Here is a 60,948-nt window from a genome sequence, read left to right on the forward strand (position 1 = left end):
TCTTTTGCTGTGCTTTCCTCTCTTTTTGTTGTCACCCTTTGCATTGTCATCATCATTCGGAACATTTTGACATATCAAGTTGTCTTAATTGTTCTGTGGCTGGTGAACCATGGCACTGATCACAAAGCCAGGTAAATTAATATGTCTATAAAATATTTGAATTATAAATACAAAATCAAACATTCCAAATTAAAGGTAGAACTGGGATCCACCCTCCTCAGAGGAAAAAGCCCCAAGCACAGAAACATTCACATATCAGGAAAAGGATTTGACTATGGAAACACTTCTCGGTATCTCAATTTCCTCAAACTGTTAACAGGAGTCCCATATTCTCCCTCATAGAGCTACAATTCTCAGAGTGGTTTAACAGTCAATCGTTCTTGCCTCTGGGAACTATAGCTCCAGGGGTGGGGGGGACACACAGCTCTCCCTAGAGCATGCTTAACACAGCACAGCTCCCACAATTCTTTGGGAAAAGCCAGGCTGTTTAAAGTGGTGTGATATTTCTCTAAATGCATGGTGCAGGTGGTTCCATCTTAGTAGGAAAGGCAAAACGAGTCCTCTGCACCACACAGCGAAATGCAGAACCATAAAAAAACCATGCTTAATCTAGTGCTGAAAACATCTTCTCTTAGCACACATAGACATCTTACAGGAGCCAGAAAGGGGGCAAAATTACGTTTCCTCACACTGAAGTGTCTAACTGACTTATATACAGTGGTAGCTTGGTTCTCAAACCAGTGGCGTTGCAACGGGGGGCGGTTCTGAGGGGGTGACAAGAAGGCACACTGCGGTGGCACGAGCAGCCGTTGCGCCGCCACAGCTGCATGTGGAGGATCCTCCGTTCACGGCTGCAGCCGTGAACAGAGGATCTCAGCACCGTCCGTAAAGCGCCCTGGGTGTCACAATGGCTTTGATCGCCCCTGTCTCGAACACCTTGGTACTCAAACATTTCGGCTCCCAAATGCCAAAAAACCCGGAAGGAAGTGTTCCAGTTTTCGAACTTTTTCAGAAGCTGAACATCCGATGTGGCTGTCGGCTATTGTTTCCGGGGTGCCTGTGCCAATCGGAAACTGCACTTCAGTTTTCGTACATTTTGGAAGTCAAATGGATTTCCAGAATGGATTAAGTTCGAGAACCAAAGTACCACTGTACCACTTTATGAATACAGACAATATAATACACCTAAGCTTAGCATCTACTATAAACCACTCGCTAAAAATGCCTTATAGAAAACAGCGTTCCATTATTAAGGTAAATCTGAGAATTATTTTTTAAAAATGTAATCCTTGGTATTTCAGAAGCTAATTGCCTGTTTCGGAAATGAAAAATGATTTACCAGCAGCAGTTGTGTGTTCCACTGATTCTATGGCAGTGGTCAGTGTTAAATTATTCTTCCAAAAACAACAGCACATGCTGCGGGACTGGGTTTTTCACATTTGTTTTTAATTTGGTGTGTTTCTCCATTTTGCACCCTTTCTGTTTTAGTGCAGGATGACAACAAAACTCTTTTTACCAACAACAACAAAAAACAATGCCAGAAGAAGAAGAAGAAGAAGAAGAAGAAGAAGAAGAAGAAGAAGAAGAAGAAGAAGAAGAAGAAGAAGAAGAAGAAATAAGTACCTGTAAAATGCCGGCACAGAATTGCATAGCATATCACAGCCTACTGTCAGAAGCTGTTCTCTAATCACAGCATTCATGTACAGAAGTGTAAATGATAAAGTAGAAAAGGAGAAACCAGAACTATATAAATCTGTCACAAATGGGCACAAATGAAGGGAGCTAAATGCAAGCAGACTGTAAATACATTCACATAACAGCCTGTGGCAGAAAAAAAAGTTTACCAAGAGAAAAAGGATTGCGATAAAAATGGCAGGGTGCCTTTATCCAGCCGTCCTTTCATTTTGATCTATCTCCTGCTTCTTCATTGAAATACTCGAAAATATTGCACTGAATGAACTGCCTTTCAAAGAGGAAGTAGATGTTGCATGTGGCCCCAGCAGTTTGCATCGATATCAAGAATAGAGAATCTTCCCGTGTGCTCTTTTAGGCAACGTTAACTCCCACCTCTTCATATTGCTTTCTTTGCAGTTCACTGGCACAGCTTTGTAATAATTTGTGATCTTATAAACAACCCAAAGAGGAGAAGGGGAAGAATCGATCAGTTTAGAAACAGTGAACTTAGATTCCTGGGATGTTCTATTGAAAGGAGATATTGTGCCTGTGTGGATCATGGGCATGTTATCAATTGTGAATGGCTATCTTGGTCACCAATACCTAGCGGAAAATGGCATGTATACCAAACAAAGGAGATGCAGCAGAGTAAAGACACATCAGCCAGATGGGCGGGGTAGAAATAAATCATCATCATCATCATCCTCACATAATTAGTCTTCATTTCTCCTTGGAATACAAAACAATCGTCAAACAGCGCTATCATCACCACACTGTTAAAACAAATGAAAACATCTGCAAAGCACTGCTTAAAAAGCCAGCACTGAAATAATGAGTAATCCAGCATAACATACCAAACCCATCCTGCAAACACCATTTCTACAGGTTTGAATTAGTCTGCGCTCCAAATCCCTTTTACAAAGGGCTTGGAAGGAGGGATCGGACTGAATAGAGCAGGCATAGGCACAGTCGACCCTCCAGATGTTTTGAGACTACAATTCCCATCATCCCTGACCACTGGCCCTGTTAGCTAGGGGTGATGGGAGTTGTAGTCCCAAAAACATCTGGAGGGCTGAGTTTGCCTATGCCTGGAATAGAGGCATCCCCCCACTTGCTTCTGTCAACTTATCTAGCCTCCTGCTACCTGCCACCAACAATATGGTGCAAGTGTCAGTCCGTCAGCACAGAACTTCCCCTTGAACCTGCTGAAGGACTGCCAGTTCTAGCCCCAGCAGTGGAGCCTGGCAAAAAGGTCTGAAATTCTGAGGGTAGGGGTGGGGCCAAGCTAACTCGGGTCCCGCTGGATCCCTAAGCACCCTCATAGCCAGCGCTAGACAATGCTGGGCATCATCTGCGCCGGGCTGCTATGCCAACCTGGTGTGGAAATTGGACCTCATCTGCTTGCTTCCCCACTCTTTCCGCCACTGTGAACGGCTGGGTTTGGGAGGTGCTGATGGCTCCATCATGCCAGAGGTAGCAAGGAGGGGATTGGATAGCTCTGTCCACTGCTGACTATGACCAAAAGGAGAAAGAAGGTTCTTTTTATCATATGTGGTGGTCTTGTAGTAAGGTTAAAGCTTACTGGGAGATGATATATAATGAATTGAAAAAGGTGTTTAAAATAATGCTTCTTTTTAAAAAACAAAAACAAAAAAAACCCAGAAACTTTCCTTTTGGGAATTACTCAAACTGTATGGAAATGTATTTCATGTATGCGACTACAGCGGCAGAAATGTTACTTGCCCAAAAATGGAAAGGAGAAGAAGTCCCAGCAAAAGAAGAATGGATACAAAAGCTTATGGAATATGCCAAAATGGTGAAACTTACCGGGGGAGGGGAAATAAGCAATCAAGGTAACAAACTTTTAATAAAAGATTGAAATGGTTTATTGAATATTTACAAATAAATTGTAAACAGATGAGAACATTGGCAGGATTATTGTAACAACCTACAGTTTTTTATAAGAGTATATATTTATAGTAGATGATTAAATGAGTAAATTAAGTTAATTTGGATATGCAGAAAATATTAAAAAAATTAATTTAAGGAGCCGCAGAAAGAGGGGGAAAGAAGTCAAGTTTTGAAATGTTAAAATGATTATAAAATTATTGAAATGTATATAATTGAAAATCATAAATAAATAAGAAAAAGAAAACTATGACCAAAAGATGAGTCTTCAAGGCCCATTTGAAACCAATTTGTTCGCTTCCTCTGTTGTGCCTATCTCATAGGTCAAGCTCTATAAAGCATTTCAAAACAAAACACACACACACACACCAGTTAAAACAACTGCATGGATAAAAACAATTTCAAATCCAAAACAGTTACCGAGTGGGACTGTCAATCTACTCTAGCATTCTGTTTTGCCATGTTCAGAAACCGACACTGGCTTTTCCCTTGAGATGCCTTTGGAGTCTGGGCAAAGAGGTTCCATTTAGCTCTCATAACTAATTAGGGCCGGCTCTACCATTAGGCAGAGAGAAGTAGTGGGCCAGGGGGGCAGGGAACAGCCATGATGGGATGGAGGACAGAACTGTGTGTGCTGCATAGTCCACCTTGTGCCTAGTTTAAATGCTTTAAAATCTAGACTGTGTGGAGGACGTTGTCCCATTGCCAGCCTTGAACTAAGATTCAATTGCCAATACTGGTCAGCTTCTATACAAGGATTATGAGCGTGTGCCATTTTGCCCTTTGCCTCAGGTAGCAAAATGTATTGAGCTTGGCCTGCAGCTAAAGGTTGTCGACAGGCCCATCTAACACATCAAACCCTTTTTCTAAGGCATCTCTGAGTCCAACTGCACCCCACAATCAAATGCACAGACATAGCTGCTTTCCTACCCATGGAATCTTTTTTTATGGGTAATATCTGGGGGAATTTGGAATCACCTGCTTTCACTGGACAAGGCGGCTGCAGTGTTTCTCTGGAACTTCCCATTGGCTTGTTCGTGGTGGAGGAAGATGATGTGATATATAAGATGGTTTGGAAAGGTAAGTGGAGATGGCAGCTTCAGTGAGAGAGGGTCTGCATTATAATTCTTCAGGGTTGCTCCCTAGGCAGACGACCTGTGAGGTCTATGGCAGGAGTAAATTAATCTCCCCTGGAGTGTATGCTTGTCCAAAGTTGGAATTTATACCTTTGAAGAAAGAAATGTATGCCTCCAAAAATTTATCTCTTTTTGTCAGATTGTAAGTGATAAAAATGACAAGGGCAATGCATGTACAACACATCTGCAATGGGTGATGTGATTTATACTTTCCCTGCTGAATGGAACTATGATTATTAGCATTAATCTCAAGGGGCCTCTCAGGCAAGGGAGTCTGAAGTGATGAGCATGTGGAGAGTTCTAGAGTCTTGATTTCTGCATGTTTCATAGAGGAGGAATTTAAAATGGCAGAATTTCTAGGCCTGGATAAGAGTCATTGAATCAAACAGCCAGGAAGGGCTGAAAGCACAGGGAGCCATTCATAAACAAAAATATTAACAACAGCAACAGGCTCTTGGCTCAAGCAAGCTAAGCAAGATGGCATACACCAGGGCTAGCCAAGGGGTGCCCTCCAAATGTTTTGGACTACAATTCCCATCAGCCCCAGCAAGCATGGCCAATAGCCAGGGATGATGGGAGTTGAAGTTTATAACATCTGAAGGTTTGCTACCCCTGACATGCACAATCACTTCTCGGGGGCACGGCATATGCTCCAGCTAATTTGAACTACAGAGATATCCTTTCCTTGAATGAGGAGATAAAATGAAATGAAAATTTCACAAAATGAAATACGAAGGATGAGGGAGGCATTATCACAGGCATCCCCAAACTCGGCCCTGCAGATGTTTTGGGACTACAACTCCCATCATCCCTGACCACTGGTCCTGTTAGCTAGGGATGATGGGAGTTGTATTCCCAAAACATCTGGAGGGCCGAGTTTGGATATTCCTGCATTATCACATCCTGTTGTTCTGTTGAAAAAAAAAAATCTTCATTTGGGGAGGATGTGAGGGCTTCCACTGCCCCACCTTGCATTTTCACTTTCTGGTACTGCCAGTCCTCTCTTTTAGCTTTTTCCTGACACAATCAAGTTGGCCAGCAATCCAAGCCCTATGCTTCTAGGCATTCTTCACCAAGCATGGTGCCATCCAGGTCTGTAGACTCTTGACTTGTTCCAGTTTACACCCACAGCCTCTATCATTGAAAGCACTCTATTATGCCACTTTAATCTTGGGAAATAGAGTCCATTAACGATGCTTAGAGTTGGCAGCCCTTCACTGAGCTAGTTCCCAGCACCCTTAACAAACTACCGTCGCCATAGCCCTCATAAGCGTTGCTATCCAATAAGTTTGAGCGGAGCCACTACCTGTAGGGTCCTGTACGCAAAGGTCATGATCCACCTGGAAATTTTAAAGTGCCATTCTGAAAGGAGTAAAAGCTATTATTTTAGGTCTTTCTTTTTTCTGTAAGCTATTAAAAAACATTATCATCATCATCTTCAGTCTTCTGAACTGCTGTTGCTCCTCTCAACTTTCCTGAATAAAAATGCAACTCGAGGCATCAGCCGTTGAACCTTAGTGACTTTTCCTGTTTTCAATCCATCAGCATGACCCATCAAAACCCAAATTTGCAGAATCAATGCCCCCTGCATGAGGAAATGAAACGAACAAGCCTTTCCTCCACCTTCCATCCCTTTACTGCCCAGTGAATCAGCAAGTGTTTGCTGTCTCACTTTGCAGGCTTGCTGCTAACCTCCCCCACTCCCCTTCCAAACATGAAACAGATGCTGCGATAAGAGGGAGCAAGTGAGGCTTTGTGTGAAGTGCAGAGAGCGATCCTCTTTCGGGATTGCAAGAATCTTTCTGCCATACAGAAAACACAATTTTATATCTAAAAACTAAACTGTGGCTTTTGGTTTATGCCTCCGGGCAGGAGCCTCGTTTAGGAACTATGTAGACCTTTTTGGCCATTAAGGTGTCCTGGCTGTTGTGTGACCTGCTTTTGTGTTCCCATTCCCATTCCCAGGACCCCGAACAGCTGAGAACCCCTGCCGTAAACACATTATAAATAAGGAAACCTGCCTCCCCTCTCTCAATGTGATAATAATTCCAGCTGGAGATTAAGTCTTGGTGCAGTTGAAACTGACCTGCTTTCGTGTCTGTGAAATCCAGCCTCATAATTTCACGAAAATATCCACTGGGTGCCAGTAAGCAGAATGCAACAGTGAAGGAAATGGAATGGTGTACATTAGTGACTGTGCATTTCTTTCCAGCTAATGCAGGCTGCTTTTCCCATTTGTTATTATTCAGACAAAATAAAGCAAGCAGGCAGGTGATACAAGGATTAGATGTTGACCTTTATATTTCAGGGCTGTTGTTTTTTATCCAAGGTGTCAAATATGAAGAATGTAAGGATGTCTCAGTTCCCAGGAGTTTAGACTCTAATACTTTCAGTAACTGGCACATGGAATGTGACCAAGAATAGACTGGGTTAAATGCCTCTTCCATTCATTGGCTGAATTCAAGGTCAGGGCTGAGGTCATTAGCAGGACACAGTAGGAAAACCTGCTGCAGATGTCCTTAGCATCTGTTACTTAAGGACAAACAATACATTTTGGTCTAAAGCCTCTCTGCTCTTTAATCTAATCGGCAAGGAGTGCTAGGAAATAATATGAAATGTTTTGAAAATCTCAGTCCCCTCCCACCTCTCTGGCCTGAACATGAATCAAACACAGTGAAAAACATTGGTCTGTACTGAGTTGTCCGTTACGACACTGGTTTTCAGCTGGTAGATTGCACCCTGAGCTGCAGTGAGCTCAGCCTTTCAGACAGACAGACAATTCAGGGATAAAAAGGCTAGGAAAGAAAGAGAAAGGCAAGCGACAGAAGGATAGATGGAGCAAAGTTAAGAATAATCCGTAAGTGGCTCTTGTGGAGTTAGAGATAGGCAAGGAATATTGACTTACTTCAAACATAGTATTCCTAACACTAACCTTTGACTTTAACATTACACCAGGGATTGAGAACATGATGACTAGACTCCCAACTCCCATCAGCTTGAACCAACAGACCAGTGGTTTGGGAGGGACATTGATTCCCCATCCCTGCTTCACAGAGTCCTAGCCCCTCCAGTAGGCATTGTGTGGTGGAGGAGAAGACAGCTTCCAGTCTCTCCCTCCACAAACCTCGAAGAAGAGATGATCTTCGCTCTGCTCTGATGCCTGATCACATGAGGGCCTTATTATCGTGGGAGGTAAAAGCATATGAACAGCCAGGGCCTCCTTGCAACTGAGTGCCGATGTTGGACACCTAGCTCAAGTGTTCTTTGAAGCACCTCCTTCTCCCTCACTGTGCAGGAGCCGCCACCTCACCTCTTAATGGATTAGGGTTCAGTAATATATAAACCAGGACACCAACATCAGCAAAGAGAGTCCAGTGTGTCTCTACACTGGATCCAAGTACAAAGCATTTGTAACACTAAGTAATATATATATGTGTGTGGACTTTGCCTTGTGATATTTTTGAATTGCTCGTAATTATGCCAATTATGCCATTCAGTTTTCTCGATAAATCATAGAACACAACTCCCCATTTGCTCTGCATAAATTTAAGATTCTGTCAATGGATGCTCAGAGGAGTATATCCCCTCCCTTTTGTTTCCTCTGCTAAAGGTTTAATTTCACGAGGGTGACTAGCAGTTAACATGATAGGACTGTCATAGCTGAGATGACAGTGCATCACAGTGAGCTCCTGTCAGCAACGAACTGTCCAGCAAAAGAAAAACAAATCAGTGCTGTCACTTTCTAAGCAATTAGCTTCACCACTGAAAGCCAACCATCACGAGTAACATTAGCAGCAATGAAGCTTGCACACTGCAACAAAGGCATATACTCTGGCAATTGTGTATGCTGGAGGAATGCCAAAGAGACCCAGAGGCAGCAGCTGAAAGCAGCTAGCAACTGTCTATGTTGAAAAATATTTGGCAATATCCCATATGATACAAGCATCATCTACCTATCTGTTGAGCCATCTTAATCCTATCTGCTACATTGTTAGAGGAGCCCATGTGGATTATGGGAATTTTAATACTGGCTCATATTATGGGTGACTCGGTATGATGGGTCATATCATTGGCTTTTCTGTTTGTCATTCAGAAGTGCGAGTTGTATTGGGCAAGAATCCATTGTTGAGTTGGATCTAGACCAACAGAGCAATCCCAACTATAGTTACCCCTATTCCAAACTCTGTTAAGGAGGAATTTGACTTACACCATTCTTTTTGCTGGATAAGTTCCACTAGGTTGCCAGCTCATATGACCAAGCTGAAAGAGGGTTTAAGTCTCTCCTTGACCTGTCCAGCCCCCCCCATATGCCCCTTTGGGGGGGGGGTTATACCAGTGTAAGTTATGCTGGTTTAGGTTCTCCTAGCTGAGACTCCCTGAGCTGGAATAAGGGACATACACGGGCAAAGCCCTAGAATAAATTCATTATTACTAAGTTCTGTTGATTTCAGTGTCAGCAAAGACCTGTTGACTTAGTCTGGATCCCACCCAGTAATTGGTTTGAAGCATGGTAAATTAGCAGGGACATTTTTAAGGCAGTTGCTTCATCTATCCATCTAGTAACACTAGCAGAGATGTTCCTCTAAAGGACACTCTCAAAAGAATTTCCTTCTATCGGTCCACGATAGAAAGTGTTCTCTCATACTGTATTACGGTGTGGTACGCTGGTTTTACAGCCATGGACAGAAAGTCCCTACAGAGGGTGGTGAAGACAGCACACAATATCATCGGCAGTCCCCTGAGTCCGCTAGATGTCATCGCAGGAGACCCTTGCCTCAGAAGAGCGAGGAACATTCTCAGGGATGACTCACACCCTGGCCAGCACCTTTTAAATCTCAGGCAGGAGATATAGAAGCATGATAAGCCGCACCAACAGGTTAAATAACAGTTTCTACCCGTGGACCGTGAGGCTGCTGAATGGAAGACAGCAACATTGCAGCTGACGTTCAGGGTTGGTGGTCGTACGATAGCACATAGAGTGTAACAAGGACTGAGAGATTGTGGGGGGGAGGGCTCCTCGTTTAATCTCACTGTAAACAAGTGGTACAGTGACAATAAAGTATTTCTATTTCTGTTTCTTAATATGTTGTTGAAACCAGATACAGTTCTCCTCTTAACCAAACTCAAGGAAACTGTGAGCTGCAAATCTTCCATGATTCTGCATTCCTAAAGCCATTTAGCAATGTAGTTCCATGATCTATGATGCAACCTTGTAAATTTTGTAGTATCAAGAGTTCTGAACAACACCATGTAGGTTAGATTACTGCAGTGCGTGATACGTGGGGCTGCCTCTGAAGATGGTTCGGAAACTTCACCTGTACTGGCGCAGAATTCAGCAGCCAGGTTGTTCACTGGGGCAAGATGTTCTTGAAGAGCAGTTTAGAAATTTAATAAATAAATAAATAACTGAAACAAATGTATAAATAATGTCAGCTCATTCTAATCAGTCAAGCATAGTATCCTTCCAAATAAATAAGCAAACAAGTAAAATATTCAGCAGTCTTTAGCACCATCTAGCAACCTTGCAAGGTAAATCACTGTCTTGAAAGATTGAAGGCTGTATGTCAGGCATAGGCAAACCCTGGCCCTCCAGATGTATGCCTGCTTTCTGTTCATTTGGGGCCTATCAGCTGAATAGCAACACAAAAAGCCCTTTTCAGAAATGGACAGGTCAACCTATTTCTGGTCAAAATGCATTTTGCATGTGAATAACAATAACAACAACAACAACAACAACAACAACAACAACAATTTAATTAAACCCCACCCAACTTTCAATCCCAAATCCATGCCAGTTTCATGAGTGTTCAATCATGAAGCTGCAAAAAAAAGAAAGCAGCAAACAAAAAATTTCAAATGTATGCGTTTTCCCCTGAAGAAGCGTTTATGTACCCATTTCCTGCTGAAATGCACATTTTATATGCATTTTGCCTAAAACACATTAACAATAATGTCTGTCTGTACTTCTTGCAGTCCTTTTTTTCTAAACAATAATGTTTAGTGGTACTCTCATTTTGACTCAGGAAAACCACCATTTTATAGTTCAAATCGGGGGAAACAAATACAGTAAATAACAACAAAACTGACCAATCACCAGGCTGGATTCCAACTCCTACTTCACACATTAAACGCTCATTTCCGTCTGAGACTCAGGAAACACCGTGACAGGAAATGAGGCCTCCATCGGGGGTAGCAACGGAACTGACGATTCACCCATGCTAGAAAAGAAACTTTTTTATATATAGTTTCTTCTCCCGTTAGAATGTTTAGGGGTTTGTGTACCCCTGCGTCTCCCCAGAAAAGAAAGCACTGACTTCTGATATCTTATTTTTGTGTGCGTGCACGTTTGTGTTCGTAGATACGGGTCAGGATCTAATGAAGCACCACATGCACAATGTGACTCCTGAGCTTGATATTTGAAAAACAACATCCACCTTGTCCAATAGAGCAAATCGCTTTTGAAACTGAGGGGACTTTTAAAATGAAGCTTTTAAATCTTATGTAATAGCATGAAGTCCTACCGTTCAACATGAAGAGGAGGCGGGCAGGGGAGTTACTGGGAATGCCCAGTCCCCCTGGGTGCCCCTAAAGTAATTCTTTGGCTCTCAGCCAGAGAAAGCAAGTGAGGGACTGGACTAGTGCAAAGTTGTACAGTTGTTAGTGGAGTATTTGAAATGTTCTTCTTTGAAAATCCTGCCCCCTTTCTTGTTTTTTGTCTTAAGGGTGCATTTTGATATGATGATGGAGATGCAGTTGTGTTTGATGTGAGATAAAAAGGAAAGGAGTGGTTTTGGAGGCAAAGCCTTAGGAGAAAGAAGGAAGGAAGGAAGGAAGGAAGGAAGGAAGGAAGGAAGGAAGGAAGGAAGGAAGGAAGGAAGGAAGGAAGGAAAGGAAGGAAGGAAGGAAGGAAGGAAGGAAGGAAGGAAGGAAGGAAAGAAGGAAGGAAAGAAAGAAAGAAAGAAAGAAAGAAAGAAAGAAAGAAAGAAAGAAAGAAAGAAAGAAAGAAAGAAAGAAGATTGTTCACTTCATTTCAGAGTCTATAGGCCGCTACCTCCATAATCATGCTGAGCCAAAGGTAGCAGCCCAGATGGTCATGGTTGATAAAGCTTGCCCGAGGCTGAGGAGCTGTTCTTGCTTACACCAGTGAAATGCAGCCTTAGATATTTGGAGCTCAATTGCTTTTATTCTCTCTCCCCCCTCCATTGTAAACTCTTCAAGTTAAAAGGGTGAAAGCTCAATTTACCAACAATATGTCAGAAGTCCAAGTCAGCTCTCTCCCTCCCCCTCCTGCTTCAACCAACCCAGCCTGAAACTCATTTTTTGTTTTGTTTTTTAAAAAAGGAAGAAATCTTTTAAAATACATTCCGTTCACAAGCTCACCAATCTCATCTTTTCCCATGCAGTTCAAATCAAGGCACAGCAGATCTTTCTTATTAATGCACCCAAATCATGCAGATGTCCTTTTTTTGCCCTCTTTGAAGTGACATATGCTTCAATTTATTTTTAATCTTCTAAGTGATGTTGTAAGGAAAGCCGCCCTGTGCGACATATGAAGTTACTATATATGGTTGGGCTCCCCCCCCCCTTCTCCCTCCTCCTTCATTGCTCTTGTTCTGGAAAACCCAGTCACTAGAATCCCAGCCATATCTGAAGGCATACCCAAGCGCCATGCCAAAAGAAAACAGCTTTTAACTAGCAAAGGTGCCTTCGGATGCAACTGGAAAGAATAACTGGAGAGTGCAAGACAGACAATCTACTAAGCATTTGGAAGGAAAACCTCTCACATCTTCTTCCCCCCCTTTTTTTGTTTTTTGCTGTTCTTTCCCCAAGTTTCATTAGCAAAGTGAGCCCCTTAGTTCTGCTCTACGGAGCAACAGTGTCATCCAGTGGTGATCCAAATAGCCGCACACTTCCAAAAGCCCCACGAAGATGTCGAAAGACAGGCCTCCTGTGTGGCTGTGGTTCTTGAGGAATGACAGCTTGAAAATCAGCTGGCATGACATTCTCTTGCAGGAATAGTTCACATGCAAGAATTGCAAAATGAGGCCATGTTTCATTTGCTGTGGAACTAAGAGAGGGGAAAACATGAAGTTGTTTAGTGCGTGCTTATTTATGAGTGGGGACGCGGGTGGCGCTGCGGTCTAAACCACTGAGCCTTTTGGGCCTGCCAATCAGGTCGGCGGTTCAAATCCCCGTGACGGGGTGAGCTCCCGTTGCTCTGCCCCAGCTCCTGCCAACCTAGCAATTCGAAAGCAAGCCAGTGCAAGTAGATAAATAGATACCACTGTGGTGGGGAGGTAAATGGTGTTTCCGTGCACTCTGGCTTCCGTCACGGTGTCCCGTTGCACCAGAAGTGGTTTAGTCATGTTGGCCACATGACCCGGAAAGCTGTCTGTGACAAAAGATGGCTCCCTTGGTCTGAAAGCAAGATGAGCGCCACAACCCTATAGTCACTTTTGACTGCATTTAACCATCCAGGGGTCCTTTACCTTTACCTTACCTTTTTATGAGTGATTCCAAGTGTGAGGATACATCTCAGGTGCCTTTTTTCCTCACTCAGGCTTTTGCATGCATACCCTGGTACAACATGCACACATTTCACCATCAAGGTCTGTGTGTATTTTGTCACATTCCTCCATAACTCAGCTATAAAATTGAGTGGCATTTGATTATGTGCTACCTGCACAAGGAGGAGTATGTGCAATAATAGGACAACATCGTTGGTGTGGATCTGATTGGGTATGTTTGCTTTTCTTACATTAAAAAAAAAAACTTTTTAAAAATATCTCAAGATCACCTGAAACATTTTGGTTTTCTAACAGCCAAAAGTAATGATCTCAAATCTTTGAGTGGGGAGAAAGGAATTAAATAAAGTACACTTTAAATATTACATTCAAATTTGGAGCCGGACTATTTTCATTACAATACGAGCAAATATTTTAAGTCTCAGTAGCATATACTTCGTGACAGCAGTCACGAAATCAGAAGACGCCTGCTTCTTGGGAGAAAAGCAATGACAAACCTAGACAGCATCTTAAAAAGCAAAGACATCACCTTGCCGACAAAGGTCCGTATAGTTAAAGCTATGGTTTTCCCAGTAGTAATGTACGGAAGTGAGAGCTGGACCATAAAGAAGGCTGATCGCCGAAGAATTGATGCTTTTGAATTATGGTGCTGGAGGAGACTCTTGAGAGTCCCATGGACTGCAAGAAGATCAAACCCATCCATTCTCAAAGAAATCAGCCCTGAGTGCTCACTAGAAGGACAGATCCTGAAGTTGAGGCTCCAGTACTTTGGCCACCTCATGAGAAGAGAAGACTCCCTGGAAAAGACCCTGATGTTGGGAAAGATGGAGGGCACAAGGAGAAGGGGACGACAGAGGACAAGATGGTTGGACAGTGTTCTCGAAGCTACTAACATGAGTTTGGCCAAACTGCGAGAGGCAGTGAAGGATAGGCGTGCCTGGCGTGCTCTGGTCCATGGGGTCACGAAGAGTCGGACACGACTGAACGACTGAACAACAACAACAAGCATATACTTCCATTACGTTATTTCGATTTCAAGAAAAGGCAGAAAACTATTAACATACTAAAGAGCTGTGCACACAAATGTACATGTCTCGTTGGGGCAAAATATTTTAGATTTGACTAGCTTTCTATCAGTTCCAGTTGCCCGACCTGATTTGTGTTGTGTTCATTCCTTGCGCTGCTGAGGGGTTTTATGATACAACGCATTTCCAAAACTGGAAGATTTCCCACAGAAAAATATAATGGTGGAAAACCTCCCATTTTGGAAACAAGGTTTTTGTGCAAGTTTTGCCAGCGAATATTACAAGAAGCACCTGCAGCAATCAAAGGCGGAATTGACTGTGTGTTTGCTTCTTCAGTGTAACAACTGAAGCAAAGGGCTGGATCACAGCTTTATGAGTCAAGGTGACAAAAAAATGTCAAAGGGTCAAACAGTGCTTTCAATGGTCACACAGTAGCATTTGCTGCAAGTATGCTAGCAAGTTTCTCTCCCAAAAGCAAGGCTTTAAACAGTAGGGAAAACACTGCCACCTATTTGTACATACTGAGCAAAACAACGAAAAATGTCAGAAGCCCACCTGTATACGTGTATTGTGTTTCTCAAAAGCACCACGGGACTTCAGCGGTACAATAGGATTTCTGCATGCATCTGAAATTAATGACCCCCAGAAATGTGTCTCCTTTGTTGGCACGAGTCTTGTGTCGATTGCGGGGTCAAATTAACCTTAATAAAATTAGATAGATTTTTGCATTGCAAACGTATAGGAGAGTCCGTAAATTGCCTTCCCCCACCGTTGCTCTTTTTTTGCAAAGCTGCTCACAGGCAAAGGATACCTGTTATTTATTTTGTTCCAGAAGAGTTCACAGCATGAGCAGCAGAACATTGAGGCAAATGGAGCAAAATGGCTTCTGGAAATAATACATCCTCTGAGAAGCAAAGGCTCCGTCAAAGAGGTCGCGAACATCTCCCTAGAATAGATTGGCCTTTCTCCAGCAGAGTTCATAAAAACCATCCTATTAAGCAATTGCAGATAAAAAGGATGGGGTCCTTAGGAAGGGTTTTCAGCTTGAACTTGGCCGAAAGAAAAATGACGATGCAAGATAAAGCCATCTGTTCATCATTCTCATCAGAGGTGCGGTTTGTGCTGAAGACTTATGATCCTTTCACTCCTTATTGCACTTACAGCTCTGCTCAAGTTTGGCGTACATTGGTGTACCTTGCCCATCTCCACTTTATTTATTAGTTTATAGAAATATTTATATGCCACTTTTCATTTAAAAGAAAAAAACAGAGTGGTTTACAACAATTGTACATAAAACCATATACAATTTTAAAACCAGAGAACAGCTATTACAGAAGGATATTATCTTAACTGCTAGCGCAAGTTTGTTTTCTTAGCATTATCCTCACAAGAACCCAGTGCGGTGGGTTAGACTGAGAGTCGGTGACTGGCCCAAGGTCACCCAGTGAGCTTCCTGCCCAAGTGGGGATTTGAAACCTGGATGCATAGGTTCAGGTCTAGTTACAGGTGGGTAGCCGTGTTGGTCTGCCATAGTCAAAACAAAATAAAAATTTCTTTCCAGTAGCACCTTAGAGACCAACTAAGTTTGTTCTTGGTATGAGCTTTCGTGTGCATGCACACTTCTTCAGATACACTGAAACAGAAGTCACCAGATCTGACACTCTTTCCACTAAACTACACTGGCTCCGTGTTTTTAGTTGAGAGATTAGAGACATAGCTCTAAGCATACAATGACAACACTAGGAAAACACAGGATGGCGGAGAAACTTGATCCGGTTCACACTTAAAGGTGAACTTACTGAATTCCCATTTTCCCAAACAAGGCAAAGGCAAACTCTGGCCCTCCAGATGTTTGGGACTACAATTCCCATCATCCCTAGCTAACAGGACCAGTGCTCAGGGATGATGGGAACTGTAGTCACAAACATCTGGAGGGCCGGAGTTTGCCTATGCCTGTCCTAAACGATACATGAACTCCAACAAAGCTATCCTTTGAAATCCACAATTCTTTGAATTTTGCAATGCACTTTCCCAGCCAAGTAATGGATACAAAAATGCACACACTGTGGTAAAATGTGCAAATGAACAAATTTATTAGTGGTGGTAGCATACAGAAAGGCATTATATTTGAGGAAATTGCTTTTCAAAAATGTATATATATTCAGAGAAATTTGCACCAAAATGCTAATGAGTTTTCATGAGGACTTTCCCCCACCCAAAAAAACAGCAACAGCAAACGTATGTGGAAATGTAGAGAACCAAACTTAAGATGGGGGGGGGGAGATAAACTAAAGGCTTATCCCCACTTACCTTTCCTCTGCTCTTTCCAGGTACAGTCTGTGCTTTAAATCTCTGTGTCCAATCACCCTTTTCGTGCCCTGGAATTTCCCCCTTGAAAACCACTTTCTAAAGTTCAGTTGGAGCAAACGACAATCCACAGAAGACTTGAATGGATGTTTGTTCTGATTGAGCGCTAAAGAGTGGGTTTTCATGCAGTTCAGGGATTTTTTAGAAGAATAATTTTATAAGTTGTGTGCCTTGTGTTTCTCAGCTTGATCCTCTTGTGGTATTTTACGCATTGTGACTTGCAGTTATTTTTATTGATCATAGTTTAGTAATTATTTATTGTAATTGTTAAGGATGAATTTCTGATTATTATTTGCTGATGTTGTGAGAGTTAATTTTATGGTGTGCTGTTATATTCTAATACATTATTGGATGTTACTTTATTTGCTATAAGCCTACCCATTTCAAAGTTACATTTTATTGTGACTTTTGGTATGGGATCAGATTAAGGTGTATGTTCTTTGTCTTATGTTCTGTTGCTGTAAGCCACCTTGCACAGAGCAATAAAGAAAGGCAGTGCATGAAATAAAAGTGAAATGCAATGCAATGCAATGCAATGAAATATTGTGGATACACAGCTTTTAAGCTCAGACCTGTGCCTGGAAAGGGTGATGCAAAAGGTCCATGTGCATACAGGTATGCCCTGGGAGAAACCAACATTGACATCATCTCCTAACCCAGACATTTCCCAAGCTTCGGTCCCCAGATGTCATTGGACTACAATTCCCATCATCCCTCACTAGCAGGACCAGCAGTCAGGGATGATGGGAGTTGTAGTCCAACAACATCTGGGGACCCAAGTTTGAGAAAGGCTGCCCTGACCCAAAGCATGTACAGTATGAGAAGATCTCTTGATAACCAGACTGGAGGTTTGAAAAGTAGTGAAGGAGGTGGCAGCAGCAGCCATGACAATCTAATGCTCCTCCAAAGTAATGGGAGGAGGAAAGGCCCAGCCCACATACCTGCCTGTGTATACATTCAGCCTCGAACTGCTGGAAAGGAGGAGAGCTCTGTTTATACAGCCTTTGGGAATATATAAACAGAGCTTGGGTTCCCCGGGCTTCTGCGAGCCTCAGCAAGAGCGTGCAGGACTCCAAGGGCATCGCAAGCACTGGCCAGGTGCAGCCCATATGTCTGTTTATTTGAGCGCTTCTGAAGCACAAGCCTAGCGACTCTCTTCAGAGGCTCTGGAAAATAAAGGAGGGACACACACACACACACACACACACACACACACACACACAGAGAGAGAGAGAGAGAGAGAGAGAGAGAGAGAGAGAGAGAGAGAGAGAGAGATTTTGTTTCAATGCGGAAGGCAGAAAGAGCCAGGACTAACATTGTTCCGCGGTGCTTCTGGGCAGCTACAGTATCTAGGGTAGTGCTTTCAAATGGCCAGCATTAATATGGCTGTAGAAGCAAAGCAGAAGTAGAAGTTCCCTTCTGTTTCAGTGGATGAATTTCTGCTGCTCAAGATCAGCAGAGAGAGAAAAGAACAGGCAGATTCATTCATGGGCCAAGGTTGCCATATTTCAAAAAGTGAAAATCCGGACGCAAAAGTTGTTGAGCTTCGTCTGGGAAGTTCTGGACATATGGCAGCCCTAAGTAAACAGTCTAGTTTTTGGCCCACTAGAGTGTATTTTTGTGTGTGTGGCTCCCAAAACCCTTCACAATTTGACTTCTTTGTTCCTAAGTTGACTTCTGTGGTGCGTTTTTGTGTGTGCCCCCATAACTCCCCCAAAATTTATATAGAAAATATAGCAATAAAATGTTTTAACTGACTGTTCCCATAGGTGTGATACTCTGATTTCAAAAGTGTTTTTGTGCCTCCAGCCACCCAGTTTGTCCATAAAAATGATAAGTGTTATTTTTAAAGTCAGCTCTCCCATAGGTGATGCTCAAAGGTGTTTGTGTCCCTCAAAATCTATCCATACATAAACACATGTAACTGACCCCCCACAGGTTTTCTGCCGTGATTCTGTGACATCCAAAGGTTTTTGTGACCACTATCCAACACCGTCAAAATGTAACTTTAAAAAAATGTAAAAATTGGCTACCTTCGCTTTTATTCTTTGACTGCACCCACCTTGACATTCATCCTCCGGACTATTGACCATGGGTTAATGTGGACTTCATCCTCAAAAGAGTAACCCACGTGGTTCTATGGAGTCAGTTGTTTTATTCTGGCAATCATGATCATCATAATTGCAATTGTTTCCTCCTGGCAGCCAGAAATAAGGCATTCACCAGCAAGCATGGGGTTTCAATTAACTCACATAGTATCCAGCAGTAAAAGACAATGCTAGCACCACTGTAATGGCAGGATGTTTTCCTTCTAGACACGGGGAAGGAGGAGAGGTTCAGTTGGCTTCTCCCATTTTCAGTGAACATCTTCTCCCACTATATTGACCTTGTACAGCAGGCATGTGGGAGACAGACTTCCAAGAGCCTCTTGCCACAGCCAGGTCGAAGGCCTGTTATATACCTGCTGGGATTGACAAGGCATCTGACCCTCACCTGCTGCATTTTAGAATTGCCCTTTGACTTTTTTTTCCCAGGCACTAGCTTAATCGCTGGCCTCTTTGTTATTCAGTTGCCTTGGAATTAGCTACATTGTTGTTTAATAGCTGGGCTATTACCTCACTGCAACTGGATTCCCAAATTGTTTTTTTTAAAAAAAAAAAAGATTTTCTTGGTTTACAAAGTGTGTGCAATGAGAAGGGGGAAAGAGGTTTTTGTGCTGTTCATGGGGCGGAAGTATTCTGGGGGGTTGGATTTCCCCTTCTAGATTTGCCCCTGCAGCGCCAGGCGTTTGGATGGTTCCTTTAATACAGTACTTGTTTTTTGGCTGGGGGGGGGGGGGAGAGCGTTTCGTGATATTTTGCCATTTTGCCTTCATTACCTGCTCTTCATTACCTGTCTAAATTGTGCTATGAGCTCTGGGTGTTTATATTTTTGTGGGCCGCAATGGTTTTGCGGCTCCCAGTTTTTTCCCTCTTCGGAAACGGGTCCAAGTGGCTCTTTTTGTCTTAAAGGTTGCAGACCCCTGCTCTAAACTTTATTTGTTAATTTGACTGCTCCCACTTCACTACAAACAGTATTTCTACCTGAAACACACACTTGAGCAAACCTGCTCCTCTTCCTCTCACAGATATTTTGTTGCCCTTTGCCTCTGATTAGTTATCATTTAACTCTTTAGGGAAATAATTAGCATCACATGTCATGTGCATGGAAGTTGCCAAACCAATTAACCAACTATAAATGTTACTGTTAATAGCACCAGTTTTCCTATAATTTGATATTGCTGGATAGTTTTGATGAACTGCAAAAGCATTTTTAGTTTGCTTTCTGTTGCCACTCTGGAACTTTTCTTTATTAATGCCACTTTGTTTTGTACAATTCCTTGCAAATGAAGGAAAACAACTTTTCTGCTTGTATATGTTGATAATATAATTTTGGTTACTGAGAACAAACAAGATTATACAAAAAACAAGATTGGGCACAGGTCTGACCAGACATACCGTATTTTTCTGTCCATAAGGCGCTCCGGACCACAAGATGCACCTGTTTTTTAAAGGGGAAAAACCAGGAAAAAATATTTTCCTGGTTTTCCTCCTCTAAAAGGCAGGGGGGGTGCTGGAGGGGGAGCCCCATCTTCCTTCACAGCGGCTCATCCTGCTTGCTTTAAAGGGACATGGGACGAGGGGAGAACGCTCCATTTCTCCCCTCCTGAAATTTTGGGAGAGGGGAGACTGCCCGCTGGGGAGCGGGTGGGCTGGCAAGACCCCCTAGATTTAGAGGCCCTAGGCTTCAGCCTACTTAGCGTATACATAAATCCTGCACTGCTTCTGACCCACTTTGATCGCTCAAACCTCTTGCTCCTAGCACTTCCCAGCTCATTCCTTCCCCAGACAGCTCCCCAGTGTCCCATCACCATGATCTAGGGTCTAAGTCATCTTCTACATCTTCTGGAGGGTCTCTAGGGCGGGCAGCACCCACCACTCTTCCTCATCCAGGCAGTCCCTGACAGAGACAGGCAATCAGAGCCTCTGAGTAGGACACTTTCAATGCTCCAAAAACCCTCCCCTTGTGGGCCTTCATGCATGTGAGGTTGATTCTAGGAGTGAGCAGCCCTCTGCTCACCTATCCTTGGCAGGTCTACCTTGAGTTGAGTTTCCGCTGACTCACAAAGACACTGTGTGCCAAAACTAAGCGTGGAGGTGTGTCGGAGTTGCATCAGATCAGCAATTCCACAAAGCCAGGCTTCTTCATTCGTGGGTCCAGGGCAACATACCATGGAGATGTGACATGGAATTGTGTGGAGTTGCATGATGTGGCCTCCACATAGGATGGCAACTACTGAACTGGTCCTGACTGCCCTCATATTACAGAGATGAGGGTCTGAGCAATCAAACCAAGGAGTTCCCCAGTTCCATAACTCATTCCCCTCTTTGTCATTGTAACACAACCTCTTGCATTCTTCTGAAGAGGGAGATCGCAAAGCAAACAGTAAACACTGGGGCCAGCCCAACGCCAAGGCAGTAAATTTTCCTAGGAGTTTTAAAGGGCCTCTGAGGGCCATTCTTTTGAAGCTTCTGTGCTGTGCGTTTGAGACAAGCAAGAGACGCACCGTGGTTTGGCTCCTTCACCTAAGCCTGCTAAATCCCTAGTGCCATTCCTTTCCCAGAGCTTACGGGCTGACAGAGGATTATGTCATTCTACTAATTAAACCTGGTCCATCTTTTAAGCATAAATCCAGGAGGAGAAATAGGAAGAAGCAGGGGGATCCTTTCCTACGATTGGGGATGGTGGAAAATTCAGTATTGTTTGCATTTAAAGGCAAACTTAGCAAATGCACACTTTCTGAAACAGTATGTGAAACGAAACGAAGCTATCCTGTGAAATCTGCAGTTCTTTGAATTTTCCAATGCAGTTCTCCAGTCTAGCAATGCATACAAGATTAGGATATGGTGTGCGTAAAAATGTGTGTATTAATGAATAAGACATACAAAAATGCATTATATTGCATGCAAAGCATATATCTGTCAAAACTGTGTAACCAAATGCGTTCATTTGCATGAAGAATTTTCACACTTTTTTAAAAAAATAAAAAAATGCAAATTACTCCAAAAATGTGGAAAACTGAATTTTAGTCTGGGGAAATGAGAAACTGAAAGAACCCAAAACGGAGAAGAGCCATCCATCTCTAGTCTGAACGAGGATGTTCCATTTTAGCTAACTTCCTAATAGGCTATTGATAGCCTTATCTTCTATGTATTAGTCTGCATCAGGGAGGGGAGAGCTCACTGTGTTCACTTAAAACAAAATTTAAAAAATTCCTTCCAGTAGCATCTTAGAGACCAACTAAGTTGTTCTTGGTATGAGCTTTCATGTGTGCATGCACACGGAAGCTCATACCAAGAACAAACTTAGTTGGTCTCTAAGGTAATCTGGAAGGATTTTTTTTATTTTTATTTTGTTTGACTATGGCAAACTAACACGGCTACCTACCTGTAACTGTGTTCACCTTAAGAATAACAAAAAGACATTCTGCACATGCTCGGGTGTATTTGCTTGTTATTCATCCATGTGTGCCAGGGCTTAGAGCCTGGCATTTAAAATTGGTTTAGGAACTTCCTGTAGGAATTCTGCATAAAAAAGGGGCCTGATTTAATGTTTGAAGTCCCCAACTGGGGCTCCCTCTGTTCTCTGTTTTACACGCTTGTAAACACAAATCAAGAGCTGCGTCTGTATGAACCCGGCTTCGTTATTAGGATCAGACTACAAATATTTTACAATTAATTCTAGGGAAACCACTGGCTCCTAATTAAACCCAATTAGGAGTAGCTCTGGGCAAGAAGGGGAGGGTTTTATGGGGCCTTGGAACGCTATAATTGGACAGTCTTTAATTCCTTCGCAGCCCACGGAATCTTGCAACAACTTGCCCCTGCCTTTTGTCAGTCGGGGAAGCCTAAGAAGATGCTGACAATAAAAGCTTATTTTTTGACAGTTATGTGGCGGCCTCCCGAGGGGAGATAGATGGATGGAAGAGGTTAGCTTCTCCCTATTTGCACACATGCACATGCACAAATAGCAGCCCGCCTAATGAACTGGAGCCAAAAATATGTCCAGCTGAAGATGGTTTAAAAAAAAAAAAAAATCTATTTACCCCCTCCTCCTTTTTTGTTAAGATAATGTCCTCCAGAACTAGATTACCACCAGCTAATCCTTTTAACCAGAGGCACATACATACATTCAAAATGGAAATCATATTTGGAACCTTATGTTTGCTGGTTGCCATAGCTGTCAACTTTTCCCCTTTCTTGCGAGGAATCCTATTCGGAATAAGGGAATTTCCCTTAAAAAAACGGGAAAAGTTGACAGCTATGCTGGTTGCATCTGACTGCTGACAAAAGGAGCCTCTCCAGTAAAGGGTGGTGATGACGACGGCAGAGACCTCCTGCCTTCTTACAAAGGGCCCTGTTACTTCCAGGAAAGTTCGACCCCTTTTCTTTCCCAAGCACTTTAACACGGAGCACAACGCTGAGCATGTTCCCACTGCCCTTTTGCTGGTGCCCACTTTGTCCCTGGGGGATCTGGGGTGCTGCAAGCGTTTCAAAGGGAAGTCTGATGCTCTAAAACAATTCTGGCCACCCTGGTCTGAATGCCTCTGGACATGAGCAGAGTCCCTTTCCTTTTGTCACAGCTGGGAGCCATTCCTTGGGTTGCATTTAAGGGCACTGCATCCCCTCAACACGTTCAGAGCGATTTCCACCTTGTAAAGGGGAGGGGAAAGTGCTTTTGGGTGCGTGCAAAGTACTGCTTTTTGTTTTTTTTAATTTTCAAAAATCGCAATGTAAAGAAAAGAAAGGAAGACCTGTTTAAAATTAACCTCTCTCGTGCACAAACACACATTTGCCTCCCCTCTCCCCGCTGTGCACACTCCTGTTTGGGCTCCTATCCAAGAGGCTGAAATTCAGGCCAACTGGCAACCTTATTTACAGGGATTTTGCATTGTGCCACTCCTGCTGCCATCCACATTATCTTAGGAGGGTCTTGCCATTCTCCTGTGTTTGTATTCTTTCATTCGTTGGTTTTTGTTTTTTTGTTTTTTTTACAGCACCAGTAATTTGTTTCCTGGTTTACTGCCTTACAATCCGCCACAGGGGTCTTTTGCTTCTCCATTTATATGGAGCATTCTGCATTACAGCAGGAACCGGCTACGCACCACCCTTTAAATGCCAGATTTCCGTTTCGCAGTGCAGGCAGCCTTCCTCGTCATCTCTTTTTAACTGCAACGTAAATGCGGTATCTGGCTGTACCTTACGCAGCCCCTTTATACATGTTTGCGGCAGTAAGAAGCACGAGAGCACCTTTCTGCTGCTGGTCCCCAAACCACCAACTTGATTTTCAAAAAGATGGGTTGTATTATCTCAAGCGAGTGGTGATCACAACTTGAAAGTGGCATGCACAAGCAGGGCTTTCTTTCTTTCTTTCTTTCTTTCTTTCTTTCTGGGTTTTATAAACAAGAATAATGTTATACCAATAAGTACCGGTACACCAAGTTTTCTCATGTCATTTGCATATCACAAAAAAAGATAACAAATGTGGGGGAAATATCGTATGTTTTATTATTAGTGGCCAGTGTATAAGTTCTTGGTTCATGAATTGGTTTAAACAATTAGGAAGAAAAGAGGGGGAGAGGGGGAGGAGGAATGGTGATTGGGGTGGGGTCAGGTGGTTATGCTTCTATTTTTCTACTTCGTGCGGGGGGTGGGGCGGGTCGTGTCAGCGTTACTTGTATGGGTTCTCTTACTATTCACTTGTTGTATTTCCTTGGTGGTGAGAGAGGTTGGGGGGTGGCTTAGGGTGTGGTTGGTTGTTTTTGGTGGCTGTACAGTGGTGCCCCACTAGACGAAAATAATTCGTTCTGCAAATATTTTCGTCTAGCGGTTTTTTCATCTAGCGAAGCGGCAATGTAAACCGCGGATTTCACTAGACAAAAAAAAAAAAAAAAAACCCGAAAAAAATTCGTCTTGCGAGGCTGCCCCATAGACTTTTTCGTCTTGCGGGGCAGCCTCCCGCTAGACGAATGACTTCGTCTAGTGAGTTTTTCGTCTAGCGAGGCATTTGTCTAGCAGGGCACCACTGTAATGAGAATTGTGTGTGAATGGGGTGTGAGCATAGTTGTCAACTTTTTCCTTTTTTAAAGGGAAATTCCCTTATTCCAAATAGGATTCCTCGCAAGAAAAGGGAAAAGTTGACAGCTATGGGTGTGAGTGTGTCTTCTTGCAGCTGGAACTCAGTTCCAGCACCCCTCAGGTGGGCGCCATAGCCGTTATAAGAGAACAAGGGAGGCATTCACGGTGAGTTCCGGAACCTCTTTTTCTAGAAAAATAGCACTGTGCACAAGTATTAAGCTCATGGGGACAGGAATCATCATCATCATCACCACCCCATGGTGAGAGCTGGTGTGGTGCAGAGGTTAGAGTGAAAGACTAGGACCTGGGAGAATACGGTTCAAATCCCCCACTCAGCCATGAATCTCCAAGAGTGACCTTGGGCCAGTCACAGTCTCTCACCGACCTCACAGGGTTGTTGTGAGGATAAAATAAGGAAAGGAACCATGTGTGTCACTACCTTGAGCTTCTTGGAAGAAAGGTGGGATATAAATGCCGTTGTGTTGTGGAAGAAGCAAAGATCACCAGTGCCAAAGCAAAGATTCCTCAATATCAACGTTTACGTATCATGTTGTATGGATGCCTGATTATCATCTTCGAAAGCAACTACTCTATTATGAACTTAAAGATGAAAAGCGTAATGCTGGTGGTCAACGAGAGAGTTTTAAAGACTCTCGCAAGGCAAATCTTTAAAAAATGTAGTATAAGCACCAACAACTGGGAAACACTGGCCTGTGAACGCTCCAATGGGAGAACAGCTTTTACCAAAGGTGTCAAGGGCTGTGAAGACACTCAAACTCAGGATGAAAGGGAGAAACACACTAAGAGGAAGGCACGCTTGGCAAACCCTCACCGTGATCAATTCTCGCCCGGAAACCTATGTTCCCCACTGTGGAAGGACGTGTGGATCCAGAACTGGCCTCCACAGTCGCTTATGGACTCATTGTTAAGACCGTGTTTATGGAAGACAATCTTACTCAGCTACGAGTGATCGCCAAAGAGGAAGAAGAAGAAATGCCGTTGTTGTTGTTGTTGTTGTTGTTGTTGTTGTTGTTGTTGTTTGTTGTTGTCATTATTAACAACAACTCTCCTGTATTTTATTTTGTGAACCACCCTAAGATCTTATGATGAACGGCGGTATAGAAATCTAATAAATAATAATAGTAATAATAACAACAACAGCTAGATTTTGAACCCATAAACATGCCCTTGCAAGGCCACTTTCTGTCTTGGGTTCTGTTAAGGTGAGAGAGAATCACAAGTCTTCCCAAATAACGTTGCCTCCAGCTGACCTATCAACAACCCAGCCTCATTATATTTGCTGTTTTTCGGGTTGCCCACCCCTCGTGATCACATTCCAGGCTACAACGAAGCTTAGTGTGTTAAGTATGTGAGGGGATATTCTGATTTCTGCTCTAAGCGACCTCTGTTCTCTGACACCCATTTCTAACACATGGGACCAGTCAGAGCCCAGCGAATGTTGCGAAGGAGCACGGAGCACCTGCATTGCTGAAACGAAGGGTGCCCCCGGAGACTGTCGGTATTTCGCAGGAGGGATTCGAGAATGTAAGGTCGATTTAGGTTTCCGCAACTAACATGAGTTAAAGGCCATGTCACCTTGGAAAGCAATTCCTTAAAAGAAGAAGAACTTTTGTAGTTTCGAAAGTGACAAGGAAATGTATTGAACAGTTTGAAACGAATCAACGATTAACAAGACAGTGTGCAAAGACCACACAAGCAAACGGAGATAAATGCAGGACAAACAATCATTGTTGCATAACATCCCAACAAATAAATCACAGCGGATGTTAATAAGACCTGGATCCAATCAGGCCTCCACGTAAGCTTTGTGCAAGCAAATCAGGATGAATGCTAAAGAATAAAAATAAAAAGAGGTCATCTGGAGACTTAAGTGGGTCTGGCCATTTAAATTACCTGTATGGGAAGCACACGAGAGAGAGAGAGAGAGAGAGAGAGAGAGAGAGAGAGAGAGAGAGAGAGAGAGTTTACTCTGAGATCTTTGGTAGAAGAGTGGAGCATAAATGTGATTGATAGTTGCATAAGGTGAAAGAGCTGGTCTACCTTTACCTTCCTGTGGAATAGAAGCAGCCAATATTGTCACACATGTTCAAAATAGCTGCTGAAGCCCTGAAACAGGAAGGACTGCCAAATGCAGGCGGCCCGAGTTTGCCAAGGCGCCATCTGCTCAGCGCTTCTGTTGTCACACTCCTAAAGCTGCAGCAGAGAGATAATGGATTGCTGTTATGCACCGACCTGTCCTCGGCCGTGAAACATCTCCTCTGTCGCATCTGCATCGTTGCTGTTCCAAGCTGCAGCGCCGAAATAGAATGGTATTTATTTGGCTATGCTGGGGCAGCTGAACAACACGGATGTCTTCAGAGAGTGGCACAGCTGGGCATTTGCCAAGGACCTGAGACTTATCTGAGGTGGACCTACCCTCCTTGCAGGGAGCATCCAAGAAGGCTGAAGTCAATGCGTGGGGGATTTTTCAACCTGTGTAGCCAAGCACTAACTTTCAGCTTAATGAGGCCTTTTGACAGCGCCCCACCACCACCAATCCCTGCCAATTCTGGGGCTGCCACCTGCTATGTGGCAGAGAGACACAGAGCCCGATCTACAGTGAGAGGTAACTTTTAAAAGCACACCTCACTAGCCGATGTAGCACCGAGTGACTGGTTGGAGTAGGCCGCCTTATGCCGGATTCCTAGGCCAAAAGGTTTTTGGAAGCGGGTCAGATTCTGAAGCCATATCTAATCTAGAGCAGGTGTGTGCTTCCCTGCTGCTCCAGGCCTGCTGAAGGAACAGCCGGTGGAGTGACACACACACACACACACACACACACCGGAGATATTAGTACATGAGTTAATTCCCTTCCAGTGCAGAGCGTGCCAACCGGGATGCTCAGAAGATGTTATTAATTATGGTGATGCATGCACAGGCACACACACACACACACACAAAAGATGTTGAGGGCTCCTCTCAAAGTTGAGGATTATCCACAGGGCAGAATAATCAGGCCCATGTGTAAGCCACAATTTTGCAAGCTTGCAGGAAAAAGTGTAAGATGTTATTATACTGGATGCAGGTTCTCGACAGGCTCCACCTTATTTTTTTTATTTTTTTAACGTAGCAGATTTCTAGCCCTTCTGTGAATATATGCTTCCAGGTTGCAATGTCTGCTGAAATCTAAGATGTCAGAAGTCTTGCTAAGTAAGTTATCCAGACGACTGAGAGGAGAAGAGTAGCTTCAGTGCCCCAGACAGGTCATCACTCCACCTCATGATTTGCAAAATCCAAAATGAATTATAGAGGGTAAATGTATGCAGAGCAGGAAAAAAATATTTCAGATTTCCATTGCCTGGGTAGATGATTTGTACTGGGTGCACACAGCCCAGGGTGTAATGGGTGGTTGTGGGGAATCTCCTTGAAGCAAGCAGATGGAGGCTAGCTAGGGCATCTAGCAAAAAAAAGGACTCACATATTAATCCTGGAAAGAAAAACTGGCTTGGTTCAAATACTTTCAGGGAACATTTAGTTGCAACGGAGCCAGCATGGTTCAATGGGTTCTTATCATGAACAGGCCTATAAAAAAAGAGAGAGAAAGAAACAAGACTCTTTACTGTTGATGGAGTCAAATCGATTCAAGGTCTTGGAAATAAAACATTGTGGCTTAAAAAATTAACCAGTGTGGTGACTCCTGCGTGCTGAGATGAACATTTTAAAATGAAATCCACATGATAAAGCAGCAGTTTCAAATCCTCCTGCCGATGCCACAACATCATTTATCCGTCTTCTGAGGAACTCCTGGGTATTTGTCTTCCATAAAACTCTGGTTGTCTGCAGAAGATTCCGAGGCACCTTTTTTCGGGCAGAATTGGGAAACCTTAAACCTATGGGCCAAAAGTGGCCCTCGGTTTTGCTATATCTACCTCCTAGGATTCCCTCTAGGCCACACACCCTCTCTCCAACCATTACCCTTCATCTTCCTCTTTGGTTTTCTTTGCCTGGCTGGAATGTGTGCTTGAGTGCTGGTAATGCTGCTTTTTGTTGTTGTTGTTGTTGCTTGCCTAGATCTTCATGCAGGATAGAGATGAAGGATAGAGAGGGATGTCTGAATGTGTGTGTGTGCGTGTGTGTGTGAGAGAGAGAGCTAGACTACTGTACGAAGGTGAAATTTACACCTGTACTTTGGCCCACTTTGGCCTCACCCACCACTGGGATGCAGCCCTCAGGCTGAAAAAGGTAGACACACTGTCTCAATTCCCTCAGAGACGCCTGTTAGGCTTCAACATTACCTCACGTGATTTGGCAGTACACTCTCTGTGGCTCCCACATATATTTCTAGACTACAATTCCCATCATCTGTGACACCAGCTGAAGCTGACAAGAACTGGGATTCAGCAACATCTGGGCGGCCACAGGTTCCCCATTTTAGGGGAAGAGAGTTGTAACTGTAGAAAAGCTACAGGTAGGTAGCCGTGTTGGTCTGCCATAGTCAAAACAAAACAAAACAAAATTCCTTCCAGTAGCACCTTAGAGACCAACTAAGTTTGTTCTTGGTATGAGCTTTCGTGTGCATGCACACTTCTTCAGATACCTGTGCATGCACACGAAAGCTCATACCAAAAACAAACTTAGTTGGTCTCTAAGGTGCTACTGGAAGGATTTTTTTTATTTTTTGTTTTGTAGAAAAGCTGTTCTTTAGAGAAGACCCTTCAGGGAAGGTCTACCATTACTAATCTGTTCATTGAGAAACCTTTGACGACCCCAAATCACAGCTGCAAAGCCCTCAGGAGAAAGACGTTATGGAAAGACTTCAGGCTAGTGGGAACTACTGTGGCCTCTCTCTTTTTTTTTTTAACTAGAACCCCTGCCCCCCACCCAACAAGAGTCATGTGCAATAGTGGTGAGAAGTGGTATAGCCAAATACAAAATGGTGGCTCAGCAGGTGAAGCCAATTATCTACTAAACCTCACGAGTTATACGTTGGGACAACCTGAATGGGCATGGACATATCTGGGTGTAACTCAGCCAGATGGGCAGTGTGTGTGCGTGTGTATAAAATTATATCTTCATCTAAACCAGTGTTTTTCAACCACTGTTTCACGGCACACTAGTGTGCCGCGAGATGTTGCCTGGTGTGCCGTGGGAAAAATTGAAAAATTACTTTATATATAGTCAATATAGGCACAGAGTTAATTTTTTTTAAACATTTTCTAATGGTGTTGTGCCTCGTGATTTTTTTCATGAAACAAGTGTGCCTTTGCCCAAAAAAGGTTGAAAAACACTGATCTAAACTACTACAGAGCATGGATACTCCTCCTTGCTATTGCTGAACAGTTGGAAATAAAAATGAAAATAAAAATTGCCATCTACAGCAACCTACCAGCAAATCCTGGTTTACCACTTCTTTCCACTCTTGTGACAGCAAATGCGTTATAACAAGATTTGAGCGCTCAGACTCTGCATTTGCTTTCCTGTGTATTTTGTGCTTTAGCGGTTGGAAGGTTACTGAAAAGCGACCATAATGTGGAATCAGCATGTTGAAATCTGCTTTTCAGGTTATTCTGCTGGTAGACAATATACTCGATTACCAGGTGACCATGCTCTTGTTCTTACTGCTAACACACGTGTGCATGTGTGCGTGTGTGCGCGTACGTGCACACACACACACACACAGCCTTTAAGCAATTGCTGTTAACTGGAGGTTATTATTTTATTTAAGCCTTTATGACATTTTTAATTAAAAAGGTTTTAGTGCTTCCCTCCGTAGCATGGTATTTGATTGCACTTTAGATAATGCCCCCATCTGAGCCCTGACTAATGGTCAGTAAGCCAAATATAAGATATATTCCCCCAAAAGGGCTTTTGTCAGATTTGCCTTGAATGAAAGACACCCTTTTAGAGCAAATTTCCTCTGCAGAATAAAAATACAGCCTCTGCCAAGAGCAAGACAGCTGAAGAATAACACACCACCCAAACCACTGCGTGTGCATAACGGGCTACATTTTCACACTCCCTTCCACAGCCAGCCTTGCGCTCTTATACTATAGAGCGACTGAACTCTCTGTGAACTATTTGAAAGCACTGATTGAAATTAAATGTGCTGTAAATTATGTGTTTCCTGTTTGAATAACGCTGGGACTGATTTGTACTCTTATTTAAAGTAAGTTTTAAACTTAGATTTAATTTGTCACTTCATTAATGCAGCTTTTAAATTAAACCACGAGTCATCAACACTTTGGGAGAAAGGAATGCGGTCCACTTCTTTCCTCTGCTTTCTTTTTAAAAAATATTATCTGCTGTTTCTCTGGATGGAAACAGATAACTGGAGAACCAGAGCGGATAGCCACTTAAATGTTTCCCATGTGGAAGCAGCCAAACCTAGCAAGTGTATATTCTTGCTAGTTAGCATGAGAAGGGGCTGACCCCACAGAGCTGTATTGCTGATAGGCAAGACACCAAGACCATAGAAATACAATTGATAGAGAGGGCTCTGTGTGATGTCATTTCCCCTCCTTCCCCATCCCATCCCAATTCTGCTAATAGTTGCTTTGGGAGAGGGGGAGTGGTTTAGATTAGGACAAGGGAGAGAAAAAGCCTCACTCCCCCCAGTCTTCAAAGCAGCCACCACCACAGGGCAGTGTTAATTCATATGTTGAGGGAGTAATCCAAATCCAATCCAGAATAGAACAGAATAGATTGGTTTCTGAAGGCCCTCATCCCAGCTCAGATAGGTATATGCCATCAGAAGTTCTGTGAGCTCACCTGGCACTGGGTGGAAGCTAGCTGAGCCGAGGCTGGAGAAAGTCCAGGAAAGGGGGTACCCTGGGAGGGTGGAATGGGTGTGGCGGGGGCAGAACAGGGCAGTGGGTGACATACCCTTATTCCAAACTCTGTTCTGTCATGGAATTCTACTCAGTATTGATCTAGAGTAGAATCCCAACATATACTTAGCAGAGCAAAAACTTAAACACGTTGCAGGATTCCCAAAAATAGACCAGAGGCAATTAATATTTCAACCAGCAGAGCTTTACTGCTACTGAAGGCAAGTGAGCATAATGGTCACAGATCCAATACATCCAGGATTGCACTGTCCATAAGAAATCCAGTTGCCACAGACTTAACTTAAACTTACCATAACTTATAACAAGTCACTAACCTTAACACTATGCATACTATGTACAGAACACCACACCAGAAGTAAAAAAAGAGACAGAAAGAGAAAGTGAAACCCAGGCGCTATGTTTTATACTCAGCATGACCTTGACAGAAGAGATAAGAGAGCCAGTTCATGCCAACTGTACTCAGCTTCTCTGAAGGAATAACCCAAATATCATGAACCTCCTGCTTGTTCTTTTCACACAGAGATGCTTTCCAGAACCCTCTTGAATTAATTAGAACAGGGAAGATCTCTACACATACTTTCTGCACTAAGAAATGCAAACTGACATGTTCTCCACAATCATGTGACCTAGCAACAGGGGCGTAGCAAGGCAAATTGGTACCCAGGGGCAAAAAAAAATTGTCAACCCCCCCCCCAAGGCATGGGAAGGTCAGGTGGTACCCGGTGCAGAAAATTTCTTGTCACCCCCCATTGATTCCCCCCCCCCCGCAAAAAAATGGTTTTATGTTATTTCATATTTTCTTACAAAGGAATACTAACAAGTAATAATTTAAAAAACTTTTATTTATATCCCACCCTCCCCTGCCAAAGTTGGGCTCAGGGTGGCTAACATCAGATACATAACATTGGTATAAAATCAAACAATAATTAAATTACCTCCTAAAAATATCTCAAAATCAAATTAAAGTCTTAATTAGATGGCTTTCCACAGGGTTAGGGTTGGGAACAGTAAGTGCTCCACTGAACTGAAATTTTAGCCTTCATGACATAGGAAAACAGCCAAGTGAACAGCTATTTTGGTGGAGGAGGGTCAAGATATTAACATGAAAATTTCATATATAGCTATATAATCCCTAGTATAGTAAGATAAGACCTTCGGAGCAGGCATTTTCAAAAAAAAAAAAAAAATCCAAATCCCCCCCCCAAAAATTGTTCCTTGATAATTTGTCACCCCCTCCATTGTGGAACATGGGGCAGCCTGCCCCCCCACCCCCTTGCTACACCCCTGCCTAGCAACCCAGTGGTGTAAGGTAACCTCTATTTTAAAGGCTTGTTTTGCGTGTTAAGACCTTTAAACATCCCCCTTACATAAATTCAGTCAAGACTCAAATTTTGGTTTGGTTTTTGGCAGAATTTAGGCCACAACTTTATTAATTACAGCGAGTGGTTGCATAGGCTCTGGTTCGACTAGCTCCCTGCCCCCTTGCAGGTAGCGCTGACCCAGAGCTCTATTGTAGGTCAGCCAAGGGTCAACACCAGGGACAGCGGAAAGCCGGGGACAGGCTAATCCACCACCCAGATGTCCCCCTGGACTCGGGAACTGGCACAACCCCTCTCAGTGTTGACCAAACCACTGAGTCCCTGGATTCCTTTAAGGGAATACCCTTCACATAAGGATGACGAGAGCATTCCCCCATCCCTGTCACCTGAACCAGTGCCTATCCGCAACCTTACAAGTTGTGACGATTTGCTAAGCAGCAGGCGAAACCCAAATGGCAACAGCCCATCAGCCAAGTGGGGAAAATTCCTGCCGTGCCCCTGTCCCAACGACAGACGACACACGACGGCATAGCAAGGTCAAGCACACAAGCCCTAAATATAGGGAGAGGTGGGCAGGTGTTCTGATGCACTGGCCAAAAGAGGAAGCTCTGGGTCACGTGCATGGGCTTATGTAGGTCCCTTGATCCGTTTGGCTAGCATCCCATTGGCCTGATTAAACCCAGCATCAAGGGACCTACCAATAGGGTGTTGTGGCTATCCAATTGTACCCACCCACAACACTGGGTTTGGTTGCCAGTTCTCACCGCAACACCTGCCCTCTTTGAGGGAGGACACGATTTCCCTCTGCCAGACTCCGGCAAGCTCCTGAACAGCGTTTGGAATAGGGGCTTGCCCACATTTCTGCTTGTGTCGGGCCTAGAAGACACGAGTCCATAGAATCATAGGACTGTAGAGTTGGAAAGGACCCCAAGGGTCATCTTGTCCAACTCCCTGCAATGCAGGAATCCAAGGAGCCCAGGCTGTTTTTCTCTTGCCATGCTCCTTGCCAAGCTCTTTAGCGATAGATTGGAGCAAGTGGCAATCCGGTGGGGAAACCCAAATTGCCGTTTGCTCTGACAGAGCCACAAAAGAGTGGTTTTCCCTGGGGGAAAGCCGCGAGACAAGAGGAACTGTGGATAAGCAAGATACACCAGCATAATTTACCGTTGCGTAAATCGCACTCGCTTCCTTTAGTTTGGATCGCCCAGAGGCTTGAGACATCCTCATCAAAGATCTCCTTTATCGAAGTGAGTTTGGACCTGAGAAGACTTAAAGCCGTATTATAAAACAATAATATCCAAAGATTAATTAGCTAAGCTCTTCGTTAATAGTTCTTTACTTAATTCAGTGAATTTAACCAGCTAAACTATTGTGTTTGCATGACATAAAGGGATTGCTAAGCTTGTGGATTGCAACTTGTTCATGTCAAGGGTTGGGCTGATTAACAGAGACACAAAACTCATATAAAACGCAATCTCTCCACTTGAACCGCATTCCCATAACTGCCAACTGCAAGATGGTGTTTCAGTGCCTCCTTTCGTAATTAATTTTTCGTGATTTCTTTTAATAGCAAATTCACATTACTGCTATATTTCTTTGCACCAGAACAAAATTGGAGGTGGAGGTGGGGGTTGCGTAACCCAGTTGGAGGGGAAGGGAGACTTCAGGAGCTAATGTATTATTGTGTCCACTCCCCTTTCTTTTTCTTAATGAGCCAATTTGGTAAAAAAGAATGTTTTAAGGCATCCAGAGAAAGCTTTAAAAGCAGCGGGACCTCTTGTATATATCCCAAGATGCAGCCAAGAGTGAAATTTTATAGACCCCCTGAAAAAAAATCAGATCCCTATTACGGAAAGTCTGACACACCCTTAATTATAACAGCATGAGCGAACCTATTAAAATAAAATACATCAGAGGCACAGAAGGGCTCTCTACAATGTGGTGTCAGATCAATGCAATTGGTACATGGTTTCGGAGTTCCAGGAACCAACATTTCCCCCAGGCTGAATGATGCAATGATAACGGAAATAGCGCTGGTTGAGAACGGCAACGTTGCAGAGCAGGTCCGCTAAGGAAGACTTCGAAGATTGAAGAGCGATGCAGCTGAAAGTGGAGGTTTTGCTCATAGGAGCTGATGAGATGGGCAACTCTATAATGTTCAGTGCAGCATCACGTTCCGCAGAAATCTAAAGGCTACACATATGTACATACCAGGGGTACGTGCAGGGTTCGAGTTTCACCTTGCATTTTTGGTGCTTTAAAAACATTCCAGCCTGTTTCCGAGGCTTTCTGTGCACTCTCTGCTCTGTAATCAGCTCCTGAGATGCTCTGTGTAGAAAATGAAGCTCTGGGTCCCCCGATTCACTACAATGGGGAATCTAAAAAAATATATATGTTGGAATGCTTTCTTTCTTTCTCTTTCTTTCTTTCTTTCTTTCTTTCTGCCAAAATAGATTAAATTTACTCACATAGGTGTGCAGCCCTGTTTAGGGAAGTTTTTAAACTGTGATATTTTAAATGTATTTTAATGTTTGATGGAAGCCGCCCAGAGTGGCTGGGGAGACCCAGCCAGATGGGCGGGGTACAAATAATAAATTATTATTATTATTATGGATGAAGCCTCTAGAATGGAAGAAGCTTGGGAAATTGCAGACAAATAGGTCCAGGGGCTTTTTTGTGAGGGAAGTAAAATGCATTCACTTTCTTCCACATCCCTTATGACAGGGATCTCTAATAAGTCTTCTTATGTGAGGCTCTCTAGATCAGATCACCACCTGCAGATTTCTGAAAAGCTGTGGCATGTGTTTGTGTGTGTGTGTGTGCGCGCGCGCGCAAATGCATGTGTGGTAAAGCAGAGCAACATAGGATTTAAAAACCAACTCTTAAAAAATCTAACTCAGGAGAGAGGAGCTACTGATGTCTCCTTTCAACTTAGGGGAAAGGTAACCTCAAAGCACCTCTAGTTGCCTTGTTCCTTGGCATCCCATTCAGAGCCAACATACACCCCTGATATATGCAAACACACGAGTCTGGTAAAATGGGAAGAACTGTTGTTCAATCACAGTCCCGAAGAAAATGCAAGCATGGGTGTAGCCAGCTGCCCCCCCCATCAAGTAAATAAATAAAAATACTTAACTGACCAATTGCATCGCAGATAACTCGGTTCTGCATCCCCTAACATAAAGCCTGCCCCCCCTAAAATAAATCCCAGCTACACCTACGTGAGCAACCCTGAATACTTACTACCACCACCTCACTGGTTGTACTCTTTATCTCATTTACTTCAGAGGAGTCCTGTTAAAGTCACCTCCGTAAGGTCAATATCAGTAGACAACAGTTTTGCTGCCTTCCTTTATAGCCTTTTCGATACATACCTGTTTTCTCGGATGAGTTGTCATTTCAGGAACTCCCAACCAGTGAAATGACTTTGAGCAAGAGCAAAAGAAATGAGATGCTAGCAAGGGGTCAAGGGATATGTTGGCCTTCCAAAAGCGCTACTTTTCTAGTTTTCACACGATTTAACATATTTGCCCGCTTTGGAAACACGTGCCAAACATTTTGCATTTCAGAACACGGAAACCGCAGCAAAACTGAGATGCTTAGAGAAAGGTTTCCATGTTAGGGATAATAAATCACTTGCAGCAGGCAGCTTTTCAATGGGAATGCCAAAGTGTTTTTAAGCCAAAACAGCCTTTCTCGTCATCCTGGTGCCATTCAGATGAAGTCATTCCAGCACCCATCAGCCAGGGATGATGGTCAGGTATGGCAGGAGCTGCAAACTAGCAAAATCCGGAGGGCACCAGGTTGCCGAAGGCTGTCTTTGCAGCATTTCGTCCAGGGAAGCTCTCCCCCTTATTCACAAAATCCTGCCAGACCACGATCTATCAACAGCAGCTCCACCAGAGAGCTACAGCATGGCCCGAAGCTCTAGACTGAGCGTAATGCGTTCTGCTGTTTCAGCACTCTTTATCTCTGCTCGCTATCCCTCCAAAGCTGGAAATGATTGCCTTGACAGAAGGTATTTGTTGTTGCCTGACTTTTGAGACGTGCTGTGCCTAGCTCTTTTCTGCCCTCTAGTGGCAATATCTGCTCATCTAGTTAAAAACAGCAACAAAATGAAATCCCCCCCCCCCTAACAAAACCGTTTGCCGATTTTAAAAGGCAAGTGAGGTACACAGCAAATAAACTAATTTCCATAGACCAGAACCAAGTCCTTTGGATTAAAAAGAGCCATTGTAAATATTGGTTGAGAAGGCGACGCACCACTATGTTAATGGGATTTTGGTCCAGTAAAATATCATGTTAGCCTAGATCATGGGTAGGCAAACTAAGGCCTGGGGGCCGGATCTGGCCTAATCACCTTCTAAATCCGGCCCGCGGATGGTCCAGGAATTAGCATGTTTTTACATGAGTAGAATGTGTGCTTTTACTTAAAATGCATCTCTGGGTTATTTGCGGGGCATAGGAATTCGTTCATTTTTCTTCTTCAAAATATAGTCAGGCACACTACAAGGTCTGAGGGACAGTGGACCGGCCCCCTGCTGAAAAGGTTTGCTGACGCCTGCTCTAGATGCACATGTTAGTGATGCTTTAGTCCAGTGTTTCCCAGCCGGGGGCCATATGGCTTCCTGGTGGGCCCCAGGATATTTCAAGGGGGTCACAGGTGAAAATGCATAAATGGGTGGACACAGCACGAGGATGGGCGGCCACAGAGGGAAGTGGTAAGTGAAGGAAAAAAATATTATTATTATTTTAAAAATCCTGATTCGCTGGCTATCCTCTTGGCCAATGAAAAGCAGGTAAGGGGGCAGCCCACCAGGGCCCAATACTATTTGCCATGTGCATTTTCTTGGAGCAGTCCTGGCTTGTTTCTGGTGGGAGAGGGCAATCACTCAGGCTCCTGTTTCAACCGTTAGAGCCGGCGATCCTGAACCCGGAGGTCAGGTAAGTGGGATGGTGGTGGGGTGGCAATCGGTAAGGCTGGGCGAGCTGGAGCTGCTTTTCGCTTCTACCAGTGCTGGGCCCGGTGGCAGCCTGGGCCTGACTCTGCAAGGCGCAGGGTGCAATCCACCCCAGCGCCTAGTGGATCAGGGCCCTCGGATGTTGCCTTTGAATGTTGCGTCTGCCCGGCTCTGCAAGTTCACAGGATAAAATCCACTCCAGCGTCTAGCCAAGGGGTGCTGCACACTTGCATCTAGGAAATAACTGTCTGCTCAGAAGAAAGCCACACTGAGTTCAGTGGGCCTTACTCCCAGGTAAGGGTGTGCGGGGCTACAGTGTTTTATCTAAGCAGCCAGGCTTCTTCCAGATGACAAGATCTTTTTGCAGCAGGTCAGTGAGGACCACTTGCTTTTTAGAATTCTCCCACATATACAGAACTCCCCGTGCGCCTTTTGGACTGCATCTGTAGGTTTCCTCCTCTGTGTCAAATAACTTGGGTCAAATAAGTGTTGTTAACTTTTTAATAACACATGGAAGATGGATCTCCCTCGGGAGGTTCTGGACTCTCCTTCCCTGGAGGTTTCTAAGCAGAGGTTGGATAGCCATCTGTCATGGATGCTTTAGCTGAGTTTCCTACGTTGCAGGGGGTTGCGCTAGAAAGATGACCCCTGGGGTCCCTTCCAGCTCCATTATTATGTTTCTCGGCTTCAACAATATTTCATTATGTTCCTATCATTTTGTGTAATTGCATTTTGGATAAATTATGAAACATGTTCTATTTGGCGTAGCCAGGATTTTTGTCAGAGGGGGCAGACTTTTGTTGTGGTGGCAGAACCTCAGATTTGTATTGATTTTTACTTATTTGGGGAGCAGCTGTCCCCCTTGGCTACGCCCATGGACGAGCCACAGGAAGGAAACAAGGTTGGAAGGGCGCCACGGTCGGAAAAATGTTGGGACACACTGCTTTAGTCCCATTTAAAACAGTGAGGATGATTAAGTCATCATGGCTAATTTAAGTCACAATGAGACTGAAGTTTGACTGTCTGGATCCGACCCACAGTATGAACTTTTGGGGAGGGGCATCTATACAAGGCACACTCAGGCGCAGCGTACAACTGGCTCGTTTATGTGTAATTTAGAAAATTAAGTACTGTGCGGAACTACAGGCTAAGAATTTTATGAGTTACCTTGTGCCCAGATGGTATTAAATCTGTAATGGGAGATCGGCGAACAAGCTACTCAGAAACAGGAGATATCAAATCACATTATTCCTTACACAGCTAAACTTTAGGTGTTAGCTTCTTGAGGGAACATTAGGATACTACTAGCAATTAAAATTTGGTTTGAGAAAATCTGGTTCTTGTTTACCCTGGACAAAATTATGTGATCAGATGCATTCTAATGGCTTCCTAGTCAACTGTTAGCCTTTTGTTACCTTTGCCGAAAATGAAGGAGTTATTATCATTATTATTTATTGAATTTATATACTGCCCTATACCTGCAGGTCTCAGGGCAGTTCACAGGATAAAATCAGAATATAAAACCACAAAGCACACAATCAAAATAAAAACAACAGCCAAATAACCGCCTCCCCAACCCATTTTAAAAGCTCATAGGACATCAATCAAATCAACCAAAGGCCTGGTTAAAGAGGAACATTTTTGCTTGGTGCCTAAAGATGTATAATGAAGGCGCTAGGTGAACCTCTCTGGGGAGAGCATTCCACAGAGAGGGAGCCACTGTAGAAAAGGCCCATTCTCATGTTGCCACCTTCCGGACCTCTCGAGGAGGCACACGAAGGGCAACCATAAATGGTTACGGTTGCACAACAGTAAATGGTTAAACATAAACTTCAAATTAGGTGCTATATCCTGTCTATGTTATCTTGCTTCCTATTTTTTTCATCAGTTCTGTTTCTTAAGCTTCTCCTTAATCTTATTTTTGCTCTTAAATTTTAGTGAACTGAAATATGCATTAAAATCGCAAAAATCCGCTGGTTAACATTTTGAGGCTTTCTTTCAATTTATAGCACCAAGCAATTTGAAATATGAACACTCCTCTTCGTGGAAATGCATCCGCAAGCATCTATTAATTCTAATAGTCATGATGGCAACTACACAGAGTTCTTCTTAGGTTCTCATGTTGTCGCCCTGAATGAGAAGTCTGGTTTATTTTATATGCGCACGCAAAACCACATAGACAACAGGTGCACAGCCAAAGTTTTGCAAAAGAAATGACAATTTTAATCAGTGCAAGATACATTACTTCTCCTGTTGAAACGCAGGACAGTGACAAATTCAGCCGATTAAAACACAAGAAGTGGGAGAGTAAACTGGCTCATTTAAGTGAAAGCTAGAGACCCCTTGGCTCTACCCACTACAAGTCAAAGTTTTGGGTTACTTTCCTACATGGTGTTTGCTCGAAGAGACATGAATCTTCTTCATTTGCAATTGTTCAGATATCAGCCATTCCACATGATCATATAGGCCAAAACCAAAAGTTTAGATCTAAACAATATTCCTTATGATCTTTTGCTGAAGCCAAAACCCAGCGGGCTATGCATAAATATTCCTGTTTCCCCAATTTCTCTTTTTTAAAAAACAGTGAGCTGCACCTCTCTTTGCTGCCACTTGAGTGTGCCAAAAAAAAGGAAGGAAGGAAAAATGAAGTGGAGCGGTGTGAGTTACTTCCTAAGCCACAGAAGAGCAGCAGTGTAGCACGAAAGGACTTGCACATCCACCATTCTGTGCTGCCCCCCAGTGCAGAATTATATCTCTAATTATCAGAGTAATCAGCTCTCAGGACATCATTTTACATTTTTATGGACTATGACTCACTGGGCAGACCGACTCTACAAAAACGCATTAGTGCTATAATGGCTTAATTGTCTCTGCAAAGAATTGTAACTGAAGTTTGGTGAGAGTTGGGAATTAGGATCGTGCCAAATTGCTGCCTGTGAACATTTTCCAAGCAGGAGGGTGTATTTGTGTGGAATTCATGATCACCACCTTTTTACTTTTTTTGTTGTACCGCTTTGCAACTTTTCAGAGCTGCTGTCTTCCCTACCCACAGTTCCAGCTCCATATTTATTTATTTTTATTCAATGGGCTAGCGAACGAGCAATCATGTAGGCAGTATAATGAGTTCGCTAAATTAAGTAATCCATCAGTTTTGGCCATGTGATATTGTCCACAAAGCCAAGTCAGAGCAAGAGCAGGAAGCAGTGCCCTCATTCTTACCTTGCAGTCCCCTGAAAAACTGGGGGAAACGAGAGGGAGGGCAACAAATCCCTCCCCCCCAAAAAAACATATACCCCTGATTTGCCTCTGGTTCTACTGAGATTTCTGCTGCAAATCCTTGGTGCTCTTCAGCAAACTATAATTGACAGGATTTTTGGCTAACCCACGACAATGTGGCATCTGTCCCATATAATCCATATGCTTCTCACTCTTTGAGGAAAATGAAGTTGTTAACACTCTACTCAACACTTATCTGCTGGGAAGTTTGGGGGCAACCCCTTTTATGCCAAAGCAGCCTGGCACTACTACATTCGCAACTAATTATGGTAAATGACACTGGTTTTAACCAGGTGCAGAACAGCTTTGAGAACCTCTTCTCTAGAGGGACTGCGTCAACTGGTTGACACGTCGGATTCTCCATCCTTCTGTAAGATTCTTCACTCTATCAGAAAAGAGTAAGGAAGATTACAAATTTAACCCACACATAGAAGTCAGTCACATGTTTCCATTGCAATGCTACTCAGTTCAGTCCTTAGGAACTTACTCCCAAGACGATATATTTAGGATTGACTCCTGTAACAGATTTCAGCTATCCACTGACATGTTTATAGTACTATCCTCCCAGGGTGGTGGCACAGTCGGAGCCATGTAAGTGCACCAGCAGGGATGCCTGATGGGCTCTGCCACTGCGTTTCTCCAGCTCCAACTTCACTAACCACACTGTGCCACTCTCACACCATCCCAGTAACCAGCAACAGGGTTGATGTCAAATGGGTGGCTCCATGGCACCACCCCACCCGTGTTTATCCAACATGAATCACACCAAGCTGAACAGGCCTTTCACACTAGAAAGTTTGTTTGGTATTGTAGCCTTAATTGAGCTGTTTTAGATGCATATCCCACTTTCCAACTGGAGTCAAAGGACCTCACTACACAACCTGAAGTACAGCCATAGTTAAAAACATTGAAAGAAATGGATTCCTAAGGAGAATTAAGGGATGGCAAGGCAGGATGGAGAGAAGAGGGGAGCAGGATGAAAAACAGCTGAAGAAAATGGGCAGGGGGTGTCATTGGCCGTGTTTGGTGGAGGGGTCAAGTGATCTGGTTCAGGAGCAAGTGGGTAGCAGGATCTTTGCCTGCCTGCCTCCTTCTCCAGGCTATCTCGCCTGGAGCAGGTGGCCTTATCCAAGTCTTTTAAAATGCCACATGGTGTAAGCCATGAAGTGGGAACCTATGACTCTCCATATATTGTTGGACTACAACTCCCATCATCCCTGAATATTTGCCGCACTGGCTGGGGCTGATGGGAATTGCAGCCCAACAACTTCTAGAGAGCCGCATCTTTAAAAAAATGTACAGCTCAATTCCTCTGTTTTTCCTTCTCTGTACAGGGTGTGGCTCCCCTCTGACAGCTATGCTTTCTCTATACAGGCATTCCTCCTCAACCAACACCTAAGCCTTCTTCAGCCATCTTGGTTCCCATGGCAACATATCATCAGGCTGTTGGCCTAACAAAGCAATATGCCAGGATAGAGCTGACCTCTATAGATGTAGTACTGCTCTTTGAATCACTAAATGGACCACACCTTACTTTTCCTTTAAATACTACAAACATTGTGAGTAAGTTAGGCATATAGAGAATTGGTACACCTTGACCATGAAAATCTAGGTAAGCTGTCTTTGTTAGTTATATACTGTGTAAATTATGGATTTAGTTTGGTATAAACTGCATAACTAATGGTTTCATGAAAGGGTATAATGTATGTTATAAGAATTATAAGATTTACTTCTAACGTAGGATTTCTTAACATTCCAGCTGAGGAAGAATTAGCGAAACAGGGCCCTGTCCTGGAATTTATTTCGACTGGAATTTGCTTCTATATTAATAAAACTGTTTGAAGACTTTAAAATTGATCTCCAGCCTGGCCAGAGTTCTTGGATTCTTTAATTTTTGACTAATGGATATTACCAAGAACTCCAATTTCTACAAGATAGAGCTGACCGACTGGTTTGTCCATTTTAGCAGTACCTTACAATCATAGAACCAAGAGTTGAAAGGGGCCCTTGAGTTCACCCACTCCAATTCTCTGCCCAAGCTTACAACAATATTATGGGTTTAATACATACTTTTGACGGAAGGAAGTATTAACTTCCAGCTCAGTCTCCTCCTCTGTTTTCTCCATCCCTCGTCCTTGCAGTCTCCGGATTCTTTCCTCAGGACTAACCGTTAGCAGTAGAACAACATCTGGTTTTAGGAGGTCTTCGGGCCAGTGGTATACTTCGTGATGCAGCGGAGGGAGGTTCTGCACTTTCCCGCTTATTTCGGTGGCAACTGCATACGCGGCAGTGCTGTGCCAATACCTATCAAATTATGGGTGTGAGCGAAACTCGAGGCATTTGAAATTCAGGTTTCAAGAAAATTCAACACTCGGTGCATAGAATGATCTGTGCAAATAGGCGACTCTGCATCTAACTAAAATCCGTTATGTGGCCTTCATTGCTCATTTCAGACCACATCTCTTCTCAAGAGGCATTTAAAGCAGTCTATACAAAGGGCCAGCCTCACAAGAACCATGTGTGAGGTAGGTTAGTTTAAGGGATGGTGGCGTTGGTCACATCTATGCCACGCACATTTAAAATACGTCTGTACCACTTTGACAGTCATAGAATCATAGAGTTGGAAGAGACCACAAGGGTCATCCAGTCCAACCCCCTGCCAAGCAGGAAACACCATCAAAGCATTCTTGACAGATGGCTGTCAAGCCTCTGCTTAAAGACCTCCAAAGAAGGAGACTCCACCACACTCCTTGGTAGCAAATTCCATGCTTGGTAGCATGGCTTCCTCCAGAGAATCCTGGAAAGGGTAGCTGCTGTTGGAGAAACAAATGTTCCATTTTTCTTGAGTGCAAGCAACAAGTTCTCTGGATTCAGGCCTATTAACTTCAGGTAAGAGTGAGATCCAGCCAATCAAAACAAAGGGTGATTGACTGGTTATATTATACATGCTTTTGCTTTCTAAGACTCTAAAGCAGAACAATGGCAAGTAGGGCAAAAGTAATGCCAAGGGTGGCCCCATACAGGAAACAGGTAATGTAATTATATACAGACAGAAAAAGGGCTCCCAAGTTCTTTTCGATAATGTGCAATGAAGAGGATATTTTATTTTTTTACCAACCTGTCTACGATCACTGGTGACTTAGACGATGCTTTCGCTATTTCGGAAGCAAGGATGTAGTTGGTCAGAGCATAAAATGCCCTCCGTATGAGCGTTGGTTCATCATCAAATATCTTTCTCCACTGGCTGACACTAGGCGGAGGAGACCTCAAGAGAACAGCATTCAGCGAATCCTTCAGGGCTTGAGTCAATGTTGTTTTGCCTATATATGATACAAGGAAGACACATGTCCTTTATTTCATGGCTAAGTGAAAGAGTTGATCTATGAAGTTCAACAGAAACAAAAGCATCCTCTGAAAGCCTCTTGAATTTTGTAGCATCTGCATAAGTACTTAAAAAAATGCATACTGTTCAGCCAGAAATTGCAGGATGTAATGTATTATTATTATTATTAGATTGAATTTGTATACCACCCTTCATCCAAAGATCCCAGGGTGGTTCACAACAGAAAAAAAATACAAAATGAGAACACAAAATACATAATAAAACAAATCCAACCAATAAGTCCCCTCCAACAGACACATTTAAAAAGCCACAGAATGCCTGGTTGGAGAGAAACGTTTTTGCCTGGTGCCTAAGAATATGTAAAGAAGATGCCAGGTGAGCTTCCCTGGGGAAAGCATTCTACAGATGGTAAAGGGACACGGGTGGCGCTGTGGTCTAAACCACTGAGCCTCTTGGGCTTGCCGATCAAAAGGTCGGTGGTTCGAATCCCTGCGACGGGGTGAGCTCCCGTTGCTCTGTCCCAGCTTCTGTCAACCTAGCAGTTCGAAAGCACGCCAGTGCAAGTAGACAAATAGGTGCCACTGCGACAGGAAGGTAAACGGCATTTCCATGTGCTCTGGTTTCTGTCATGGCGTTGCATTGTGCCAGAAGTGGTTTAGTCATACTGGCCACATGACCCGTTTGTCTGTGGACAAACATCAGCTCCCTTGGCCTGAAAGCGAGATGAGCGCCACAACCCTACAGTCGCCTTTGACTGGACTCAACCGTCCAGGGGTCCCTGACCTTTACCTTTTTACCTCTACAGATGGGGAACCACCGCAGAAGAGGCCCATTCTTGTGTTGCCACCCTCCAGACTTCTCATGGAAGAGGCACACAATGTAAATGTGCCTGAGTGGATTTAACGGCCTGTTTGTCCCTCCTTCCTGACACTGATGGTTCTTTTGGTGAGACCAAGACATCAGTTGTCTTCCACCCTACTGTGATTCTTTCCTTCACCCTCAAGACATGTTTTGTGCCTGTGCTCTTGCTGCTCTTCTCCCACGCCTGACGGGTTAGGGTCATCCTGAATCGTCAGTGTGTGAATAGGATTGCAGGTTTAGCATCATCACCAGAGACCAAACCTTCTTGGAGCATTGGGAGCCCCAAGAAGACCAAATGTGCTCAGTGGCCACTGAAAGTTGACTATTGGGGATGGACAGAAACCTGGGTGGAGCACCTGAAGCCCTGAAGCACTTCTCACTGCAACGTTCTATTGCAGAGAGAGCTCACAGGTTTATTCACGCCTTTTGAGTTTTGCCTTAAACTCTTACCTGTTGCATCCAGACCCTCAATAACTATCACTGGAAAATCACCCTTCTTTGGATGCTGAGGGCACTGATCCACCAGATCAAGGACTGCTTTGGCCTCAGGAATGAGAGAAGTGCACTGTAAAGAAAGCATGTATTTACTAAAGAAGCAGTTGTTTATCAGTAACTCAGGGACTGAAGCCTCAGCAATGTCTATGGGGGAACATTTAAAGGGCTGTCACAAAAGCCTTGCGAGAACTCTGAGAGGTAGCGTTTGTTTCCTGGGGTTCTTTGAAATGCCCCAATGACACCCTGCCCAGTCCCCTTGCTGGGAGGCCAAGATATATTTGAATTCCCTGAAAAAGGGCCAGTGCAGAGAGAGATTCATTTGGGCATTCGAGGAAACAGAGAGGGAAGAAAAAATGCTACTATAGTAGCTGCTGGATAGCTCTGTTAATAAAGCATGAGACTCGTAATAATCTCAGGGTTGTGGGTTCGAGCCCCATGTTGGGCAAAAGTATTCCTTCATTGCAGGGGGTTGGACTAGATGACCCTCGGGGTGCCTTCCAACTCTTTGATTCTATACTTTTCCAGCAGGTGAAGAAGACCTTGTTCCAACAGGCATTTTGTTGTGATTGTACGATTTCGATAGAGAAAGAGAGAGGGATTCAATTCTATTAATTCAATTTTTAAAAAATGATTGGTTTCTTTTTACGCTTTTCAGCTGTTTTTAGCTGTGTGCTGCCTCGTGCCCCTCTCAGGGGGGGGGGGATAACAGGCACCTCTTTTTTGTTGTTAAAAAATGTGGCATTTATTATAACAACTTTCTGCTGAGTACAGGCACATGAAGGCTGCCCATTCTGGGAGTTATTTCATTCGCCTAAGCAAGAGATGCACATGAGAAGCAACACTCACCTCTTCCAGGACCCTCCGGGCAGCTCCCCGAGAGCGGAACACGGCGTCGTCTAGGAGGTGCGCGCCGGCGGGATGCAGCGCCGGCTCCTCCTCGGCGACCACGCGCGCCCTTCGCACCAGCTGCCTGCCCTGCGCCGCCCCGTCAAGGCGCCACAGTGAGCAGCGCACCTCGCCGCCTTCCGCCACCTCGTATACCGCGAGGTGGACCGGAGCCGGCAGCAGGTGACGAAGCAGCTCTTCGAGGGAGCGCTCGATCTCGGGCGCCCGTCGCTCGTCCTGCACCAGGAAGCCTCTCTCCAGCGCAGCCTCGCGGCTGGGGCTGTAGGAGAGGAGCGCTAGCGCTGCGCTCCCGGCCCCGAAGGGCTGCTCCTGGCTCAGCCTCCGTTGCAGAAGCCGGTGCAGCCGGGCAGCACGGACTCGCTCCCGGGGGTTCCCCGCCGCCGGGAGGCAGAAGGAATAGCATCTCCCCGGACGGGGCGGGAAGCACCGGGGAGGCGCACGGTTGTTATTGTTGTCGTCGTCGTCGCTAAGGGAGAAATGGACTAGCTCCGAGCCCGCGAGCTCCACCACGAAGCGGCGATCGGGAGGCGTCGCCATGGCGGAGCGGCATCTGAGCGGCACCAGGAGAGCGAGGGCGCCCCGTCGCAACATCGCTTTGCCGCAGAGAATCGAAACTTACCGAGCGGGGCGCGCAAGCAACAGGCAGGGACGCGAAAGTGATCGAGGAGTGGGGGCTGTTTCCGCCAGGCGGCGCATGCGCTCTCTCTCTTGCTCCGGGGGGGGGGGGGACGAGTTGCTTTCTGCAACTTTTTATTGGGCTTTTTTTAAAAAGCAGGTTCGCTTCGTCACCAGCCGTTCCTGCAGAGGGAGAAACGAACCTGAACTTTGGCAGGGAGCGTTTTGCAGGTCATGATTAGGCGGGAGCTGAGGAAAGGGGGCGGGTGTGCCCAGGCACTTCTTTGCCAAGCGGAGCACGAATCGGATCCAGAAAACGGAATGGAAACTGACGCGAAGGGAAAGTGAAGCTGACCCTTTCCCTGGGCATTCTCGATTGCTGGGGCGACCCAGCCACAGGGCTAATAATAATAATAATAATAATAATGAAGGGAGTGACAGCCGCATTGGTCTCGTAACGAAAACCACGGCGCTTAGGCAAATATGTTTTGGAATAAGCTTTCATCAGCTCACATTCGCGGGTAGGCTATAGGGAAAACGGAAACGAGGACCCCACAAAGCCCCCCCCCCCCAAAAAAAAGCTAGGGGAGAAGCCTGGGACATTTCTAATACAAAGCTCAAACGTGCACACTGAACGGAGCGGCAGTTCCCTGCGTTGGTTACTGATGTTTACACGAACTTCCTAATATCATGACTTGATCCAAGTTGTGGTTTTTTTTTTTTTTAAGCGTGCAGTTGGTGACAAAACATGAAATTGGTGTGGGGGAATGTGCGCTTGGAAAGAGGCTACTGTAATACGCAGTTAAAAAGGGGGGGGTTGAGCATTCAAATGACAGGCAGTATCAGCAGGGGCACAAACTGTTTGAGGGTGCAATGTGCTCCATTTATACACTTCCAAAATCATATTAAACACCAGCTTCACTTTTGCGGTCGGGACAGGTAACATTCCGCATGAAAAGTTAGGGCCCTCCCTCTACCTTTTGCACAGAAGTAGAGTCGTGAATGAATCACGGCTGTGTACTAAGAACTAAAGACTCCCGCTAGGTGTGTTCTCTCTCTCTCTCTCCTCTCTCTGTGTGTGTGTGTGTGTGTGTGTGTGTGTGTGTGTTTTGTGAGCGCGTGGGGGGCTGCTAGTGCCTTTGCATAAGCAGCCGAGCGAGTCCTCGCGCCCTTGGCAACCCCGGGTCAATTTTAGTTTCTCGGGAAATGGAAACCGAAACTCTCCTCCTCCTCCTCCTCCTCGCAGCCCCGCCATCCCGTTATCTGCTCGCTAAAAAGCCGCCGGATCGCTCGCCGCCGCGCACTGATTGAAGCCTCGGAGAGGAGCGCCTGTCCATAACGACGATGATGCTTTCTCCTCCCCGCCACCTGCTCGACCTCCTGCTCCGCGCTCTGGCCGCGCTCTGGAGCAGCCTGGCGCCCCTCTGGCTCTGGGGGGCTCCCGGACTCCGCCAGCGCCGCCTGCCCGCCCCGGAGAAAGGGCGCCCCTCCGGGACGCCGGTGCCGCTCAGCGTCAACTACCACTTCACCCGGCAATGCAACTACAAATGCGGCTTCTGCTTCCACACGGCCAAGACCTCCTTCGTGCTGCCCCTGCAGGAAGCCAAGAGAGGGCTCAGCTTGCTCAAGCAGGCGGGTGAGTGAGTGGGTGACCCTGGGCTCTCTGGCTAGCTAGCAGGGCTGCCAACTGGAATAAGTAAGCCCAGCTCCGCATAATCGATTACAGTACAAGATGCTGAGTGCGCACACTATTTGAATAGCAATGCCTATCAACTTTGGACGGCCGGGGTGGGTGGGTGAGCAGACAAATCAAATATTTTATGGGGGACTGGAAGGGACCTCCGCCCCTAGGAGTCGGCTCCTATACTAGCTAGATAGCTGGTGCTTTCCCCCCAGGAGGGAGTCGTGCCCGTTTGTTGTTTAGGCAGACAGTAGTTCAACCGTGCAAAGCGGCAGCGGTGGTGGCACCTCTTGATGTTTGCCTCCCTCGCAAGTTCAAGTGGATTTACCTAGGTGTGAATATGTACAGCATAAGATTGCAGCCTAGATTAATTGTGCACAGCCTTTCGTTTGCAATAATTAAGACAATACAATTGCATTCCAAGACTCCAACCTCTTCTTTTGTATGTAATTTTATTAAGCTTTCTGTTTTACAGTTTAAAACACTCGTTTTACATCCTTAAGATAACAATGACTTCTTTTCTTCTCTTTCCGTGGTTCATTTTACATATCATAAATCTCTGCGTATTTTACAAAAACTGTACCGTTCAGTATTCAATTATTGCATCCATCAAAACTTGTTTACGCTGTTGAATTTATCTTAATGCTGCCAGCGTTTGTAGCTGCACACATTTATTTTCCATATATTCAATAAACGTTTTCCAAACTTCTTTAAACATGCGTTCTTCTTGTTCTCTTATTCTATATGTTAAGTCTGCAAGTTGTTCATATGCACGACTCCGCCCTCTTCTTCACCTTCAGGGGCCCGGCCCTTTCCTGTGAGCCCTTGTGACAATACACACATACACATAACACGCTGCATGTGCAATTGTTAGAATGTGCTTTTGACTTTGTCTCTCCACCCCGCCCTCCTTATTCTGCATCCTAGGCATGGAGAAAATAAACTTTTCAGGAGGGGAGCCGTTTCTTCACGAGAGAGGAGAATTTGTTGGGAAGCTGGTCCAGTTCTGCAAGGAAGACCTTCAGCTGCCAAGCGTTAGCATCGTGAGCAACGGAAGTATGATTAAGGAAAGATGGTTCAGACGCTATGGTAAGAGAGAGCGCAGGAGAATCATAGTTGGAAGGGACCATTAGGGTCATCTAGACCAACCCCCCCCCCCCCCGCTGGACAGGAATCTTCCTCTTAACATAAGGCTCAAACCCACAACCCTGAGATTAAGAGTCTTGTGCTGTACCTACTGAGCTATCCGGCCATTCCGGTATGGATGCTTTACTTGAAGCCTTATGAGGAAACAAGTAAAAGAAATAATCTCCCAATTACCACAAAACGATAAACACTAATACTAATAGGGACCCCGTTCTCTGCATGTAAATGGAGCCAGTCTATTCACGCACAACAGGACAGTGACCTATCCCCCAACAACAGCTTATGAATCAGTTTGGCTAACCTGACCCAACAACCTACCCCCCCCCCACCCCCTGGAAATATTTTTTTCCAGTGATCATTTTTTTTATGATCGTAAGATTGCAATACAGTGGTACCTCCGGTTATGGATGGGATCCGTTTCAGAGCTCCGGCCGGATCCTGGGGTTTCCGCAACCAGAGGGGCTGCTTCTGCGCATGCATGCGGGGCGGCAAACCACTTCTGCACATGCGCGCGGGGCGAAACACTTCCGGGTTTGCCATTTTTGCAACCTGAAGTTTACGTTACCCGAGGGTAATGTAAGCCAAGGTGCTATTGTATGTACAGTGGTACCTCTGGATGCGAACGGGATCCTTTCCGGAGCCCCGTTCGCATCATGAGCAGTCCACATCCCGAGCGCCGCATCTGCACATGCTTGTTGCGTGATTTGGTCTTCTGAGCATGCGCAAACGAACAAACCCGGAAGTAACCCATTCCGGTACTTGCAGGTTCAGTGGGTCCATGACCCATGACGAACGCAACACGCAGCATTCGTAACACGAGGTACGACTGTATATACACTGATGGAGATTAGATTTGTAAATGGGTGTTTTATGCTAGCTACTCTGTCTGCTTTTGCTCAATAGCATTTGATGTTGAATACACGACTACTCACATAAATTGAATTTTCAATGCAGCCTTTTTTTGCACGTTTTGGTTTTTGTGTGTGTGCATTTTGGTAATCAAAACATTAATTGGTAGTGGTTGGAAGAATGAGCTTGTTCATTCACTTGCTTTGATGCTGTGCTTATGTGTGGACCTTGGGATGCTGGGCTGTTGGCCCAGAGGAGGAAACCTATCTGTAAGCCCTGGACTGTTGCCACCTATGGCCTCACTAGGCAGGTGAATTGGTGGGAGGGTCTGGCATGCTGCTTTGTATATAAGGAATGTACAAAAGTTGCTTGGGTGCGGACAAGTCAGGGTGACCTCCCACATTTGTGGTGCTCGTCTCATTTCAGCAAAGGCAGTGGAGCTCGGCAGGCTGGGCTGCAAGCTTACTCTTTCCTATAATAAAACACTAGAATTGACCAGTCTGTTGTTTTTGACATCCTCCTTTGGTATCCCTGCACCAAACTACTCCAACCAGCTGGTGGATCAGGACGGCTGTTCCTTGAGAGGCGTGAACAGCTCAAGGCTGCTGCTCCAGACATTCTGAAACCTTGAACAGGAATCTTTTTCTAGGGTAGCAGAGATATACAATGTTTTGTTTCAAGGCTCATTCTTTTTCATCTGTTTGAAAATGTGTCCTTTATCCTGCTTAACCTTCATCTAGTGGCTGGGGGCAAAAAAATTAAAATAAATCACATTGTTGATTTGGGGGATGTTTTTCTGCTCTGGTGAGATTTTCCAGGTTTTCTCACACCAGGGATGCTCTGAAAAGGGGAAGGGGGTGAGAAAATCTGAATTGAGGGACAGGGAAGTATGAGGAGGATGTGTGAACAGTGGAGAATTAATGGAGGCACCAAAGCTTGTTGCCTGCATTACCCAGCAGTATGGATGAGCCCTAATTTATTTCTGCTTGCTTTTGGCCTCAGCTATAAGTTGCTCTGTTTGGACGATTGAATACCTGTTCAATTAATTAATTAAAAACATCTAGGTTTAGTAGTATTTTAGTAAAACTCCCATCATTTTGCCTGTTCCAGGGCAAGCAGCAAGAGGGGGCAGTAATGCATTAGATTTGTTGAATGAATTAATTCATGGTTGTCAAAATAATGTTGAGCTCGATTGACGCTTTGGTAAGGAATTTATAGGTAAATGGAAGAACAGTTAATTACAATCCAAAAGCCTGTGAAAATAACTTGGGATTGAATAGGATATGAGTCATTGGCCCAAGACATTTTGCCACCTGAGGGGGACCCCAAAGTAGCCCCAGGAAATAAGGGGTGAGGGAAAGGTCTACATCATGAACAAGGAGGGAAGAAAGATCAACATCAGGAACTGCTGCCGTAGTGCATCCTGCTGCCTGAGGCAGTTACCTCACCTTGCCTTATGGGTGGGCCGGCCCTGAATAAATATCTACACTGGGACATGCTGCCCCTGGGGCTCTTGCTACCCAGGGCTCTTTCCTCACCTTGCCTCATGGTGTTCATGGGTGAACGTTGTCTCTTTCAGGGAAATACCTAGACATACTTGCAGTGTCTTGTGATAGCTTCTGCGAGGAAGTCAATGTTTTGATTGGACGTGGGCAAGGGAGGAAAAGCCACGTTGAGAATCTCCAAAAACTGAAGAAGTGGTGCCAAGATTACGGCGTGGCTTTCAAAATAAACTCTGTGATTAACAGATTCAACATGGAAGAGGATATGAATGAGCACATTAAAGCTCTAAATCCTGTCCGTTGGAAGGTAAGAACCTCTTCTTTTCAGCAAAATGCTTTCATTTCATTATAAGATTTCTTACTTGCCCTACACCATGAGATCCCAGGGCACATTAGAACATAACGGCTGTGTTCTACCTCCACTGTTTGAGGCAGCATATCCCTAAATACCAGCTGCTGTGAATCCAGCAGAAGCAAAAAAAATACATGGTATATACAGACCAAAAGTAAAGTAAGAAGAAAAGATAATGTGCTCAGTGGGAGGTTTCTATCTCCCTGTTTCTGAGCACTGACCTTGAGTTCTCATATGACTCACAGGAGAAAAACACCAGCTGTGTTCATGTTTGACTAGAAAGTACAATAATGTTCTTGGTGAATCCAGGAAGATTCTGCACCAATAAAACTCCATCCCTGACAGAGGATTGCTGCAATGCACTCAGGTTCTGCTTACAAGCTTCCTATGAGCATCTGGTTGACAACTGACAACAGAGTTCTGGACAAAATGAAAGTTTGGCTCTAGAAAAATAGCACTGATTGTGTGGCTCCTCCCAGTTCTCAATTGGGCCAGGAGCTTCCATTGATAAAGCAGACTCATTGCTTCAGAATTTACGTCCGGCACAGTGGGGATGAAGAGGCTGGACATGGAGCTGCACAGATCTTTTCACCACATTCATCCTCTTCACATGCATAACCCCTGTAGAGACTAGTGATTCTGTTGCTGCTCTAGGAGGATAATGGACCTACTGGCTGGTGGGGCAAAATGCTGTGGGTGCATTTTCTCATAGGTGAAAGTAAGTGAGCCTCCAGTCACTATCATATAGTTTAAAGCTAAAGGTAAAGGGACCCCTGACCATTAGGTCCAGTTGTGGACGACTCTGGGGTTGCGGTGCTCATATCTCTTTATTGGCCGAGGGAGCCGGCATTCCGGGTCATGTGGCCAGCATGACTAAGCAGCTTCTGACAAACCAGAGCAGCACACGGAAATGCTGTTTACCTTCCCGCCAGAGTGGTACCTATTTATCAACTTGCACTTTGACGTGCTTTCGAACTGCTAGGTTGGCAGGCGCTGGGACCAAGCAACGGGAGCTCACCCCGTCGCGGGGATTCAAACCGCTGCGGGGATTCAAACCACTGACCTTCTGATCAGCAAGCTCTAGGCTCTGTGGTTTAACCCACAGTGCCACCTGGTTCCCATATCATATAGTTTACCCATGGTCTATTACTGTGTAAAAAGAGACTACCGAGTGTCTCTCCATCAGATCATCGTTTTGCCGTGGTGGTTGTGTGACCGACAAACAGCCTCTCTTAGTCATACACTCGGATGTCTCACAGGTATTTCAGTGCCTACTCATTGAAGGAGAAAACACAGGGGAAGAGGCTCTGAGAGAAGCGGAGAGATTTGTCATCAGCGACGAAGATTTTGAACAATTCCTGCATCGTCATAAAGATGTCTCGTGCTTAGTGCCCGAATCTAATCAAAAGGTAAAGTTCTTCTAATGTGGACTATTCATAAACTCTGAGAAAATACCTTTTTATCTTGAAAACTAGAAATGCTAATGGTTTGGTTTTGTATTTTGAAAGGAGCTTGCTATCAGAAAAATGTAGGCACCAAGTTTATTGCTTTTCCTGGGGGCCACATCGAATAGAATTCTTGTAAGCTTGCAGCGCTATATGATAAGCATTCCAGATGGGTAGGACTTGGACTGACAGGTCTGTCAGTGGAAAACATCAAGCCTTAACATTACGCTGGCATTGCAGCAGTGTTAAAAGCAGCTTCTGAAGCAGTCTGTTTCATGAGAGAGGGTAAAAAGTAAAGGAACCCTGGATGGTTAAGTCCAGTCGAATTCGACTATGGCAGTGTTTTTCAACCTTTTTTGGGAAAGGTACACTTGTTTCATGAAAAAAATCACGAGGCACACCACCATTAGAAAATGTTAAAAAAAATTACTCTGTGCCTATATTGACTATATATAAAGTATTTTTTCAATTTTTCCCACGGCACACCAGGCAACATCTCGCGGCACACTAGTGTGCCGCGGAACAGTGGTTGAAAAACACTGGACTATGGGATGCGGTGCTCATCTCCGCTTTCAGGGAGCCGGCATTTGTCCGCAGACAGCTTTTCCAGGTCATGTGGCCAGCATGACTAAACTGCTTCTGGTGCACGGAGCCCTTTGATAAGTGCCAGAGCACACGGAAACACCATTTAACTTCCTGCTGCAGCGGTACCTATTTATCTACTTGCGCTGGTGTGCTTTCGAACTGCTAGGTTGGCAGAGAGGGTAGCTTTGTTGGTTTACTCACTTCCTAAACATTAGCTCATTTTTTTCCAAAATAGTTAAGACAAAATTGCGGTAGTAATAGAGCTGTTGCTGATGAATGCTCTCACCAGGGCCATGTATTATTTTATAATTGTGAGGTGTAAGAGAAGAAACTGGGATTGGGTATAGAATTCAGCATTCTGAAAATCTTAGGGGATTCCCCCCTCTCACTTAATGTTTGAAGATAGACCATTCCCTTTATCTGTTTCCTCTGCTGAATTTTAGATTGAAAGCACTTTAAGACAGAGAGCTGTCCTCTTATACCCAATGAAGTTGTTTTTGTCTTAAAGCATAGATCAGTTCTATGTAACTTATATACAGGTTTAAGTTATTAGAAAAAAAACAATCCTAAAGCTATAACAAATTCTTAGGTAAAATCTGTCATTATTACTGTTCACCAATTTTCAAACCTACAGATATGTTTTAATATTGTTATTTTTTCTCCACCCCCCCCTTTTATTTAACAGATGAGAGATTCATACTTAATTCTGGATGAATATGTAAGTTGTTTTCTTTTGCTGTTTTATTTACCCTGCAACCATAACTTGAAATGTTCATTCCATCTACGGGGCAAAATATCAGCCTTTGCCCTACACATACTGTACTTGGTTGGACGAGTCTCACTTAAATCAGTGGGGATTGTTCCTTCGCAGCCCCATCTTTACCTGTCCCACATCTGATGTCACATATGAAATCTGTGGTGTGGTCTGGGGAAAACTGCCTCACAGACCAAATTAGGAGACCCACCCCACCACTGTTCAAGATTAACCACATTTTAGGGTTTTGAACAGAACAGTAAACTGTGATTAATCCAAAACGTAAGTGAAAGCTCTTGATCTTCTTGTGACTGTGCTGGTGGAGAGGAGAGGTAGGCTTACGGAAGCTTATCTCTGTAATGTGTGAATGGCACCGATGCAAGCAAGTGTTTACAATTCTAGTTTATATTTCGTTATGAGAAAATTAAAGAAAAAAGAGGGAATGGTACATCCTGTGGAGGAACCCAAGGAAGTGCAGCACCCCAGTGCAACAAAGCAAAACAATATTAGGATACTGCACAGATAGCCGCCATGTTTTCCCCTCACACTTGGATACCAGAAGTATTTATTTATTTATTGAATTTATATCCCGTCTTTTCTCTGTGGAGTTCCAGATGGCTTATATAGTTCCCCCGATCCTCATTTAATCCCCACAAGAACCCTGTGAGGTAGGTTAGGCTTGGAGGGAGTGACTGGCCCAAGGTCACCCAGCGAACTTCATGATTGAGTGGGGAATCAAACCCTGGGGTCACCCAGCTCCTAGTCCAACATTCTAACCATTGCACCACCAGCTTTTAGATGGGGTTCGTGAACAGATGACTGTGCTTGGCTGTACAGTTCTGGAATATAAATTGATTCAGCCTGAGCCTTCCTGTATTTTGAAGGAATACAACACCTATACCTGAGAGGATGGGTAGAGCCCGTCCCTGAACATTTCCCTGTGTGTGTCTAGTGGTTAAGATTTGTGCTGTCAGCATCCCGAGCTTTTAATTCCTGACCACACCAATGTATCAATTTGTAATTTTTATTATAATTTTTTACCCTACCTAGGAAACCTGCAGCCCAAACTGCTCAACCACAAATGCTTTCTGAAAGTGTTTTTTTTTGGGGGGGGCGGGAGGGGACGGACAGCTGCACATCTCATTAAAAGTGCATGGTTTGTGTAGGTTCCCATGGTCGTAATGTGACAGCAAATTCTGTTACTGGCTGGAATGTACATTTGTATTACCTGTTCTATTTCACCTGCATACACATGTAGTGCAAGCAGGTCTCAAAGGGGTGTGTAAAAAGTGTGGCAGGGTAGGAAATGCATTTACAGTGGTACCTCAGGTTACAGACGCTTCAAGTTACATACTCTGCTAACCCAGAAATAACGCTTCAGGTTAAGAACAGAAATTGTGCTCTGGCGGCGCAGCGGCAGCAAGAGGCCCCATTAGCTAAAGTTCAGGTTAAGAACAGTTTCAGGTTAAGAACGGACCTCCAGAACGAATTAAGTTCTTAACCCGAGGTTTCACTGTATTTAAAATGTTCCTGTGTGGATCTTCACTGCATACTTTACATACATTTGGAGTTAGGCACCAGGGGGTGTCCCAACAACTTTAATCTCAAGTGATTGAGATGTTGGTATTTGTTTTGTGGGATCTGCTATATATGTTCTGAATTCTCCTCTCTGTCTGCCCCACCCCCAGATGCGTTTTCTAAACTGTGCAAATGGCCGGAAAGAGCCTTCCCGATCTATCCTGGATGTAGGTGTAGAAGACGCAATAAAATTCAGTGGATTTGATGAAACTATGTTTTTCAAGCGAGGAGGAAAATACGTCTGGAGCAAAGCAGATATGGCACTAGAATGGTGACCAAACCTGTCTTTTTACCACATGTGCACTGAAACCATGAACAGTATCCATTTCTTCCACCCTCAAGAGAGAACGATAGCAGTGCGGACCCTGATAGCAAAGGGGTGGAAGGATCTAGAAGCCCCGACGCTTTGTTGTTGTTCAGTCGTTCAGTCGTGTCCGACTCTTCGTGACCCCATGGACCAGAGCATGCCAGGCACGCCTATCCTTCACTGCCTCCCGCAGTTTGGCCAAACTCATGTTAGTAGCTTCGAGAACACTGTCCAACCATCTCATCCTCTGTCGTCCCCTTCTCCTTGTGCCCTCCATCTTTCCCAACATCAGGGTCTTTTCTAGGGAGTCTTCTCTTCTCATGAGGTGGCCCCGACGCTAACAGTGGCCAAATAAATTACAGGAGTTTGCCCAAATGGCACAGCTTACAAACAGCCTGAGAGGCAATTCCAAACAAAAATGTGAAGAAAAGTGGGATAAATATAAAGTATATGTCCAGAAATATAGTAAGGGTATGGTAACTATGCCAGCATTTGAGTGACCTTAGAAACAGTGCGAGTTTGGTAAGAGTAGTAAGGGTATATGCTGATATAAGAATGTGCTAGAAAATATAAAAAGAAATGTATAACAATAAGGAGCACATTCATTTGTACTATTGGAATATGCTTTTGGGATTGACAGGAAGTCTAATTATATGGTTTAATGATTGACAATTGGCATTTTTTGTAATTTTGGGGTTTTTTCTTTTTTTCTTTTTTTTTACATTGTGGGTGGTTTTTTTTCTTTCTTGAGGTGTAAAATATTTTGTACCAATGATCAAATGTATAATAAGAGACACGAAAGTACTGTAATATAATGTTGTTTATTATTGTAATATACGAAGTTTAATAATTAAGAGAGAGAGAGAACGATATGTATTTTTTATATATTTTAAAGAAAATTTCCTGCATTTTAGCTTCTTTGGGTGTGCGGCACGATTTAAATTACTGTGGACTGCTGCAAGCAAAATAGGTGTACATTTCCCCACAAGTGGGAATTAGCTTTCAGTCACTGTATATTTAAATAATGGCTTGCACCAGCAACAAAAGCAGTACTGTGTATACATCGGCTTGGATAAAACATCTCCCCAAAGACTCAAACACAGAAGAAGATTTGAACTGCCACACCAAGTCTTCCTAAGTCTTTGGGTTTATGGAGGACGACTACATATTAACCAGCAATACCTAACGTCAGTGAGGCTTAAATGTATAAAGAGTAAGGCCCGTGGTGTGAAGGATGCAATCACTCAGATACTTCTTTACATGCACGGAGGCAGCTGTCATCAACACTTTCAGATAAATGCTGTTAAGCAAGTCGAAGATATAGCCGGGCATCAAGCAGACACAGGCATCACTGGAGCATTACTAATTTACCAAGAGTGAAAAGATAGTCTTCGGCAAAGACTTTAGCAATACATACAAAACTAAATGTGCTACCGCCAAAAAACGAGGAAACTCTCAAACAGACTAATGGCCCGGCAGTGACTAATGTGCCATTGGAACACAACAGGACAAATAAAATGGCACAAGCTTTTTAAAATATATATATAGGTGTGATCGCCATTTATTCAATACACCAGCAACGATCCGTTAACTCTGGCTGGACACACAGAGAGCATTGTTAATAATAATTCATAGAATTGAAGAACTGGAGAGGATCATCTAGTTCAACCCCCTGAAAATGCAGGAATAGGCAGCTGTCTCATGCAGGGATCGAACCTGACACATTGGTGTTATCACTGCCATACTGAGCTATCTGGTAACTTCCAGATTATGTGTTGTGTCGCACCTGATCCAGAAGCTTCAGCCATTGAGAATGCAGCAGCTGGACTTCTGATGGGGGCCGAGAGGGCTGGCAGTGTGTGACCTCTCTGCTAGATCACCTGCACTGGCTGCCCAGGTTCAGGTCTCTCGTATTAATATACAAAACCTTTGAACTACTTGTATCCAGGATACCTTAAGGCCTGCCCGAGTCCTTATATCCCAGCTCCATCACTGAGATCATGTGAAGGAGCAGGATTTGTCCCCTGTGTTTCAGAGGTCCAACTGGCCTCGGCTCGAAGTCAGGTGTTTAGTGATGCTAAATGGGGGGGGGGGGCTATTGGGTTGTTTTTGTTTTTATTATGTATTTTGTGGTTTTATATCTTGATTTTATTCTGTGTACCGCCCTCAGACCCCCCCCCCCGGGTATAAATAAAAATGGCTGTTAAAAGAGAATGTGGTGCCATGTGCCTTGCGAAACGTAAGTCTCCTTGCGCAACGTAATATTCTCTCCATCTCACCAACTGCCCCTAAACCAAGGAAGGAGAGTCCACCACAGAACAGATGCCAAACACCTCCACACTCATGCTTAGAAACACCCAGAGGGATGCAGGAAGGTTCCTTATACCGAGACAAACCATTGGTCCACCTAGTTCAGTATGCCTTACATTGGATAGCAGTGGCTCTCCAGGGTTTCAGGTTGGGACATCTCTCTCTCTCTCTTTTTTTTAAAAGATTTTTATTTTTCAGTATAAGGGAAAAAAAAGACAATACACATACACAAATACACATAAAGAAAAACATGATAAACAATTAAACAGAAAAACACAATAAACAAAGAAAAAACTTATACCTACCTAAATAAACACAAACTTACATTAATCCTTATCTCTTTCATGTTTCAATCTTCTATACCCGGGGACCTCCCCCGCAAACTCGGCTGCATTCAATATCAATATACTATGGTAACTTTGTATCTTTTTCCCATAAGCATTAACCAAACTTCTTATAATCTTTAAGGCAATTAATCATATATATTTCATCATTTATACTACATATTCTAAAATTCTTAAACAATTAAATCAATCATATCAATACTTCTTATACACAATTTTATCTAACATCAACTAGCTAAAGCCAATTAATCTAGCTAATTCTGCTCAAATATTCAATTTTACACATTTCTTTAAATAATCTTTAAAGTTCTTCCATTCCAAGTACACCTTCTCCTCCCTCTGGTCTCGGATTCTCGCGGTCAGTTCAGCAAGTTCCATAAAATCCATCAGCTTCATCTGCCATTCTTCCACTGTCGGGATCTCTTCACCTTTCCAGTTCCTTGCAAGTAAAATTCTAGCGGCTGTCGTGGCATACATAAAAAACACTCTATCCTGGCTGGGTATCTGACCATTAACCATGCTCAAAAGAAAAGCCTCTGATTTCTTAAGGTTGGGACATCTCTCATCCCTACCTGGAGATGTCAGGGGCTGAACCTGGGACCTTCTGCATGCAAAGCAGATGCTGTACCATTGAGCTACGGCCTTTCTCTCCTCCCCGC

The 60,948-nt window shown here is 44.1% G+C and overlaps 2 protein-coding genes across 2 annotated transcripts; one reads left to right on the top strand and one right to left on the bottom strand.

Moving 5' to 3' along the window:
• Positions 1-43,176: 43,176 nt before the first annotated feature.
• On the bottom strand, positions 43,177-47,453 carry CMPK2 (cytidine/uridine monophosphate kinase 2). Its single transcript, XM_033143055.1, has 4 exons — positions 46,762-47,453; positions 45,871-45,985; positions 44,335-44,536; positions 43,177-43,520 (listed from the first exon to the last, which is right to left on the bottom strand). Exons 1-4 carry the CDS (start codon positions 47,410-47,412, stop codon positions 43,268-43,270), a joined length of 1,221 nt encoding a protein of 406 aa, XP_032998946.1. The 5' UTR covers positions 47,413-47,453; the 3' UTR covers positions 43,177-43,267.
• Positions 47,454-48,781: 1,328 nt separating this feature from the next.
• On the top strand, positions 48,782-57,684 carry RSAD2 (radical S-adenosyl methionine domain containing 2). The gene is made up of 6 exons (XM_033143056.1): positions 48,782-49,072; positions 50,045-50,206; positions 52,692-52,921; positions 54,226-54,375; positions 55,682-55,714; positions 57,439-57,684. Exons 1-6 carry the CDS (start codon positions 48,784-48,786, stop codon positions 57,601-57,603), a joined length of 1,029 nt encoding a protein of 342 aa, XP_032998947.1. The 5' UTR covers positions 48,782-48,783; the 3' UTR covers positions 57,604-57,684.
• The last annotated feature ends 3,264 nt before the right edge of the window (positions 57,685-60,948 follow it).

This window comes from Lacerta agilis, chromosome 3 (assembly GCF_009819535.1).
Source record: "Lacerta agilis isolate rLacAgi1 chromosome 3, rLacAgi1.pri, whole genome shotgun sequence".
NCBI classification, from domain to species: Eukaryota; Metazoa; Chordata; class Lepidosauria; order Squamata; family Lacertidae; genus Lacerta; species Lacerta agilis.

Coding starts and splice junctions, on each gene's coding strand:
- RSAD2 (XM_033143056.1), top strand. CDS start 48,784: ATGCTTTCTCCTCCCCGCCACCTGCTCGACCTCCTGCTCCGCGCTCTG. Junction 49,073..50,044: donor CAGCTTGCTCAAGCAGGCGG/GTGAGTGAGTGG, acceptor TCTGCATCCTAG/GCATGGAGAAAATAAACTTT. Junction 50,207..52,691: donor AAGATGGTTCAGACGCTATG/GTAAGAGAGAGC, acceptor TGTCTCTTTCAG/GGAAATACCTAGACATACTT.
- CMPK2 (XM_033143055.1), bottom strand. CDS start 47,412: ATGTTGCGACGGGGCGCCCTCGCTCTCCTGGTGCCGCTCAGATGCCGC. Junction 45,986..46,761: donor CCCGGAGGGTCCTGGAAGAG/GTGAGTGTTGCT, acceptor CTTTCTTTACAG/TGCACTTCTCTCATTCCTGA. Junction 44,537..45,870: donor TGAGGGTCTGGATGCAACAG/GTAAGAGTTTAA, acceptor TATCATATATAG/GCAAAACAACATTGACTCAA.